Source organism: Mytilus galloprovincialis, chromosome 10 (genome assembly GCF_965363235.1).
Source record: "Mytilus galloprovincialis chromosome 10, xbMytGall1.hap1.1, whole genome shotgun sequence".
In the NCBI taxonomy this organism is placed as follows: Eukaryota; Metazoa; Mollusca; class Bivalvia; order Mytilida; family Mytilidae; genus Mytilus; species Mytilus galloprovincialis.
Window position 1 is genome coordinate 44,476,946 of NC_134847.1, and position 60,948 is coordinate 44,537,893.

The 60,948-nt window shown below is 31.8% G+C and overlaps 1 protein-coding gene and 1 long non-coding RNA gene across 9 annotated transcripts; one reads left to right on the forward strand and one right to left on the reverse strand.

Annotated features, from left to right (window-relative positions):
• Positions 1–7,897: 7,897 nt before the first annotated feature.
• LOC143047622 (uncharacterized) lies at positions 7,898–19,095 on the reverse strand. Of its 3 annotated transcripts, none has more exons than XR_012969618.1 (4): positions 19,072–19,095; positions 10,002–10,077; positions 8,610–8,857; positions 7,898–8,004 (listed from the first exon to the last, which is right to left on the reverse strand). It is a non-coding gene; the product is annotated as an uncharacterized LOC143047622 (long non-coding RNA). The 3 variants fall into 3 exon arrangements; XR_012969617.1 differs by lacking the exon at positions 19,072–19,095 and adding an exon at positions 16,827–16,850; XR_012969616.1 differs by lacking the exon at positions 19,072–19,095 and adding an exon at positions 10,433–10,549.
• LOC143047619 (unconventional myosin-VI-like) lies at positions 16,788–60,321 on the forward strand. 6 transcript variants are annotated; one of them, XM_076220782.1, is made up of 33 exons: positions 16,788–16,859; positions 24,732–24,858; positions 25,933–26,002; positions 26,650–26,723; positions 27,921–28,050; positions 29,317–29,481; positions 29,915–30,012; positions 31,535–31,699; positions 32,496–32,576; positions 33,436–33,619; positions 34,535–34,679; positions 35,622–35,779; positions 36,457–36,548; positions 37,285–37,357; positions 38,153–38,280; positions 38,989–39,084; positions 39,400–39,591; positions 40,749–40,790; positions 43,616–43,709; positions 44,709–44,839; positions 45,062–45,269; positions 45,967–46,057; positions 46,846–46,996; positions 47,879–48,019; positions 49,161–49,237; positions 50,362–50,440; positions 50,825–50,874; positions 51,428–51,532; positions 51,941–51,961; positions 53,090–53,193; positions 54,292–54,426; positions 57,069–57,281; positions 59,601–60,321. In XM_076220782.1, exons 2-33 carry the CDS (start codon positions 24,742–24,744, stop codon positions 59,786–59,788), a joined length of 3,798 nt encoding a protein of 1,265 aa, XP_076076897.1. In that variant the 5' UTR covers positions 16,788–16,859; positions 24,732–24,741; the 3' UTR covers positions 59,789–60,321. The 6 variants fall into 6 exon arrangements, with proteins under 6 accessions (XP_076076897.1, XP_076076896.1, XP_076076898.1 ...); XM_076220781.1 differs by lacking the exon at positions 16,788–16,859 and adding an exon at positions 16,987–17,097; XM_076220783.1 differs by lacking the exons at positions 16,788–16,859; positions 51,941–51,961 and adding an exon at positions 16,987–17,097.
• Positions 60,322–60,948: the final 627 nt, after the last annotated feature.

Genomic DNA, 60,948 nt, shown 5'->3' on the forward strand with positions numbered 1-60,948 from the left:
AAATAACAAAGTCCAAAAGTAACAGTTTACAATGTATGGACTTTATAAAATGAATCAGGAATGCACACGTACTGTATACTATATGCCATCTAAGTAACCATCGAAATTACCTCCAAAATCTGACGATAGCCATCCGACTCGATTGAAACATAAATAGCAATGAAAATAGACTGATAAGCACGAATAGTTGTTTAATTATGATTGTTGCAGGATCTGTTTTATTTCAAGTCATAGATTTAAAAAACGTAAATCCTGGTTCTACTTGAATATATATATTGCTTTCTTCTGGACCAAATTTGTCGATGAAATGTTGTTTTTTACGGTGGATAACTTGTTTCACTTTTCAATGTTGACATTCTTTTCTTCAGAGTTACCGAGCAGGCTTGATTACCAAAGAAACTAATTCAGTGGGAAACATTATACTACTAAATAGTCATTTTGTCCATATTACTGTAAAGTATGCATCATATAAAAATTAACGAGAAGATTTTTTCCTTGGCAATAGTTCGCCGTGAAGATAGTTCATTGAAAATAGGGTGTTGTTTCAAGAAAGAAAAAATGTCGTTTGGCGGATAAGATATATAGTTTAACATGTTTAATGTTTGAAAATTTCCGCAACGTGTTTATTTGTCATTATTGGTTCCGTTTCAGACCACTTTTATATACCGTATTTTTGCGCCTGTCCCAAGTCAGGAGCCTCTAGCCTTTGTTATTATTGTATTATTTTTAATTTTAGTTTCTTTTGTACAATTTGGAGTTTATTAAGGCGTTCATTATCACTGAACTAGTATATATATATGGAGCCAGCTGAAGGACGCCTCCGGGTGCGAGAATTTCACTTCTGATCTTTGTATTCCTGTTTCCGAAGATATTGTTTTGTGTTTTGTTTTATAAATAGTCTAATTGTTATTCATATCCGATTCTTGGCCCCTTTTTTCCTTTCTAATTTGATTTATTAGATTTGAACTTAGGTAGATTACTTTACTCTTAACTTTGCTTACCCTGTGAATAAAAAAAAGTCTTCTTTATTCGCGTTTAACCAATAGTTAGTGGATAATATGCCTACATTTTGTGGTACTCTGTTGCAACTAACATTTGTATGTGATTCGTATAGAGTTAGGTTTGTATCAAAAGTATATAACCTTTATAAGAGAAACTGGATCATCGTAAATATGTTGTTGTTTTCGGAAAGACAAAGGTCGTTTGGCGGAAATGTACACAAACATTTCATCTTGGCAATATGTTAGATTGTAATTTTGTATAATTGTCCTTATTTAAGACAATATAAGATAAAGTTTATATATTAAAAAAAAAATCACAAAGACTGTTCCTAAACATTTGAAACTGTTATTCTGGCTATAGTAATCATTTCACATTATTAAAGGGACATAAGATGTCCTATTCATAACATCTGATTTGTTATGCCCCCGCTAACGAAAGTTAGGGGCATATTGTTTTACCCTTGTCCGTCCGTACGTTCGTTCGTCCTTCTGTCCGTCTGTTCGTCCCATTATTGGTATATAGTTATTCCACTTAACTTCTCCTCTAGGAAGTGTTCACTTTGCTGTCTGTTTGTACATATTTTGAAGGTGTGTATGTGATAAGATTTTTGATTTTTATTAATATTTGCTTTTTAGGAAGATAGTTGAACTTTTTCAATTTTAGGAGTATTGTCTTGCATAAGAGGAACGTTTCTAGATTTTCCTTTTACAATTTAAATGCTAGGTGGTCAGGTTTTTATTTTTATTAATATTTGCTCTTTTGTGAGATAGTTGAACTACATTTTTTAAGGTAAAGGCGGTTAAATATTATAAGTATTTTGCAAAATTTACATTTTGCATCTGACCTTTGTATCTGAAGACGGGCAATTGTGTCTCGTAGACACAATAATATCTCAAAGAAAGTCCTACTTTGTTTTAATACAGTTACTTTCGAGTGGAGTGCGGGGGCATCACTTTGTCTAGTTTGACTTAAATTCTCATATATGATTCATACCATACGAAAAGAGGGACGAAAGAACCAGACGGACAGTCAAACTCATAGATTGAAATAACCTGACAACGCCATGGCTAAATATAAAAAGACAAACAGACGAGCAATAGTACAAAGACACAACGCAGAAAACTAAAGACTAAGCAACACGAACCTCACCAAAAACTGGGGGTGATCTCAGGTGCTCCAGAAGGGTAAGTAGATTCTGTTCCACATGTGGCACCAGTCGTGTTGCTTGTCTTATTACAAATACGATAACTAGTCTAATTCGGTAGGTCACTTTCTTGAAAAGGGAAGGGTATTGTAGTAATGACATAAGGTACATATACGATATCATCTGTAAAATGGTTATTCCATAACAGTCAACCAACTCGTGATTGCGTTAGCAAAGTTTACGAAGGGATGATTTCAACTTCACCATTCGGAAAAAATACTAAAAAAGGGACGAAAGATACCAGAGGGACAATCAAACTCATATATCAATAATAAACTTACAAAGCCATGGCTAAAAAAGAAAAAGACAAACAGACAAATGAAATACTAAAACTCAAAGCCAAATAACAAAGTCCGAAAGTAACAGTTTACAATGTATGGACTTTATAAAATGTATCAGGAATGCACACGTACTGTATACTAGATGCCATCTAAGTTACCATCGAAATTACCTCCAAAATCTGACGATAGCCATCCGACTCGATTGAAACATAAATAGCAATGAAAATAGACTGATAAGCACGAATAGTTGTTTAATTATGATTGTTGTAGGTCTGTTTTATTTCATGTCATAAATCCTGGTTCTACTTGAATATATATTACCGAGCAGGCTTGATTACCAAAGAAACTAATTCAGTGGGAAACATTATACTACTAAATAGTCATTTTGTCCATATTACTGTAAAGTATGCATCACATAAAAATTAACGAGAAGTTTTTTTCCTTGGCAATAGTTCGCCGTGAAGATAGTTCATTGAAAATAGGGTGTTGTTTCAGGAAAGAAAAAATGTCGTTTGGCGGATAAGATATATAGTTTAACATGTTTAATGTTTGAAAATTTCCGCAACGTGTTTATTTGTCATTATTGGTTCCGTTTCAGACCACTTTTATATACCGCATTTTTGCGTCTGTCCCAAGTCAGGAGCCTCTAGCCTTTGTTATTATTGTATTATTTTTAATTTTAGTTTCTTTTGTACAATTTGGAGTTTAGTAAGGGGTTCATTATCACTGAACTAGTATATTTATTTGGAGTCAGCTGAAGGACGCCTCCGGGTGCGAGAATTTCTCGCTGCATTGAAGACCTGTTGGTGACCCTTTGTCTGTTCTATGGTCGGGTTGTTGTCTCATTGACACATTCCCAATTTCCATTCTCAATTTTAATATCGTAAAAATCAAGAAAACGTTCAGTAAAAAATGTTTCTCTGGTTGTAATGATAATTTAACAGAAATTCAATTGGACTATTGATAAGATAAAAAAATTAATAAGTTTCAGAATGGACCGAAGAACACTGTTTAAAATTATTTTAGATTATCAATACTAATATTTATCTACATGTGTTGTCAATATTCATAGGTTGTTATAAACAGCTATAAAACTGATACTAGTATTCGTTTATTTCCCGCATTACTTGGTTGTGTTGCAAAGAGAGCAAACCAATCTGAAATGTGATACTTAACACTTCGTTTGAATACAAAATACAAACTGGAGGTACTAAACTAGTTGTTAAAATTGGTCAAATAATTGGAGCTTTAACTGCGTTCCTTTATCTATGTTAGTGAATTTCTTGATTAATTTGACATGCATAATCTTAAAGAGTTGTAAATTTTGATAAACTTTTTCCACGTAAACAAATATGAATTGCAAAATTGAAGAGGTAGATACACTAAAAACAATTCAACTGCATCACAAGGATTTTTTGAGAAATATGAACGAATATATTATATTATAATGTAGAAGTTTATATAGCAGAGTACCTTTAAAAGTATCACGGTGGGAGAAACTATACGGCACATTAGAAATTATAATAATGAAACAAGCACCTAATTAACCTTGAACTAAAATTAGTAGCCAGAGGATATAATAAACGCATTACTAGAGATCTAATTTCAGATACATGCAACAAAGTTAAACGTTGCAATACATAAACTAGAAAGACCACTAAGAAAGATATTCCGTTGACTCTTATAACTAAATATAACCCGGCAGTTAAAGGGCTGGGTATAGCGTTAAGAAAGTCCTGGAATAATTTACAGGCAGATGAGGTATGCACACAAATATTTAAACATGTGCCTACCATTGCGTATAAACGCAGCAAAAATCTTAAAGTATATTTTGCCGAAACCCGGCATTAATTGGGAGACTTTTCAAAAGGGACACAAGACAGTGAGCCAATCTAAAAATCCCGAAACACCGTTGTTTGAAAAGAATTCATACCTTAGGCAATCAGAAACAAAGAAAAACAGTGTAAAGTCTTGAGTTTAGCTATGTATATTGGTTGAGGGAACTCTAATTTATAATGATTTTTTCAGAACTATGAACGAATATATGATATGATAATGTAGAAGTTTATATAGCAGAGTTTTCGGCAAATTATTTAGAATATGCTTATTTGCATGTTCATTATATTTCATTTTATAGTTTTATTCAAAAATAGAAACCATTTTTAATGAGGGTCTTGAATTAGTCAGGGTTCTTACCGTGTATTATTATATTAGATATTGAGGCCCCATATTTAGATATGTCTATATTGCGGTACAAAGGGTCCAAAATTATACCTTGTTTGATTTCAACAGACCTGCATTCGTTTGGTTCTGCTGAATCTTAATTTGCATTCAGAATTTTGGGCTTTGTTTTAAATCCGATTTTTTTTTATATTAGACCATAATAGGTATATGTCAAATTTTCAAAAGTTTTAGTTGTTTGGTCACATTTATTTTGTGTCAAATACCTATGCTGTGTCAAATATTCAATCACAATCCAAATTCATAGTTGTTTTATGCTTCAATGTTGTGTTCATAATTTCCCCAACCGCATAGGGTTCGACCTCTGCGATCGTATCGAGCTGCGCCCAGCATAAAATTTATTGTAAAAAGTGCCAATATGCACAAGCGCAACATCTTAACGGCTATAAACATCGTGATAATCAACAGATAGTATGTTACTGCTGAGAAATGGGCAGTAGATTTAAAAAGTTGATATATACACGTTTGTCAAAGATTACAGTTTAAAGTGATCCCTCGTTTCGTAAAAATGATTAAGATTTATTAAAACAAAGAAATGAAAATCCGGTTATTCAATAACAGAATTTCACCTATACAGCTGAAAGCGATATTAAAGATGTTTTCAAAATGCTTCTTCGTTTTGTCATTTAAAAGTATCTTTATGAGAAAGCAATATTTCGTTACTGAATATGGCCAAAAAAATTAAAAAAAACAAGTTCTGTTATTTAAGAGGTCAATTGATGCCCACATGAAAACATGTTGTTCTATACAGCTTCAGTCATTATTATCTAAAAATTATGTAATTTCTTCAGGTAACAGTGGCACCCAAAATAACTTCATGTTTTGTCAATAACTTGGTTTGTAATCAGATTACTTAGTGTGAATGTGTATGCATTTCATGTTTTTGTACTGTAATCATTCTAATCATTCTAATAATTTTCTGTGCTCTATTTTGTAATTCACTTGATTGTATAGCTTAAATTTTGGGCACCATGATTGGTTAACAAAAATTATCTTGACTTATAAATCTGGCAAATTAACCTTCTTCATAACAGAGGAAGTTTTGTGACTTGCAGCAAATTTCTGTGCACTCAGACAGCATTCAGACTTTATAAAGGACCATTGGATAAGACTAGAGAAATACTTTGATAAGCGGATAAGTATAGAATTGGAAATCGGAACTTTCAACCTATTTGCAGTGAACATGAACAGCACGTAATATTTCTTAAAGATACAAAGAATGTTCTATTTAAATCTTCTAGTTAATACGATATTTACAGCTTAATTACATAACATGATTTCCTTTATAGAGGGTTCCTCATTACAATGAAGTTATTAAACGAAGTGATGAAATTGAATCCTCCCGTTAGAAAATTTTACGGTTGCCATCTCGAGTTTTTTACCTTTACAGTATATATGCTAAAGAAATAACTACGAATATGTTCCAATAGCCATAACCATTAACCCTTATATGACCACAACGAATATTAAGTTATCGCTGAATTTATAATGACACGAGCAACACGGCCGGTGTTGATTGGGATCTGCTTACCTTTCCAGAGAAACCTGGGATCAACTCTGTTATTGGTTTAGTTTGAAATGTTGGTCTTTATTGTTATTTTTCAATATCTCTTTTGTTAACAGAAATGTGTATCCTGGTTAATTTCAAACTAGGTTGACTTTGTTTCGGGGTTAGAAAGTTTACTTAGTCTGATGGTTTACGAATTAAGTGATGTCTTATTGTTAGATAAGGGGAAAGTACCAAATCGCTATTGGTTAATGCCTTATTTAGAAATATGGAAAACATGGAAGTTATAGATTTGTTGGGGATATCGTGATTAAGAAGCTGTCATGTTGACTTGCAGAAATCAGTTAATATGCCAATAATGTAATAGAATAAAAAAAAAACACCTACCGAAAAAAATCATTTCAATGTAATATTATACGAATTTCGATGGTTGTCGCAAAGCAGACCCCTAGAACTTTAGCGTTTTTATTTGTATTAAGTCGTGTTTTGAAAATGACCTAAAGTGCGTCAAAAGGCATTAATAGACTTTCGCGGAATTTATCTTAATTTTGTAGATTTCTCCGAGCTCTTGTGCATTATATATTTTTGTTATGCATCCGAATAAGAAAGCTCTCTAATTATTTTTTTTCAATTGCAATTTTTAATAAATTAAAATCGGCATAGTGTTTGCAATAGGATATGATACATGAGGATTGACGTGGGAGGTATATTGTAACATCCATTATTATGTATATCTCTGAGTCTGCGCTAAGTATAGATAAATCGAGACTTTTATCACGTTCTTGTTCAAAAAGCGAAAGAAGCATGTCATATTATAATCAATAACATATCACCGTTTGTGTGGTTGGGTTCATGTTGCTCAGTCTTAATAATGACTAATTTTTTTTTTGTTGATAATGTTTCGACTGTTTGTCATACCATTGTCTTTTTGTTTTCTGCTTATGAGTTTGAATTACCTTTTGGTATCTTTCGCCTCTCTTAAATAATTTTAGGAGTAGAACGACGAGTTTAAATTCTGGAGCAGGATCTGCTTCACCTTCTAAAGTACTTGGGATCATACATGGTTTTTGAAATGGAGTAAAAACAACTTTATTTTGAATGTTTAGCAATATTCTGGGACATGTGCCACTTAACTACAAAGAAGATGGTCATAAACATTGATCTCAGAGGACTTTTTCGTTCCGCAAGGATTCTTAGATTGATAGTGACTGACGATTGTTGATATTTGTGTATTGATTTTTATAAATTTTGTGAAGGTTTTGTATTGGTTCTTGTGTGTTTAATTCTAAATGTGATGATAAAAGATATATATGGACTTGAAAGGCACAAAGTTCAAAATTCAACTTTACACAAATTTCATACTGTATTTTATGCATTCCAAATTTATAACGACGCTCTTGACTTCGAATAAGTCAACCTCGGATAAAACGAATACTTTTTGTCTACCCTTCCGACTTTGACTCAACGAAGTTCGATATTATTCTGTTGAAGCTTTTCTCACATTAACTTATTTTTTCTTTTGCCCGTAATATACATGTATTTTGTGTTTCTTTGTAATACGATTTTCGGTTCTTTACATCACCACTCTTCTTGCTACATGTACCTACAGACTATACTTATTTTGACAAGTAAAGTATATATATATATATGAACAAAATCCGATTGGTAACAAGATTTATTTTTAATATTTTATGTATTATATTCTCAGATATTTACTCGATAATTGTTTATAATGTGTCTTTATGTCGTAACTTGCTGTAGACAAACATCTGAAAAAGGAAAATAAAAAACATCATGAAAGAATAAAAGGTAAAATTGTTATCAAAAGTACCATACTTATAATTTAATACGCCAGACCCGTGTTTCGTCTACATGAATAAAGGCAACAGTAGTATACCGCTGTTCAAAACTCATAAATCCATGGATAAAAACAAAATTGGGGTAACAAACTAAAAACTGAGGACACGCATTAAATATAAGAGGAGAACGACACAACATTAAAATGTAACATACACAGAAAGGACTAAGCATTAGACAAAATCCTATGAGAATAACAAATATAACATCAAAACCAAATACATGAATTAGGAAAGATAAGTACCGTGACACGTCTTATAGTAATGTAAAGAATCACCAGTGACGTTCAGATCCAATCATTCAGAGTTTTAGCGATTAATAAGTCTTTGTCTCAGATCTATACAAATCAGACCTTACGCATATGCCAACGGTTATTGGAAAGGTAATCCGAAAGGTGTCAACTGATATTACGTCTACATACAGTTAACCAACAATCGTATTTTACGTGGATTTAACTGAATTGTACTCTGAATTCCAATAAGATCGATAATATTAAGTAAATGATAAAATTACTCACAATATACAGTTAGTTGATATCGTCTATTGGGAATTCATCCGTGAATTCGTCTGCTGGGAATTCCTCATTGGATTCATCTGCTGGGAATTCCTCATCGGCCTTGTCTTTATTTGACTTCTTACAGACATGGCATTTGCATTGCCTTTTTATCCAGCCTCTTCCTCCGCAGCGTCCAATGAGACAGAGTTTCCTAAGGCAATGGAGTCGACACAAAGCAGGATATGGACAGCCATAATTGGCTTCAGTTACTACAATATGTATATTTATATATATAATTGAATAAGATCATATCTGTTTCCCAAATTAAATTCAATACTACAAATGTTATCATTTTAAATCATGCTTTCTTGAAAATCCATACAAATAATTTTGATACAAATATATATTCCATTGCTGTAAACATTTCCGCTACAACGATATGAAAAATTAATTGGTTGGCGCATTCGTTTTTGTTGTGTAAATCATTCAAGTTGAGTAATGTATAAAAAAAATATATAAACGCTTTGTGTTTGCAGCATTACACCTTAACGAGGTTACGATTATTTTTGTCGTTTTTTTACCCCATTTTGAACTACATAATTATTGAGATTATTGTGTTGCTCCGTAAATAAAAGCAACATATACCGCTGTTCAAAACTCATAAATCTATGGAAAAAAAAAAAAAATCGGGGTAACAAACTAAAACTGAGGGAAACTCATTAAATATTAGAGGAGAATAACGACACAACATTAAAATGTAACACACACAGCAACGGACTAAGCATTAGACAAATTCCGATGAGAATAAATACAGAGAACAATTCTTCAAATCATTGAGTTTAATTAAAACTTGCATAAATTATTCGATTTTCTATATTTTTCGTTATTATTATGTTTAGCTAAAATATAAAATTAACAGTTCTGTTGTGGAAGTAAGGAATACAAATAAAAAATTCCGCTTATAAATTAGATAAAAACTGATATTTAATAATAAAAAAAAAAACATCTATCTAATAAGTAAAGATTCGCCGTATTGAAGATCTATTTTTTATTTCAAAAAGTAGTTGTTTAATGCAAACAATGCGTCTCTGTAGGGAAAATATGTTGCTATGTAAGAAAGATTACACATAATTTCAATATGGTATATAAATAATGATAATAATTTCCAAAAAATGTCATCAACATATTTGGAAATAATCAATCAAAACAGTTCACATTTATGAATTTGCAGATAAAACTTTTCAGCAAAGTGAGACCTGAATAAGTTGTAACATTATCTACAAAACAAAAATGCATGTTTATTTGAAATAAATTAAGAAATTAACGAGAGGTGAAACACCTTTAAAATACGACTGCACCAAGTAGACACTTTGGACGTTGCGCTTGGTAAACGCGGGTGTCTCGTAATCTTACCTGAGAGATATGCCGCACAACAACAGATAAGTAAACCAATGATTGCTGCTTTCATATTGGCAATGTTCTTGGCAAACTTTAAAAGAAAAGGTTGCATTTAAAACTAAACATGCTTGTTTCACATTTTCCTGATTTCCATTCGCAATGTTATTGTGTCTGCAAGTAAGTTGATGAAAAATCATTTTTAGAGAGAATTCGAATGGCGGGAAATTAGTGCATACTGCAGCAGAAGATTAAGTATCGTCGCGCCAAGTCTCTCCTACTTTTTTAGTTCATGCGATTCCCGCCAATAGTTTCATAATCGTTATCTTACTAATCGATTAGTGAGACTTGCACATCGTTAAAAATACTACTGTCTAAATTCATGATTCTAATTTAAAAATCTTCAATAAATATCTTTGTATTTTGATAAAGAGAAAAATTCAACTCACCCTTTACTGTTTTACAGATTTCAAATTTTTCTAATCAATTTAACGCATAACAGAGATTTATATACACGCCAATAAACAAATTACGGAAAACAAAAAGGGAAATCACTTCTGATCTTTGTATTCCTGTTTCCTAAGATATTGTTTTTTTTTTATTTGTTTGTAGATAGTCTAATTGACAAGCCAACAAACAAATATCGGAAAGCAAAAGGAAAATATATACACATCAGTGTTTTCCAGTTTCTTGTAATGATGTTTGCTTATCTTAACTTTTTTTTTACGGTAAATCTTATTTATGAAGTAGGAAAATGTTCTATTGTTGTAACATTAAGGCATCAAATCTAAGAATTCGATTGAGAAGAGGCATATCAAGGCAATTAACAAAAACTAAGGGAATCGAATGAACTCGAAATAAATAAAGGCAACAGTAGTATACCGCTGTTCAAAACTCATAAATCCATGGCCAAAAACAAAATCGGGGTAACAAACTAAAACTGAGGGAAACGCAAATTTTTGGTCTTCCCTCGCTGGGATTCGAACCCATGCTACTGAGATATCGTGACACCAAATCGCCTGCACTGTAGCCGTCCAGCTAGACCACACGACCACCTGGGCTTCATAATAAAGCTTTCGGTGGCCGTGTGTTACCTTTCCTCGTCAGTTTTAATCTAGCGTCGTACTACAGTACATGATATATATGGCATGGAGATGTTATTGTTACAGATCAGCTCAATTATCTATAGTAAAGGATCCTACAAATTAATGCAAGATACAGTCACAGAAAATAATTATATTAATAAGTATGTCAGTGACAACTCTACAACAGATTTATCCATCGGATCACTAGCAATGATAGTGATACATGGCTGTGTACATTATGTATATACAACTCGTCTAAACATCAACCCAACAATGTTAGATCTGTAAATTTGCTTTAGCAAATTTTTGTTCTTCCCTCGCCGGGATTCGAACCCATGTATTATATATATATACTGTCTACCTGGTACCTTTGATAACTATTTACACCACTGGGTCGATGCCACTGCTGGTGGACGTTTCGTCCCCGAGGGTATCACCAGCCCAGTAGTCAGCACTTCGGTGTTGACATGAATATCAATTATGTGGTCATTTTTATAAATTTCCTGTTATAAAACTTTAAATTATTATAAAAACTGAGGATTTTCTTATCCCAGGAATAGATTACCTTAGCCGTATTTGGCACAACTTTTTGGAATTTTGGGTCCTCAATGCTCTTCAACTTTGTACTTCTTTGGCTTTTCAACTTTTTTGTATCTGAGCGTCACTGACGAGTCTTATGTAGACGAAACGCGCGTCTGGCGTATTAAATTATAATCCTGGTACCTTTGATAACTAAAAATAGCAACAAACAACATTCAATCTATTTAAGCGTGGATCAGTTTGTGAAAATAAACTGATACAGTTACTGAATTAAAAATATATAAATGTCTAAGAATATAACTTAAACACGCTAAGTAATACATTAAAAAGTTCTATTAGATTTTAAATAGCAATACCCAATATTTTGATTTCAAGATAATTATTGTTTTTGATTTGCTTTTAAATCTTTTTTCGTCTCTCTCATTGAGTCCATCAGGTTCAAGAGTTCGTAACTGGTGTATCCAAAATCTCTTCTCTTCTGTCTTCATTGTGTATCCCAATTTTGATTTTTCTCAATGATTTGAAATATGACGTTTTCAAAATCATGTCCTGCTCTTAAAATGTGTCTTGTAATTGGGCAGTTTCTTTCTTTTGTATAAAATGACCGATGGTTATTTAGTCGGATGTTAAATGGTGTTTCTGTTTCACCAACATATTGTAATTTGCAAGTCCCACACGTTAGAACATAAATGCAATTTTGCGTTTTGCAATTTGATGTTATAAATATGTTATATTTTTTTCTTTGGGACTGTGCTACGGATTGGGTTTCGATGTTGGCAATTTTGCAGCACTTACAATTGCCCCTTCCGCATGGTTTATAACCTCCGATTGTTGATACCTCCTGTTTAAATATTTTGGATGTTATTAGAATATCTTTGAGGTTTTTGGGTCTGCGGTAAGCCATAACGGGAGGTGAATGATGGAAAAATCTTTTTTAAGGAAGTATCATTTTCAATAAGACACCAGTGTTTGTGGACAATTGATGAAAGATTTGTCAGGTCAGAATGAAACCTAACAACAATTTAAACGGGATTTTATTTGTCTGGGCTGTCTTTTCTTTGTATACAAGTAGGTTTGTTCGGTCTTTTTCTTTTGCTTTACCGAAAGCTTCTGAAATAGTTTTGTTTTTATAACCTCTTGATTTCAATTGCTGTCTGAGTTGCCCCAAACGATGATTTAATATTGATTCCGATGATCAAATCCGTTTTAACCTGATGGCTTGGCTGTACGGAATGCTCCGGGAGCAGTGTTTCGGTGACACCCCCCCCCCCTTTTCCAATAAAAAAAACCAAAAAAACAGGATGACAATTTTTGTAAAAATAAAAGGCATGACCGTACAGAGTGAAAAAGTGAAAAATAAAAAGGCAGGGCATCGATTAAATACGTCCGTTCGATCGTCCGTCCCTCCGTCTGTCCGTTCGTTCGTTCGTCTGTCCCGTTAAAGGTTTATAAGTTTTTGATGAAGTATTATAATAATCAACTTGAAACTTAGTATATATGTTTCCTATGATATGATCTTTCTGATTTGAATGTCAAATTAGATTTTTGACCCCTTTCACTGTCCACTGAACATAGAAAATGATAGTGCAAGTTTCAGGTTTAAGTTTTTGGTCAAGGTAGTTTTTGATGAAGTTGAAGTCCGATCAACTTGAAACTTAGTACACATGTTCCCTTTGATAATATGATCTATCTAATTCAAATGTCAAATTAGATTTTTTACACCAATTTCACGGTTCACTGAACATAGAAAACTATAGTGCGAGTGGGGCATCCGTGTACATACTATGGACACATTCTTGTTTTATTTTGGGATGACAGAAGGGGGATCACGAGTTATAAAACTTCCAATTGTGTACCGCAAGGGTCTTCGGGGCTATAAAATTCATCTATGCTCACTGACAAAATGATTCTGAAGTAATCAATTTGTAATATATAGAAACAACTATGATTTTTGTAGGCTTGAAATACAAAATTGTTCAAATCGTGTGAGCATATTTTGATCCCTTCCACACCCATTTTTAAAATATTGAAAAATGGGAAAACACCTTAATTTTTTTTTAATTTATCAAGACCCCCTTAACTTCTATCCCTTCCTTTATGTTAAAAATGACAAGTTCCTTTTAAAGTAAACGATTTACGGTAAAAAGTTTGTTCATAGTGAACACCCCTCCCTCCCTCCACAAGAAAAGATGAACGAAAGGTTCCTTAGTAAAACTGAATTTCAAATTCTTACAATTTTGCCTCGAAGTACTATTTAATGATAAATGAAGAGTTATGGACACTTTTCTACTTCAATCTGGCAGCCAGAGTATAACACATAATGACATATTTCAACTAAGTCTAAAGTCTATGCAAAAAAAAAAAAAAAAAGATTATTAACATTTTTTTTTACAATTCTAAACATATAAACATTAAATGTTTTAAAGTACAAACCAACTGGTCATAAAACACCCTACATATTTCTCAAAAAAGGTCAGTGGGTTAGTAAAAGGATGTCCGAATACCGACAAAGGAAAAAACAAAGGGAAATATGATAGGATCTAGTTGAACTCTATTTTGCGGTCTCATTTCTTGAATATATAACATGTATATGTTCGAGGAGACCATATGAGTACGGTCTGCCTAATATTAAGAAGTTGGTCAAGTTTATTAGATACAAATGTATATTATAGATCAACATAACTTTAATCTCAAATTAATATAAAAATTTCAATTGTATAATTGAAAATTAATATTTAAACTATTTAAAAAAAGTCACGATATTTTTCAAAATATGTTATTCTCCTGTATTTATCAGGTCAGTAATATAATACTAATACATTAATTGAATTCTGTTCACTGAAATGAAGTTATCGGCAGTAAACATTAAATTGTAACAAATTTTTCTAACCGTCTGACTTGATCCCCTTTCTGTTTCTGTCATCCCATAATAAAAAGATGGGTTAAATTATTTATTTTGATGGTATAAATGAAGGTAGCACTTCTAATGGATCGTGACTTGTTGCATCGACAGAGTACGCGACTAATATTGGTTGTTTTTTTTTGGGGGGGGGGCGGGGGCGGGGGGAGTAAACAAAACAACATATGGATACCATACATGCTTCGAGAAAACCTGCAAAATCTGAGACACCAAACCATCCATCCCTGCATATGGTCGTTCTTCATATCCAACAAACAAACAGAAAACGTACTGACTTGCAGTCATGAAACTAATATTGAAATGAAATTTAAAGTAAAAAAATGATGACACAAGATATAATAAAGTAATTACATCTGAATCATGTGTTAGATAATCCTGCTGAAAAACAGCCAATGAAATACTGATTTGGTGTATTCATCAAATTGGCTATGGTCGTATTAATTGTAGACTCTTTGGCAACATTCCACTTGTCTATTATCATTTTTAACTATGATTTTTAAATTTGTAAGCTTGAGATACAGAATTGTTCAAATCGTGTGAGCAAATTTTGATCCCTTCTACACCCATTTTTAAGTATTGAAAAATTGGAAAACACCTTTCAATTTTTAAAACTTCTCGGTAACCCCCCCCACCCCCCTCTTAACTTCTTCCCCTTCCTTAATGTTACAAATGACCAGTTTATAATTATAAGTAAACAATTTACAAATAGAAGGTATCTCTATCATATTGAACATCCCTCCCTCCCCCCCCCCAAGAAAAGATGAACGAAAAGTGCCTTCGTAAAACTGAATTTTAATTTCTTGCAATGTTTGCAACGAAGTACATTTAATGAAAAATGGAGAGTAATGAACACTTTTCTCCTTCAATCCGGCAGTCAATGTATAACATATATTTCAACTACGTCTATAGCCTATTGAAATACGAATATTAGTTACATGATTAACATTTTTTCTTCTTTTTTTTTTACAATTTTAAACATATAAACATCAAATGTTTAGTACAAACCAGCAGGTCATAAAAACATATAAGGTCAGTGGGTTAGTAAAAGGATGTCCGAATAACGTTTAAGGAAAAAACAAAGGGAACTATGATAGGATCTAGTTGATATGTATAGCTATTGGTTGTGGTGTCATTTCTTAGCTAGTATAGCATGTATAAATTGTTTACTGAGAATAATGTCCACTTTTACACCGGGCATACCATAAATTTGCAGTCCTGAAGACCCGCGCGGTACGCAATTTGAAGTTATGCACTCCTGATATTGTTTATATATATATATATATATATATATATATATATATATATATATATATATATATATATATATATATATATATATATAGCATGGTTAGATTTTATTTTTTCTCCTGTTTTCTTGCTTTGTTTTTGTCGCTCGATTAATGAATGGTTAAGAAAAGAGATATTGGTGTACGTTTACAAAACAGCAATCCTAAATAAGTAAAATAAGACATTTATTACCGGTCAATAAACGGTCATCTTTTATCAATACATTAACTAATATTGTAGTTCATTTTCATACTAAAGATACAATACATGGTTCAAAAAATTTTAGCCGTCACTATATGTAAAGTAAAAGCAGGAATTAAGATATATATTAGATATACTGTTACCAGGTAAAAGCAAATTAATATATTGAACCCGAGACATAAATCATAGATGTTACGTTGGTTGATTAATTTATATATATAGGGAATCACTGAAGCATGACTGCAGCGCCCCCCTTTTAGGTCAGTCAGTGCCCCCCTCTCCAACCTCTATAAAAAGTTTTGGATCTGCCACTTAATATATGTCTCTGATTTAAGCGGGAAATCATCTAGCGGTGGATACTGTGAAAAATCATCATCGAAAAGAAACAAAATACAATTTTGAGTACAGAAATAAAAGATGTGCAGATCTAGAGTAAAAACAAATAGTAAAATAGTTTCAGAAAAAAATCATAATATAATCATGTTCACAAAAATATGAAAAAATAAAGAGTAATTTCTACATGTTCTATAAAAGCCGATTAAGACAAATTTCCTTAAATTAAAATAATAAGGAAATTAAAAACTCCCATCCATTCTAAAAAAAAACAATTCTGTCATTCTTCTTTTTTCTTCTTTTGGTCATGGAGGTGCGTATTTTTTTTTAATGATTTATCGTATTGTTATTGGCATCTCATTCATCAATATAATTTTTAAATTCTTGAAGTTTTCAATGTTAGGCCGGAATTTAAACGGTTCATTTTATTTCCCATTTTATTTTGTGTATTATTTGACATCCGGCAATTCAGCATACCTGGCAAAAAAGTACGAAATAGGTACTCCCTAGGTAAGTTGGCTGATTCTTAAACCCAAGTATTTACTCTTTCTTTCGGTTGGTAAGTTCTTGGACTTCCAGTAATTATTAGAGGTCAAAACAAAAGAAAATAAAGGAACTATTTGAACAGGTGTTTTCAATATCACTGCGCGTCTACTCCTATTTTTAGCAGGTCAACTCACCGGTAATAAACTTGGGAAATAAAACAGAGAAACACCTTCAACACACAATTACTGGATACAAATTTTTGGTAAGAATAAATAATTATTTAAATAAGGAAGGATGATAGGTTTTCAGTTCGTGACAAAATTGTTACAAACTCTGAAATCAAGCCTAATATCCACACCTGAATATACAGGTAAAACATGTAAAAAGTCATACTTGATAATTCCAGGTAAAAAGGGTTTTCTAAATTTTTTATCAATGACTTGTTTGCAGTATGTTGTAATCTGATATAATTCAAGGGTTTTTGACGTTTGAAATGATGTCAGAGCTACAAAAGCAAACTTTCAAATTTAGGTGACACACCCTTTCAATTCAATATAGATTATCACATATATTATAATACATATAGGAGATTATCTGGTAATAAGTATCATTGTTACTGTTTAACCCACATGTCTATAGCTTGCTTAACAGGATGTGATACAGACAAACACATATTGAAGGGGGAAGTTCACAAGTCTATTTTATCATTAAATTTCCTTGTTTACTTTTTGCCAGTGATTGAAAACTCCAATAATCATTATTATGATCTGAAGTTTCAAATCCAAATTGAATGCATTGACAGAAGCAGCCAATGCATTCAGTGGTGGATCAAGAACTTTTTGTATGGGTGGAAGCAATGACTGACGGTGGGCCCTCTCCATTTATGCTTCAGTGATTCCCTATTCAATCAACCCCTGGATCCTCCTTTGGCAATGATGGTTAAGTTCAACTATTTTGAGTTGTATAAATGACCATATCCACCACTGGTCAATGCTAAACATTTCAAATACATGTAGACCATGTAGACAAACAATTGTTTATTTAGAACATGATAAATAAGGTGGTTATTTTTCTCAATTGAATATGGTTTCATATTATTCAAGTTAGGTAAGATCTTATAAAGCCAACTATACAGTATGTTTTTTCTCATTGTTGAAGACTAATAGTGCTCTAGCTAGAAATCAAAATGATAGTCTATCATGACTATGGTTTCCCATAATTCCACTTTATTTTGAAAACTTTGGTTGTCTCATTGGCAATGACATACACTATAATCTCCTTCTTTTCATATCGGCATACACACTAATTATCAGTCAGCAGTTTGTGTTTTAGAATTGCAAAGTCTAAACCAGTTTTATTTGACACGGGTTATGTTCTTCTCATATATGTTATGATGGTATGATACTAAACCCCTAACGGGAAGGATTGTGCCTGATGTTCATACATGTATGATGAAATCATAATCTTTCAGTCAGTTTAATTGAAGTCTGGAGCTGGCATGTCAGTTAACTGCTAGTAGTCTGTTGTTATTTATGTATTATTGTCATTTTGTTTATTTTCTTTGGTTACATCTTCTGACATCAGACTCAGACTTCTCTTGAACTGAATTTTAATGTGCGTATTGTTATGTGTTTACTTTTCTACATTGGTTAGAGGTATAGGGGGAGGGTTGAGATCTCACAAACATGTTTAACCCCGCCGCATTTTTGCGCCTGTCCCAAGTCAGGAGCCTCTGGCCTTTGTTAGTCTTGTATTATTTTAATTTTTAGTTTCTTGTGTACAATTTGGAAATTAGTATGGCGTTCATTATCACTGGACTAGTATATATTTGTTTAGGGGCCAGCTGAAGGACGCCTACGGGTGCGGGAATTTCTCGCTACATTGAAGACCTGTTGGTGACCTTCTGCTGTTGTTTTTTATTTGGTCGGGTTGTTGTCTCTTTGACACATTCCCCATTTCCATTCTCAATTTTATTATTTGAATGTTTTGTTGCTGGGCTTAATTTTCTTCAGTGTTTACAAAACTTTATCAAATTTTCTGTTTAATTTGCAAATTTGCTGAAGGTTAAAGAATATATATATATATGGTGTGTCAATTGAACAAAGAATTTAATATTAATCCTTTCTTTCAACTAAAATAACCTCAGGAAATCAAATTGTGTACTATATAAGATAAAGGTTAAAAAATAAATATCTTGAATAACTAAAGATGACATAATTAACTGTAATTTCCTTACCTAGCACTTACCTGTCAATAACAAGTCAATTAACAACATGGTGTACACCTGTCCTCACCTGGTGGGAATAAAACAATTACATGTACATGTAACTATAACATAATTGAATAAGTTATAGTACATGTATTTGTTTATTGATATTTGGTCAACTGGTCAATGGTGTCTATACCAATGGCATTTGTAATTTATACACAGAACAGTAATTATTTGTCTACCACAATTCAATGACAGATTCTGAAATATTTTATACTAATTTTAAGGTAATTATGGTGTCTGCTTGGAAAAAGATTTGCTCAAATAACCAAAGATTCCATCATTTTACTCATTGACAAAATGCTCAAGGTGCATGCAGTTGCATTGGTTATTTTAAACCTCTCTCAGACGGTGATTTTTTAATGTCAACATGGTCGAGTGAACATTTTTTTCTTTCTATACAGATTTTTTCCCCAGATTTATTTCATCAAGTTTATCATACCCTAAAATTTCAATGGTTGCCTAATTTGATTTGACATTGACAAGAAATCGCTGCTGTGTTTGATATTTTTCTCTACATTTAAATTTTTCATGGTAGTATTATAAAATGTCTATCTACATTCCATCATTGATTTTTATATCTTCAAAGTCTTGTTTTAATACCTGTAAAAAATACACAATTGGTTAATTAAATCACTGTAAAATGGAAACAATGTTTTCATGTGAAAAACACTAAGTCAGTGATTTTGGATTTTGTATCTCAGTAATGAGGGGTGTGGAATCCCGAGGTCCTGGATTTAAAGAATTCTAAATCCCCCCCCCCCCCCAAGTAATAAGGAGATAAATAGCTTTATCAGAATGATTAGTGACATACAATGACATGCACATGTATTTTCTCTAAAATTTCATGTGTATCTAAATAACAACAGATGTTGATTTCTTCAAGACACATACAAGAAGAGCTTCTAAAATTTGTGAGACAGACTTATTAATTTATTTATAAAATCCTTCAGCTCCTCCTTCAGAAAATAAAAAAGGGTCCTCTAATGACAGATGCATCACTGTTCATCCTTATGTAGATCTACAGTTGTTCATACAAGGCACTGTTCATGTGTTACTTGATCATATTTAGAAAGAAATAGAAAGTTTTGTCTATGTTCAATTTGCAACCTCAGCCACTTCAAGGGAGGTAAGTCATATTTATTATCAGCATGATTGATAGTTGAAGATGTATACTTTTTTTTCACTCTTTTAGTCTAGGGTTGTATCATATGAGACATAACTTGCAAAATAAAAAAGGTCTTGTTATTGAAAAGCATAAGAAAATCCTCAATATGAATATAAATCATGAATAACAGAAAAAACTGATCAATAACTTATTTTTGCCATAAATTTGAAATGAAAATTTGTCTGGAGCAATGAATATTTTCTGCAAAATACTAGATTTGCTTGTATTATCATGGTAATTGAAAACAACACTTTTTATTCCATCAAAAGTATGGAAGGATCATGTTTTCGAGTCTTACTTTCGCCCTTCAATAAGTATGAATACATTGTTTCATTGTTTACAAGTTTTGGTTTAAGCTGCTCATGCAGTCATATGAACCTCAAATTTGTGATCACTGATCTTCTTAATATTTGAAACATGTATTCATATGAGATGGTGCTAATTTTAAGAATGTATAGTTTACCAAATTCATGAAATAAGTGGTTTAATCCAGATTTCAATGTAAATTTGACATGAAATGTGAGATGAGCAGCATGTTGCCCAACAGACACATTCCAATGTACATGGTGTAGTGATTATGTTTTTTTATTTTGACAATATATTTTGCTGCAACCCCATAAATGCACATTATACACATTGACTAAAGCTCTTTGTCATGATTTTAAGGCAATTATTTATAAAGAAAATTGTTCTTATTGCTACGATAGAAAAAAGTAATGAAAAATAAAGGGCTGCTGAAACAATGCCTTCTATGTTTTGTTCTGGTAGAGTTTCCTTATTGCTACTATATGTATGAACATGATCATTTGATTACAATTTTACCTTAGGTTGCATGGCAACCGATAAATATTCTTTTAAAAACCATAGGTATGAAGTATTAACAGTCTATTGATCTATAGCAGAAAATGTAGATATAATATAGCAGTAATATAAAATCCAATAGAATTCTGTAAATTATGTGACAGTCATCAATTCTAAATATAAAGAGGAAGTAAAAAAATATCTACAATCAGTTGACAATTGAATAAAAATCTAATTGTGTAGGTTAAAAATCATAACACTCAATGTAAGTACATTTACATTGATTATTTTGTCTCATATCTAATTTTTTGCTTAATGGTTGTATTTTTAAAAATATGAATATGAACGAAAGTAGATATTGGTTGCAACTAAAATTTTGAATAAAATTAGATTTTGGGTTCAAAGGTCAATGAGACAGCAACTAAACAAAATAAAGCAACAGCTGTTTTTCAAGTATAAAATTAAAGATAAGATTTTGCATAGAAATGAACATACTTGACATACATGTATATTTCAAAAGACAGAGGTTATCTGTAAGTCATATATAAACATGCACATCCAAAGTATTCTGGACAATCAGATCATATGTTGTTTCACAATAAAAAACACTCAGTAAGTTCTATGGTGTTTGTATGATTATATTACAATGATATGGGGTTCAAATCTTTGTCCGTCATGGCTGTGATTTTAAGGGAGGCAAGTTTAAGACTATTTAATAACATAATAAATAAGTATGATGTCTTTTGTGAAAACCAAAGCAATTTCTGATATATATATATCACTTCCTGCTAATGCCAACTTGCCTTTTTCTAATGTGTTTTTGGAGGGAAAAACTTGCTGTTTACCTTAAGTACATTTTGTGCTGAAATGCCTTAAATGACAATTTGTTATGTATCATTTCTTTTGGTCTTTCAAATGAGCAAGAATTACAATCATGGTTCCTGCAGCAACTTGATGTATTTTAGTTGATTTATCCCTCAATCCATTCCCAAAATTTGTCAATAAATATGGATAGAAAAGATTTTAAACAACAGAATATAACAGCTTATTCCAGTGCCCTTACAAAATGTAAGTCTCTTTACAGATTTTAAGTAGGACTTTCTACTTGTATTTTGTTAAATATTCTTTAAAATTTATTTATTTTGTTAAACTCAAATATATCATATGTTATAATTGTTATTCAAATATTTTATCTATAGATATATTTTGTGCACACACATTTTAGCCATTATTTATGACACAAGTGAGAGAAAAATAATGACATAAGCAGTAAATCAGTGTTACGTTTAACAAAAGCACAGTATTTAAAACTTGATAAAGGAGTAGGGGCAATAAGGCCCTTATTTGGCCCAAAAATTACTGCAAATTTTAAAGTTATCATACATATTCTTAAATTACTGAAAACTTGTCTAAGGTATAAGGTACTAAGAAAAACAAAACAAATTTGACATCAAACAATTTACCATGGCAACAAATTGTAACCTAATTAGCATATTTTGTTGAATTTCATGATTTTCCTTGTTTTTTCATCAAATTTTAAGTATATTTTAGACTGAAAATATATGTGCGCAACCAAGAAACAACTTTATATTTGTTGAGATAATGCCAATAGTTATAATAAAGCTTTTGTTAAATTATGTTGTTGTTTCTCGGCTGCGCAGGATGTTTCCACAACGGAAATAAAGTGAGAAAACTGCATAAATTCTGTATTTTTCATCGTTTTTGTGAAAACAGTACATATGATGACGTAATTGTGACGTCATCCGATAAAAGTCTTAATGTTTTTCATTTATATTTCTTGACCCTATGCATTTCTAAACATTATGTGCCAATTTGAAATAGTTATCGAACATTTCATTTTCTTGGGCCAAAACTAGGCCTTAATGCCCCTACTCCTTTGATAAAAATTAAAATGTGCAAAATAAATAAGAAGATGTGGCATGAGTGCCAATGAGACAACTCTCTAAGGAAGGCACAATGTGAAGACAGTAAACAATTATAGGTTAAAGTACAACCTTTAACAAGGAACAATTCATTGAATTTAAGAAGAAAAGTAAGAGTAAGCAATGTCTCTTTAAGTACATTATACTAGAAGCAGAAGGTATCTTAAATCAATGGATCACCTTGGTTTGTATATATATATCAAGATATAAATATTTAAATTTCACCCTGATTACCATTACATGCATTCTATTGATTAGAAGTAGGAAGAAACAGGTATATACCTTGATTAGACGGGTTGTAATCTAAAGTTAAATGATAATCTACTTTGATGACTTGTTGATGTATAAACTGTCTAAAGGACTGTGTCACCATTTAGATAGTGAGTCACCTCAATTAATGGCTTAACATCAATGCATGTTATTTATGCATAGAATACATGCCTGCTATCTTTTTAAGATTTCTGCAGGGTATTTTAGAACAAGAAGACCTAATGCACCTCTAATACTTGAAAAAATTAGTCCACTATAATACATGTACTGTGATTTAGATATAAATGTACTAAAGTCCTTTGAATGCCTTGTTTGAGGTGCAAAGTGTATTGTTTTATGGAGGATTTCAAAAGACTGATATAAACATCCTTCATGGAAGAAATATATTACTTTTAATTAGGAAGCATTTAAACAGTTTAAGCTTTAAGTGAAAGATTTTAATTTTTACAGTGCGTCTTCTAAAATAATTACTAATCCTTTCATGTGAAGGTCGATAAGAGGTAATAATTAAGGACGCTACACTAGGGTAATAGGACCTAGAGATTTATTCTATTTTAGGATATTAAGTACCTGTATTTAAATCATCTTTTCAGTGGACCCTAAAGTACACAATACAATTATGTTATTTAAAGTCATACTTGAAAAACCAGATTACATGCAAGCATGTATACATATGTTAAAACTCATCTAAATGAATGTCAACAACATGTGTAATTTTAATCTCTTATATACATACAGTGACTCAGAACGTTTACAAACCATTTTTCAATAAAAATTAATGTGAACAAGCAATAACAATTATGACAATTGATTTGCCATTGGGTAAAATACATCTTATACCAAGAAAATATAGATATTTCGTTAGCTTCAAGGTGAAACTGTATATACATGTACATGTATCAGACAGTACAGATTTTACATTGAGATAATGGAGATTTTGTTGATAAATATCTCATTAGCTTTCCATGTGTAGTCTGTTATACTTCCTTAACTTAAACGAACTATCCACATCATAATCAATAATTTTTATTGAAAGATCAAGAATTTCAAAGTTAAAAAGTTTACACTATATACATGATATATATTAAATAGGAGGAGGAGAGTTGTATTAAAACATAAAACTTACATACCCATAGCCAGGGGGGGTTCGGAAATCCCCTTGAAATCAAATAAGCACTGTTAAAGTCAACCGTTTTGTTCAAATTGTGACTGTTAAAGTCGAGTTCATGAGTCCAACGAACCCCCCCCCCTTGAAATTCCTGGATACGGGCTTGACTTAGGTCTGGTCTCGAGTAAACTGGTTTAACACCATCACATTTTCATATGCCTGTTATAGTCGAGTACTTATTCAGTGGCTGTCTTTTATGATTTTATATTTTTGTCAGGGTTTGGGAGAATATTTTGTTATTTCATGTATTTTGAGTAGATTACTTTTCTATTTTCAGGTAATCCACTATGGATGGTGGAAAGAAGGTATGGGTGCCCCACGCCCATGATGGGTTTAAACTGGGTCGTATTGTAGACATCGGATCAGATGACGTCACAATTGAACCATTTGATGCTCCGGGAACTGTAAGTTGATAACAAATTGATATTAGAATTTAAAAAAAACTGAAAAAAACCCAAATACATATATATGAATATTATAACTGACTTAGTGCTCACATCTCAAAGTTTTATTGGAATACAGTATACATGGTTATATTTTAATGGTTCAATGAAAAATGTGGATGAAGTATGTAAGGGACTTTCCTAAAATTTGAATTCATTTTTTCTTGCTAATTGTCATGCCCAAAGAGCCATTGTGTAAGAGAATTATTAAGATTCATCCAAAAATTAGAAAATGCAGTTTATATGTCAATGAGACAACTCTCAAGTCTCAACCAGAATGAATAAGTAAAGGTCATATCAACAGTGTGTCTTTCTTTAGTATATGTCATTTTAATGATTGAAATGTGAACTGCATGTGAGCCAGATGTCCTATTGAAATATGGAGCATGTGTTACAAATGCATTGTATACAGTTTACTTGTTTTGTACTTTTTTGTAAATTGAAATTAATCAGATCAAACATGAGAAAAAAAAGTTTGAGGTATATATAGGTAGTCAATTGTGGCACCTTATTTATAAATGAAAATATGAAACAAAGACATGAACATAAAGATCTTGAAACTTTTTCAATTCTATGATCTATATAAGACTCAAAAACAGAAATCACAACCCCTTTACTTCTTCCGAATATATATGCAATATAAAATTGAGAAAGGAAATGGGGAAAGTGTCAAAGCGACAACAACCCGACCATATAGCAGACAACTGCCGAAAGCCACCAATGGGTCTTCAATGTAGCCAGAATTCCCGCACCCGTAGGTGTCCTTCAGCTGGCCCCTAAAATATGTATACTAGTACAGTGATAATGGATGTCATACTAAACTCCGAATTATACACAAGAAACTAAAATTAAAAATCATACAAGACTAACAAAGGCCAGAGGCTCCTGACTTGGGACAGGCGCAAAATTGCGGCGGGGTTAAACATATTTATGAGATCTCAACCCTCCCCCTATACCTCTAGCCAATGAAGAAAAGTAAATGCATAACAATAAGCATGCAACTGAATTAATTTTGTGCCTGTTTTCGCGTTTCAGGCAATACATTCAGTGTATGACAGAACCTTCCCAGCTGAAGAGTATGATAATAAAGATGTTGATGATAACTGTAAGTACAAAAAATGTATTATATGTCTATAATGCACAGAAATGCTTGCTTCCTATCTATTATCCTCCTATGGTAGGAGGAATTTTACACACCTTATATACAGAGAGGTGATAGAAGAAATTCTGCACACTTTGCTTAATCAAAATGCAGTTAACCTTGAGGTGATAGATTTTCAAAAAATGTAGTTTTAGAAATAGATTTTTGTTTAGCCCTGATAAGGAGGCAAACATTCATAAAATAAAATTCTTAATTGGACTTAATAAACTTTTTTTATATGTTACGTACTGTGGATTCATTTATTTTCATTGGTACAAATTTTCATGGATAGAGGAAAAACTTGCATATTCGTGGATATTTAATTTCAGGTTTTGCTGAAGTCTGCATACAAACCTATAGAAAATTCATCATTCGTTGAACAATTAATAATATTGTGGTTTAATTGTACCCACGAAATAGAAGAAAATTGGTATCCAACGAATAATAATGAAACCACAGTATACATTACCATGGATTTATGTCTCTATAACAAATTGTATGTTTATTGAAGTGACTTTTCCTATTTCCTTTTAATTAACCACTATTTGTAGACATCAATGTATATTGTACTTTAAAAGCCTTATACTTTGAGGATTTGTTTTACATTTAAGGTGGTTTAATGTACTTGAATGAAGCCACTCTTCTTCATAATCTAAGAATCAGATACTTGAAAAACCAGATCTACGTGAGTACAGCTGAGTTCATTAGTCAGGCTTATAATAACATTGAATAATGATATATCAAAGAGAGGCTAAAGATACCACAATGAGACTCACATTCCTAAGTCGAAAATAAACTGACAACACCATGCCTATAAACATACGAAGATCAAAACGCAAATACAGAACACAACATAAAAAACTAAAATTTAAGCATATAAAATCATATACATGTATAGATTCATATTTCTGAAAGATCAAATCATGCAAACTTACATTTTGCATTTCAGTCAGCTAAAAATCAGACACCTGAAAAACCTGATGTACATAATTATACCCCCGCTTTGAAAAAAAGGGGGGTATACTGTTTTGCCTCTGTCTGTCCTTCCGTCAGTCTGTCAGTCTGTCAGTCCGTCCGTCCGTCCCATGAATATTTTTCGTCACATTTTTCTCAGGAACTACACTACCAGGATTTCTGAAATTTGGTTTCAGGCTTGATATAAGTCAGCTATACCGTGTGGTGCGCTTTCAGATTCATCACTCAACAACTTCCTGTTTACCGAACACTTGATAGCCAAGTTGAAAATTTTTCGTCACATTTTTCTCAGGAACTACAATACAAGGATTTCTGAAATTTGGTTTAAGGGGTTAATATAAGTCAGCTATACTGTGTGATGCGTTTTCAGATTCATCACTCGACAACTTCCTGTTTACCAAACACTTGCATATTTTTACACAATTAATATTATCCACTTGCGGCGGGGGTATCATCAGTGAGCAGTAGCTCGCAGTTTCACTTGTTACAGCTTAGTTAAAAGAGGGACGAAAGATGCCAGAGGGACAGTCAAACTCATAAAACGTAAAAAAACTGACAACCCTATGGCTAAAAATGAAAAAGACAAACAAACAAACAATAGTACACATGACACAACATAGAAAACTAGAGGTGATCTCAGGTGCCCCAGAGCTATACTATAGTGATATGGGGTTATTTAGTCAAACTTACATATAGTTCATTCACCTTAGAATCAGATACTGAAATTCTATATCAATGTACATGTAAGTACTGTTTTGTTAAATGATGTACAGGGTTGTTGAATGAAAATTAAATTAATTGTACACATATTTTATTGAATACGAAAACATACCTACATGTATAAAAATTAATTGTTAATTTATAATGCATATATGTTCTAATGTTATGTGTTAATATTTCATTGCAGACCTACACTGCTAACATCTTGATAGCAGTTAACCCTTATTTCGAGATGCCAGACCTTTATGCAACACAGACTGTCAAGAAATATAATGGAAAATCTCTAGGAACAATGCCTCCACATGTGTTTGCTATTGGTATGTCTTTTCCTGAATCTATTTTTTTGTTTTTCCTGAAAGACCAAATATTACCCTTCTGCTAAATTTATTAACTCTGGTGTTACTCAAACTTCTTGAAAACATTACTATCACAAAAGTTTACTTACCTGTATTAGTGAAAGGTGAAAAGAATAAAAGCAAAAATACCAAACTCCAATGAAAATTCAAAAACAGAAAGTTCTTTCAAAAGGCAAAATAAAAAGCACAAACACATCTTAAGGTTGGAAAACAACTGTCATAATCCTGACTTGGGACAAGCCATTTTTCATGTAGAAAATTGTGGATTAAGCCTGGTTTTATATTATACCTGGTGAATGATAATGATGGGAATTTAAACTCATTACTGTAAACCAACTTATTTTCGCGAGTGATTTATTTTCGCGACTTTCGCGAGTATAAGAATAATGCAAATATAAATTGTCGCAAATAAGTAAATCTTTATTAAACTACATCAATTAAATGAGAAATTTCAAAAGCCACGAAATGGACTTGAATTGGTATAACGCGAAATAAAGTATTTGCGAAAATAAGTTGGTTTACAGTAGTTAAAAAGCTGACAAAAAGATGGCAAAAAAAGAAAAATGATGAAAAGACAATTAAAACATCAGTACGAAAAACACAATATAGAAAACAAAAGAACAATGTTCATTTAAATTAAAAAAAAGATTGCTACAATAAGACTTTTAAAAGTACGACACATTTTAATCATGTCACATGTATTATTGCTTTCAATAATAGAATAGAGAGCTTCCAACAATTGCTTTGAATAAAATATTTGTTAAAAAATTGCTAAATGAAATTATTTCTATGTATGAATGCTCCTGTCAGATTCTCTGGCTCACAGCACTTATGATGATTCGATTAACTGTTGATAGACCTTGGTTATTTTAAGATTTTAAAATTAAGGGGAAGTGGTATGATTGCCAATGAGACAACTATCGACCAAAGTTAAAATAAAGTGGATGTAAGCAATTAAAGGCAACCGTTTGGCCTTCAATAATGAGAAAAACTCAATACCGTATTGTCAACTATAAAAGGCCCATACATGAAAAATATGAAACAATTAAATTGAGGAAATTAAACTAACAGCCAAATTTACAACAAAACAGTTGATGAAAAACAAGTATAATAGATGTGAATTAATGACAACCACTGAACTACAAGAACTTTGTTGTGAAGATGTAAATTGTCCTTACTTACTTATTACATGGGTGACTAATGTAAAATAAATATTTATTATTCCAGCTGACAAAGCATATCGTGACATGAAGGTTACCAAACACAGTCAGTCTGTCATAGTTAGTGGTGAATCTGGAGCAGGAAAGACAGAATCTACCAAATACATTCTAAAATACCTGACAGAATCCTGGGGTACAGGGTCCTCTAATATAGAACAGAGAATTTTAGAGTGTAAGTATTGAATTGATTCAACTGGAATCCTCATGAACTTTCCTGGTTTTCGTGGGTACAGGTGAACCACAAATTTAAATGTTCAACTAAAAACAATTTTTATTCAGGTTGTATATAGATTGGCTTTGATTAGGAAAAGCATTTTGTTTTCAATACTTATTCATTGAAATCATTACAGAGTTTGTCTCCCTTTTACAAGTTTCATATCCATATTATTTATTTGGCAATGCAACTTTAGAAATGGAACTTTGACTGAATTTTTTTAACAGTTTACGTGGTGAAATATTATCTTAATTTAAACATTTGCATTATTCTGTCAAAATTACATACAGGTGAGACATATTTCTGTGTGAACAGTTTATGATTATTTAAATATAAGACTTGTGTTCTTTAGTAACATACAATTCTGATGATTGACTATTTTTTATTACAGCTAATCCATTACTAGAAGCATTTGGAAATGCTAAGACAGTGAGAAATAACAACAGTAGTAGATTTGGAAAGTTTATTGAAATCCATTTTGATGGAAAGGTATTAAACCAATTAATCTTCATAAGTCATGACAAGGTTTTTACTAACAAGTCAATAGTAGATATAGCATATTGATTGAAAGACCGCTAGCTCCTTCAAATATAATCAGTTTACCATTGTGAAAAAAAACCCAGATTGGATGAAGGGTTTATACTTGAAAATATCATTAAAAAAGGCTAAGGAAATAAAAAGAGAAAGACAAAAATTAAACAAAACTGAATTGTTTTGCTGCTTTATTGTCAAGCACTCAGCCTAGAAGTGTTTAATTTCTTCTTTTAAAAACTCATGTAGTCTTCTTTCTTTTAGTTTTGTACTGGAAATGTTTTCTATCATTTTTTTTTACAATCTGAAAAGTGTTTTTTTTTTCAAAATGTATTTATTTTCAGTCAACAGCCTGGCAAGCTGAGGTGAAAGTTACTTTTGTTGCTTGTGTTATATAAATATTGACTTGATTTCAAAAATTTATATTGTTTATCAGTATTCTCATTGTATTTGTTATTGTTTTGTTATTATTTTGTTGAATATTCATTCCTGCCAATTAATGTATACCTGTTTACCATGTTTACCTGACATAGAAACATTACTACTCAAAATAATTTACTGTCCAAATTTAGAACAATGATTTTTTTTACTATTAATTTCATATGAGTGTTAACTTATTTTGTTAAGAGGTTTTATTTTATGAAGAGGTGTTATAAAACAGCTTGTGTTTGAGCCATAAGAGTTACAGTGAAAATCAAATAAAATCTACGATTAATTGATAAGTCACCTGAAGCGAGCTTTATATTGTTTTCAGTTCTTAAAAATTCAGTTGAATTGACCTGTAATAAGAAAATCAGTTAACATAGTATGATTTTGAGTGTAATTTAAATGGTTAATTTAGCAATATATCTAGACAGTTATATGATAGTTCAAGGACTGAAATCGACATCATTATTTAGTGAGAAAAAGATAATGGGGAGGAAATGGCATATTGCATGTTTGATATTAGAAAACAATGGCATGATACCTTTGTATTTTGATATGTTGATAATATTTGGACAGGATTGAAGTTCATTATATGCACAAATATGTATCAAATCCTGTTGGTTATATATTGTCAGTAATCTAGTTTTAAAGGGACCATGCTGAAAAATTTAATTTAATGCTACAGCCCTGATGTCAATTTTGAAAGATACCAAGTTAGACTTTCTTATTATCGAGTATATAAAATGTTCTTGTCTATTTTTTTAGTCCTAGTGGCAAGTATTTAAAAGACTTCTGTCTGAGGAAACTCTAAAAAAATCTTTAAAAAACTTTAAAAAAATAGACTAGGGTACATTTGACTGTTTTCCTTAAGATATAACCTCTTGTTTGAAAAGAAATTAAGATTTACTTTAAAAAAAAAAAATGGACTGTCAGCAAATAAACTGAAATCAATATTTTTTTTGATAAAATTATATGAAGACTAAAAGAGTGTCTTAAAGTTACCAAACAAGGTTACTAAAGTCATATTGTTATAATGATGTTACTTTTGTTTCAGTGTTATGTTAATGGAGGCTTTATTTCTCACTACCTGTTAGAGAAGTCAAGAGTGTGTACTCAGAGTAAAGAGGAGAGAAACTACCATATATTTTACCGATTGTGTGCTGGGGCTCCCGATCAGCTGCGACAGAAACTAAGTCTGGCTCCTCCAGATAAATTCAGGGTAGATTGATATATATTGATGTTGTGTGTGATATTGTGTAGTGTGACAAATTTTCCTTTCCATTATCATAATTTTTTACTCATAAAGTATTTCAGATCGTAAGAAAAAAATGTGGTTAGTCCTGGTGAATTGTTTGACTAAATATTGATTGTACAAGGCTTACTTTCAATATTTTTTTGATGGTCCGACTGAACTAAAAAAATGTCTTAGTACAATATTAAAAGATTATGTAACAGAGCTAAAGCATGTAACCAGTTGAAAAATCATAAGTAACAGGTTTCTTGTATTATAGGATTATATATCTACAGGCCTTAAGGCTATAAATGAAAAGACCAAAACTATAAGGCCTATTTTCTTTATAAAGAGACAGGAAAGTTGCAATCGAAAGGAAAAAATATAAAATTTTAGAATTATCTCCAAAACTTATAATCTTTTTATTTAGTTATAGAATTAATTTTCAACTTTGATAGACTTGAGATGATAACGATCGTGACATACTGTATAGGCACATATCTTTTATTGAATACTGTATGTGGCCGACTAGTTTTCATTTGGTAATTTTAGTTGTCATGTTGTTGGGTTGCTGCCTCATTGGCACATATATATAACCCACACCACCTTTTAATCATATTGAAAAACAAATTTTAAGTTCTGTTGTGTGTTTCTACCTATTTTATTATTGTGTATGAATCCCTGACATTGTAAAACTGTTTTTGAACATTTCTACGAGATTCCCATTTCTTTCAAACATTGTTATTGTACAAAGTTGCATGTATATTTCCATGTTGTGTTTTAGTATTTGATGCGTGGCTGTACACAGTACTTCTGTAATCGCCAAACAGATAAACAACTAGCTGCTGATAGAAAAAGCCAACAGGTAGTGTATAGTACCTTACTTAGTAATCAATTACTTGTAAAAATCACTGCTATTAGTTTTTAATTAAACACTCACTACAGAGTTCTCGAAAAGTGGTGGTCCTAGGGATTTGACCACCAAATTTTGCAACAGAAATAATAGTGAGGACCACCATATTTTTCTCAAGGACCACCTGGGGGGAAAATGTTTTAAGAACTCTGCCCACTCTAGAAGTGTGAGCTTTACTGTTATCACATTGTCAGTCCCTCTGTTCGTCCATCTGTTGGTCAAAACCATAGCTGTTGTCACTGTTTTCTAAAAAGTACGAAAGAAAATGACCTCATATTTGGTTCGCGGCTTTACCGTGATTATTAAAGTTGTAATGTGTGAGCATGTTTTGAATCTGTTCAGTACCTACTTCTTGTTAGCCTTAGTACCTTGAATTTTCAAAATGTCGAATGAACTTTAAATGTTTGTGACACAAAACGACGTTATATTTGGTCAGCAGTTAAACAAAAATCAGTTGTTTAGTTAGTTTAAACAGATTTATTTATAGTGGATTGGGAAACTAGTTATTACAACTTATATTAATCCCTTTCCACTTTGGTAGTGCAAGTGCTGCCTTGTAACGGCATTAGCCTGCTCTTTTTCAAAATCTACAAGGCTGTCTTTAATTTTACGAGCAAGAGATATTGCTCTCTCTTAACACAGGTCAGCCATTTATTGTCCCCTACCCACAGACTTTTATCTTTTATTTCTTCATAAAATCATGTTAGATATGTTTCAGCCAACGGTCTTCTCTTTCTCTGTTACTGTTATCATTGGTGATTGATTTAAAGTCTTAACCACGTGTTCACATCTTAACCTATTTTATTTACAGTACCTTAAAGATGGCAGTCTTCATGATCCCAAACTTGATGACATGAATGATTTTAAAACTTGTGACCTTGCTATGACCCATTTAGGGATCAGTGATGAGGATAAATTGTCCATCTATACACTAGTGGCTGCTGTTCTTCATCTTGGTAATCTGGAATTTGAGGAAAACGTGGATGATGCAAAAGGTTTGTATGAATATGTATAAAAAATTACTGTGGATTCATTAATATTCTTTGGATACCAATTTACGTGAATTTCGTGGATACAGAGAAACCACGAATTTAAATGTTTAACAAATACAAATGTTCTAAAGGATTGTATGCAGACTTTGCCAAAACCACGAATTTAAATATCCACGAACATGCAAGTTTTCTTCAATCCACAAAAAATTGGTATCCACGTAAATAAATAAATCCACAGTAAGTAAATTAGATAAAGTTTGACTTGGTAAATTATTGTTCAATACAACATTTATTAAATTGATTTGTGCTAAGATACAAACTACTATTACAGAACTAAACATTGTCTTAATCCACAAAAACTAATCTATTTACCAATTAATATAAAAAAAACACGATGTGGTATGATTGCCAGTGAGACAATTAACTCTCTTCAAAAGACCAAATAGGTTATCTCATGTTTTTCATGGAATTGTTCCCTTTCAATTCAAATAAAAATGTTGGCATTTACTAACTTGAAAAATCTGTACTCCTTAAATTTCTTTTCTAGATTTTGTAAAATGATTGGAATTTTCAGAATTTTTTAAGTAAAATAATGCATTTAGAGAAAAGATTATAGCTGTAGTAAATTTATCAAAAGTTGATTTATGTGTAGAAATTCTTCACATCCTATTTATACCCCATGTATGGGCAGTATGATTTTTGGTCTGTGTTTCCGTTCATTCGTCTGTTTTGCAAGTGTTTTTAAATTCAATACAAAAATCACTTCAATTATTGCAAATTCGTTAAATGCTGAATGCAAATAAAGCTATCAAATTTCCAAATGTGTGTATTTATTCTAACAACACCTAGACATCAATCTAAATGATGAAAAAAACGTTTATAAATGCACAATATTATTTGTTTTATACTTGACTTTAGGTGGCTGTAAAATTAATGGACCATCAGAGAAGACTCTAGGCATATGTAGTGGACTATTGTCGTTAGACAAGGAGGAGCTCCGAGAATCATTGATAACAAGGGTAATGCAGACATCAAAAGGAGGCTCTAAGGGAACACTTATTAAGTTAGTATAAAAGTACTTTACAAATCATCATAGTTAAACCAGAAGGCAATAAAAGTTGCAGAATGAATTATTCAGTTCTTGACCACCGTTAATTCTGTTAAACAGATAATAAGGAGATGTGGTATGATTGCCCAGGAGACAACTATCCACCAAAGTTCAAATGAAGTGAATGTAAGCAATTATAGGCAACTGTACAGCCTTCAAAGATGGGAAAAACATTACTGTATGGTCAGCTATAAGAGGCCTTGATTTTGTTGTAGTTTATTACATTGGTTGTAGCTAGAGTTGATCATTAAGCAAAGTAATGAATGAAAACATAGATATTAGAAGATGAGGTAAGAGTGCCAATGAGACAACTCTCCATCCAAGTCAAAATTTCTAAAGGTAAACCATAGGTCAGGTCTTCAACACAGAGCTTTGGCTCACACCGAACAGCAAGCTATAAAGGGCTCCTAAAAATTACTAGTGTAAAACCATTCAAACGGAAAAACCAAAGGTCTAATCTATATAAAAATATTTATTTCTGGTAATCATATCGCAAACATAAGCCCCCTCTCCACTGATTGAAAACATATTAATCATGTTTATTTCTGGTAAAAATTTCTCAAAGATGCACATTTTTAAAGCCCCCTTCCAATAAATGAAAACATGATTTATTTCTTGTAAAAAAAGATCACAGGTGCATATTTTCCAGAAATATTTAGTTGATATAATCATGATGCCTGGGTTACTACTATCAGTACAGTATGTGTAATGCCCTTCACTTCCCAAGAGGCATGCTAGAAAAAGCTTGTTTAAATGGCAATTTGATTATTGGGAAAGCTTATTTGCACATCAACTATTACCCTGAAAGAACATAGACATGTATGTTATGGTCAATTTAAAATTGAAACTGAGAATTAAATAAAAATAAGTTGAATAAAAACAACTTTATTCTTTCAGAGTTCCATTGAAGATTGGAGAAGCCAGCAGTGCCAGAGATGCATTAGCAAAGACCATCTACTCCAAATTATTTGACTACATTGTATCTAGAGTTAATCAGGCCATTCCATTCTCACAGTCCATGTCTTTCATTGGCCTTCTGGATATTGCTGGATTTGGTAAGTTGATAGCTATCCAGCTATGATTGTAGAAAACTTCTGAAAAAAAACATTCTGTACTTATGAGCAAAGGCACTTGTCTCAGAATTTTTTTTACTATATACCTTAATATAACACATTTTTTATATAGGAAATTTTTTTTCTTAGACAAGTGCCTGTGCTTATGAGGTACAAAAACTTAAGACCAGGGAGTGTTTGTTTGCTTAATATTCCCTTTGGTTTCAGTTTAAGTCCAGAAGAGCTGTTGGCAAGAAAAAGTGTATTAACATATTTAATCATTTTATATATAGTCTACTGGTCTGTTACAATCATATTATATTCTGGCTTACTATATGTTTCAATGTATCTTACTATATATGACCTTATAACAAGTTTCAGCAAGTCTTTTATTTATTTTGTCATAAAATTGAAAAAAAAGACTAAAGTAGTATTTTATACGGTTCTATATATGAGATTCAGGTACATTCAAGATGGAAGTCAGCAAGTTTAACTTGATAAGAAATTGTACTTCTTCTAAGAAAATATATTAGGAAAATATTATGTTTTCATTTTAGTAATAAATAAATAATGAATTTCTTGAGGGCTGAATATAGCCCTTTTTGTGTCTATATTTCAAACATTAAAATTATTTATGCACTAAACAAAATAATGACATTACATTCAATTATCTTTAACAGAGTATTTCCAAGTAAACAGTTTTGAACAGTTCTGTATCAATTACTGTAATGAAAAATTACAACAGTTCTTCAACACCAGAATTCTGAAAGAAGTAAGTAAAAAATGTTTATATCAAATCCTTGAAGCTCTCTTCTGCAAATTTGACTAAGAGGGTTTGGGCTATTATTTTTAGACCCTTTTAGTTATAATATAGATTCCTGTATATATGCATCAGGGCTTTTACTATTTAAGGAAATTTGAAACCAACCCATAAAAAATGTATACTTCATATTTGTTCAAAGCAGTAAATACCAGTTTTTGGTTTGAAGAGATGTGGGATTGAACACACAACATCGTAAATTACAGATGGGTGCCCAATTGACACACAACCAATTTAGTGTCATGAATGGATATCTCTATTTAAATTTCATGTTTGTAAGTAAATTTTTAGGTCGTTTGCAAAAAAGCCTCATAACCATTATAAAAGTGAAATTACAAACCATTTTTAACCAGTGAGTCAAACTGAGCATTATGATATTCTACTTTTTATTTAAGTTATGTCTTTTGCAAGAAGAAAACATATAATTTGAAATATTTTCTTCTATAAATAAATCAACAAAGTTAGATACATTTTAATCATTAACTGACCATGCAAAGGCTGTATAACCAGTCAAGGTTGTTAAAAACTTCCATCATCAATAATCATTTAAATATAATTAGCCGCAAGGACAGTTTGAAAATATTGGTTTATAGTATTCTTAGTTTTATGTTCAGAATTTAAGACAGGAAAGAAGTGAGGATATTATGTAAAATGAATCAAAACATTTTTATGTTTTTCTTGTATTTAGGAACAAGATCTGTATGAAAAAGAAGGGTTAGGTGTAAAGAAAATCCAATGGACAGATAACCAGGATTGTATAGGTAAGTTGTAGAAATGTATTTATTACTTTTGGTGGTGTTTCTTTCTGAGTTCTCTAGTTCTGTCCCTTTATAATATTACATGAAAACATATACAGTCACCAACAGTACAATATTTTATAGAATATGTAAGTTGTGTTTTGTTCAAACTTCCAGTTTCTGAATCTGAAAGATTTTGGTTAATTGTTTTTGTACACGTGCACCTAAGTCAAAATTATTTAAGTCATTGGTTGAATATTCATTGTTTAGGATGATGTTAACCTACCATCAAGACTTTTAAATATTCTCTTGAAAATACTACCAAGGATGCATTACATCTTGAAATGATGAGTTGTATAAACCAATAAAAAGGGAGATAAACCTTATCAAACATTTTTTATTATATAAGACTTAATAAATAGCTCATAAAGTGTCATTTGCCAAAATCTAAGTAGATTTTTGATTTTTTTTTCTTTTAATTTGAGACCCAAATAATACCATTGCAAATATAAGGTAAAAGTCAGAGTCAGCCTTTTCCCGCCATATTTTTAAAATCAAAATCTTGCAAAGGAGCTCCATGACCTATCAATATTTTTAGCTTATTTTGTTCCTGAAATAATGCTCTTCTAACTAAGAGTATCAATTTTAAATTCTTAATTTTTTTTTAATTTCACCAACCCTCACCTAAGTACATCCTTAATAAGATAAATGTCACCTTGTTGCTATTTTATTTGGTGCTAAACCAGTTCCACCGTTTAAAGTTTTACAGTTGGCTTTAAAAAGGATTAAGCTGATGTATTTTATTTTCATTTTTTTCAGAATTGATAGAGAACAAGAAAATGGGTATTTTTGACCTACTTGATGAAGAGAGTAAACTTCCTGCACCTAAATATGATCATTTTACCATGGAGGTTCACAACAGGAACAAAAATCACTTTAGGCTTAGCGTAAGTAAAGGGAAACCTTAAAAAAAACATTTTTTGTCAGGTTAAAATGTATGTATTTTAGTCAGATCTGTGTATATATATATTCTAAACTTTCAAAACTGCTACCTTCAAAAATGTTCTCTCCTTATAGAAATCTACAAAGCAAGGAACTCATCATTGTTATCTTGATAGTTTTATATTTTCCAGATCCACTTCCACATATAAATGAATTTTGTTTAGTTTTGAAAATGTGAAATGGCATATGACATAATATAATACAGATTGACGGAATCTAAAGTAATGACCTAATAATTTTATAGTATGACATGCATGGGATAAATAGATCTGAAAATAAACGCAAACTGTATGTAAAGGAAAGCACAAACCTCTGCATCAAAACAACATTAATATTATTATTCCCCATTTATGGGCATTATGTTTTCTGGTCTGTCCATTCATCCGTCTGTTCCACTTCAGGTTAAAGTTTTTGGTCGAGGTAGTTTTTGATGGAGTTGAAGTCCATTCAACTTGAAACTTAGTATACATGTTCCCTATGATATGATCTTCCTAATTTTAATGCAAAATTATACATTTTCCCCAATTTTCACCTTTCACTGAACATAGAAAATGATAGTGCGGATGGCGCATCAGTGTACTGGGGACACATTCTTGTTTTGTATTCTGTTACATTGTGTGCTGTGTCAAATTTCATTTGTTTCTATTTTTCAGCTGCCAAGGAAATCCAAATTGAAGTCCCATAGAGATGTCAGAGATGAAGAGGGATTCTTGATTCGTCATTTTGCTGGTGCTGTTGTTTATCATACTGTAAGAATATTTTCTGAACTTTGAAGAAAAATGAAATCTTTTTGCCATTGGAAATTTTGAAGACTACAGCAACATGAGTAAAATGTTTGACTTTACTAAAAGTAAAGGGTGACCTGACCAGTTATTTAAAAATATGTATTTTAAAAAAATCGATTATAGATGTGATATTATGTTTAGGTAATGGTTAGCACACATTTAAATTAAATATACACTAAATTTCTAGAAACAATAAAACTTTTATAAAGAGAGAAAAAATTCTTATAGTGTTATTAATAAAATATTACCAAATTTTTAACACAATATTTCTCATTACAGAACCAGTTTCTGGACAAGAACAATGATGCTTTGCATGCCTCGCTACACTTCCTGATCCAGGATAGCAACAACACATTACTGAAAAAGATGTTTGAAGGAACCCAAGTCTCTACTGGAAAACTGAATTTCATCAGTGTGGGAAGTAAATTTAGATCACAGCTGGTTATACTGATGGAAAAACTGAAAGCAACAGTAAGTTCCATATAGCGCTATACATGTAAATACCTAAATAATTTTTGCAATCTACTGTTTCAGAGGGTAACTTATTGAAAATACCCTAAAACTAAAAAAATGTCATGTCAGTGGTTAAATGTCTATTAATTATGACCTTTTAAAACCAACCACAGCATTTTGGTGTGCATTTTTTGATATTGCAGAAAGTGCATTTTATTCTGAATTGGTAAAATTTAATGATGTTATTGAATACGTTTGAAAAGGTTAGATCTTTCAGTACAAAAAGTTAAATCTTTGTATGCATTACTTACAATTTTCTTTTGTTGAAAACAAAATTGGTTTATTGAAGTATGTTTTCTAGAAAGTCATCTGTATTTGAGGTCACCAGCCACTCAAAAAATAAAATTTCCTTTCTATAAAAAAAAAAGATTTAGAGAAGATCTATTAAATTTGGCAGAATGCAGTATATTGAGTATAAATATATATTTAACACTTTAGAAAAAGCTGTGTATATATATATATTGTAACAATACAATTATTTTTATGCCCCATCTACGATAGTAGAGGGGCATTATGTTTTCTGGTCTGTGGCTCCGTTCGTCCGTCTGTGCGTCTGTTCAGGTTAAAGTTTTTGGTCAAGGTAGTTTTTGATGAAGCTGAAGTCCAATCAACTTGAAACTTAGTAAACTTGTTGCTTATGATATAATCTTTTTAATTTTGAAGCCAAATTAGACTTTTGACCCCAATTTCACGGTCAACTAAACATAGAAAATGAAAGTGGGAGTTTCAGGATAAAGTTTTTGGTCAAGGTAGTTTTTGATAAAATTGAAGTCCAATCAACTTGAAACTTAGTACATATGTTCCCTATAGTATAATCTTTCTAATTTTAATACCAAATTTGATTATTACCCAATTTCACGGTCCATGGAACATGGAAAAGGATAGTGCAAGTGGGGCATCTGTGTACTTTGGACACATTCTTGTTTCGAACAATTTTCACATTTTGAAAAACTAGCATTTATGTAGAAAAAAAATTGACAAAGTTGTGTTGGGAGAATTTTCGGCTACTGTAATTTTTGAATTAAATAAAAACAAAACAAGAATGGGGAATATATATATATTGAAATTCATGTATATGATGTACTTGTTTCTGTACATTTTAATATGACATTTAGGAAGATGTAACACTACTGAGGACTCCAACGTTACTTGTCAAAGTAAGTGGGAATCATGGCTCTAACACAGGGTAGCTGTCATATGTATACTTTGTGTCTTAATACATATATTTTGGACAATTTGACCAGTCTAATAATAGGGATATGTTTATATTCCACTTGGTATTGGGGTACGAAATTAAAGTTCTTACTACAGTTGCTGTGATTTTTTTCTGTTGGTTTTTCTGTGTTTTGGTTGTGGAAATATTTATAATGTTCATATTCACAGAAAATTAGGAAAGTAATAATCAGTCAATCCAAACATCTTGTTATCCAACTTTTAACAAATTTGAAAATATTACCATTTAATTATTCTCTAATTTTTTTAAAGGATTAACAATCAGGATTTATTTTAAATGTAAAATACACTTTTAAACGCATTTAATGAAAAAATGAGGGCATTTTAATGAAAAAATTAGGAAAGTTACACTTGTTGAGAAAATATTCTGGTTTTATACTGATTGTACAAGAGAGGATCCAAAAGTTTCCATTTATAAAACCTGAGAGTTTGCCTTTATATTGTTATATGTTGCTACTGTATATGTATGAACAGTGTGTGTGTGTGTGTTTTTATGTGAATGGGTGTGTTTGAGTGCTTGAACTTCTGTTCTATAGTTGCTTGTGATTCATTCTAAGAGACAAATATAACAGCTGGGATTCCTGATACATATTCACGAAAGGAGCTTGGATCCCATATTTATGCAAGGAGAACTAAAAGGGACTAAAGGTTTTCCTATGAAAAGGGTTGATAGTTGTGATTTAGACTGGTCATAAAAAGTTAAATATACATTTTATATTTGACAGTTGTTAAGACACAAGATTTTAATATTAACTTGACATATAAACAGCATTTGTATATATTGTGGCTAATATATATCATAGGTATTAAGAACATAGTAGTTGTCTTCATATTTATAGGTTGGAATTAATTAATGTTTCAGACCTCAGACAGTGCCAACTGGCTGTCCTCTCTTATGGGAAATCATATATGTCACCAGTTTAATAAAATATTTATTTTCAGGAAAAGAACACTTATTTTTACTGTTAATTTTTAAATTTTTGTGATGTTTTGTGGAACAGCTTAGGTTTTCCATAAAATAAAACTAGCATTTTGAATATTAACAGCATTTTTTCTATGTATCATTATTGTACTATGTATTAAACAGATGGTAATTTCCCATTATTTTCTGATGTTCAACTGTTAATACATATCATTTGTATCTATTTTTTGTTGCAGTCTTTTATAAAATTGAAAGCTTTTAGAAAAGGGTTTCATATAAGCAATAAGCATATTTAATGGGTATTAAAATGAAAAAAACCTAGAAAAACTACTATGTTCGCATATTAATATAATTAGAAGTTGAATGAAAGTATCTTTTTTTAGGATCTTGGAATGCAGTACTTAGTTTTCATTTAACTAACCATAATTTTTTTTATCATATTTTTGATTGACGATACACCTTCAGATTTTATTGACAAAACTAACAGGTTTATTTACTAAACATACAGAAGGGCTTTATAGTTTTCATTGGTGAAAACACATTACCAGTAGATTTCCCTTTTTGGAAGAAAATAATTTTGATATGATAAATGAAAAACTGCCCAACTTACATGATATAAAGTTGAAATTCAGAATGTATATTGTCAATTTTATCGTGTCCCTATACAAGTAAAAGCAATTTAAAAAATACATCAGCATATCAAGATCCAAAATTACTTATACACTGGTACCGGTACCTGTATACCAAATTAAGTTTGTCAGTTCCTTTCAATTGGAGCTATGGTGGTTCTACTGTAGTAAAATTTTATCTGCTTAGCAACATATTATGAACCCTTTTTGGCTGATAAATACAGTACTTGCATGAACTACATCCACCCATTTCCTGTAAATAATAAGTAAGACAGGGCATGCATATTTAATGCAGACACCCACTATATTATAATATATAACATTATTTATTCAGCTTATGTATATCTAGATACAGTGGCAAGTTGACATAGCAAACAATAGTGTTATGTGTCTTCTTCTCTGAATTCTCATCTTAATATGTTTACACTGTCAGATAGATGCTGCACACAATCTAATTAAAAACTTGCTTTATATTTACTTGTTTAATATTTATATATCCTTTACCATCCATGATGCTATTTCAGTTGAGATGTGTTTCATATAAAAAAGAAGATGTGGTATGATTGCCAATGAGACATCTCTCCACAAGAGACCAAAATTACACAGAAACTAACAACTGTAGGTCATCTTATGGCCATGCTGGTTTTAAGGCTTCATCAGAGCAGGCGGATTTATATTTCTGTCTTTTAATGAAAAAAAGATGAATAATAGACCTATGCTCTGAGATGCATCATCATACAACTGCTAGTTAGTAGCAGTTAAAAAGCTGCATGGGGGACAAGGGATGTGATCAACTGCCATGTTTTTTAGGTTGTAGGTCAAAATTTACATGTGTTTATTGTATATTACCGGGTAGACTCATTAGCCAATTATTAGTGAGATATCATGCTGATATTATGCAGTTTGAATCTGAAGGTATTTGTTAAATGAGGTTTAGCGATTTGGTTTATTAAAACATATTTTAACCAAATGGCATCAAAATATGAGATGCTGACGTAAAGCAATATATTAGGGTTTTTGTGTACATTCTAAGCTTCAATGTTACATTGAGCGGAATAGAAAAATACAATCAGCATGCACAAACTGTCAGACTGGCATATCACTCAAACTTATTCGTTTATAGACTTAAATGTATTTAATGATTTCAATTTGAACTATTCATTAGATGTTTTCCTAATTTGTGTACATGTAATTGTAGGGTACCAATTTCATTAGATGTATAAAACCGAATTTGAAAATGGTGGATCATTTGTTTGAAGGAGGACAGATTCTGAGTCAGCTGGAGTGTGCAGGTAAAGTATTTGAGTTGTGACGAAAACTATTTTACATTAAAAATATAAAAAAGAAGATTTGGTATCATTGCCAATTGCAATGAGACAACTCTCCATAAGAGACCACAGAAATTAACAGCTATCTAAGGTAATTGTATGGCTTTTAACCATGAGTAAAGCCCATACTGCATAGTCAGCTGTAAATACCCTGAAATGTGGTTATTTTTCTCATAGTCAACCTAAATTCTTTTTATTTTTAGCTCAATTTGAATTAGTTGATTTGAAAGAACAATAGCAACTATTATCATCACTTTGTTTCAAATTTTAAATTATGTCCACTTTAAACCAGTGGATCCATGAAATTAAAGCCAAAAGTTATCTTTTACAAGTGTGTGTCTTGTTACAAAATCTACAGACAAAACTAAAACATGTAAAATGAATAGAACAAGCGTGTAAATAGTCCAAATGGCATTTTTAAATTCCTTACAGGAACATAAAACACAAATGCTTATCAATCAGCAGTGGCGGATCCAGGAATTTTCATAAGTGGGGGCCCACTGACTGCCTAAGAGGGGGCCCGCTCCAGTCATCCTTCAGTGATTCCCTATATAAACAACCAAATTTTTTCCCCAAAAAGGGGGCCCTGCCCCCCACCCCCCCCCCTTAAATCCGATTAGCACATGCCCTACTTGCCATGGTAGATGAACATTCATGTCTTCTTGTCTGTGCATCTATATATGCTTTGGCACACTAATACGTTCTTCTGTTTTGAATCAGATTAAATATTTTGTGTAACAATAGTCTTGAAACTATGAACTCATATCTTCGTTAAACTTTTGAAAATAGATGTCAAATCAGGTTCTTTTTTTGCTGTTCACTAAACATGTAAATGTGGAAGTATGTAGTTTCTTATAGACAAATATTATGGTTTTGCTATATTCTTATGCATATTCTGCGTTAGTTAGTTTATATTGTGTAATGATGAATAAGGCATTTGATATGTTGTTTTGTTTATCTTAGGTATGAATGCTGTATTAGACCTTATGCAGCAGGGATATCCATCCAGGACACAGTTTCTAGAACTTTATAACATGTATAAGAAATTCATGCCATCCGATCTAATTAGACTGGATCCAAGATTGTTTTGTAAGGTAAGGGATACCAGAAAACTTACTTTGTACAAAAATAAATGCATCTTTCAGATTTTAAGGAGTAATTTATTTACTTGCACCCTTTCATGTTGAACATTAAAAAGTTTTGAGAACTTATAAAAGTATGTTTGCTGTGCAAAAAAGTTTGATAACATTGTTTTTAACAACACGATTGATGGAATTCCATTAATGACATGGTACAAATACATATTTTTATTCCAGGCATTATTCAAGGCTCTTGGACTGGATGATAATGATTTTAAGTTTGGTCTAACCAAAGTCTTTTTCCGACCAGGGAAGTTTGCTGAATTTGATCAGATCATGAAGAGTGATCCAGAAAATCTAGCAATATTGATCAAGAAGGTTAAGAGGTGGCTTATTTGCTCACGGTGGAAGAGGGCACAGTATGGTGCAGTAATGGTCATTAAATGTAAGTTTCGGACTTCTTTTGAACTGAATTTTAATGTGCGTATTGTTATGCGTTTACGTTTCTTCATTGGCTAGAGGTATGGTGGGGGGGGGGGAGGGGGGAGATCTTATAAACATGTTTAACCCGCCACAATTTTGCGTCTGTCCAAAGTAAGGAGCCTCTGGCCTATGTTAGTCTTTTATGATCTTTAATTTAAGTTTCTTATGTATAATTCGGAGTTTAGTATGACATCCATTATCACTGACAAATGACTGAATTAGTATACATATTTTTAATGGACCAGCTGAAGGATGCCTTTGGGTGCACAAGTTTCTTGCTTCATTGAAGACCAATCAGTGGCCTTCAGCTGTTGTCTGCTCTATGGTCGGGTTGTTGTTGCTTTGACACATTCCCCATTTCCATTCTCAATTTTATTCATTTGATTCTAAGGGTAGTCTATAGGATTTGCTAGATTTTACTTTCACGGTTGTTAGAAATGAAGAATCAAATAACTTGATATTCAAATTTTGTTTAACAGAAGTCTGAAAATAGAGTCGAAAACAATCTTGCATTAAAAATTAAAAAAGAGTTTAGTGGTTGCTGACTGGTGATTGATCACCCAAAGTCTTTTATTTATATGAAAACTTTGCAACATTAGGAATTGGGTATATTTTCAATAAAATCAAGCATATAAATATTTACATGTTATTTATTTCAGTGAAGAACAAAATATTGTGGAGGAGAGAACAGATAGTAACCTTACAGAAGTCAATCAGAATGTGGAGAGATGTTAGGAAATTTAAACCTAAGTAAGATTACATGAATATAAATGTTTCTAAGATACCATCCTGGCTTTTGTGAGGGATCTTCATTGTATTGAGATGAGAAACATATGGTTATTTGAAATTTTAAAAATATAATAGATAGATGAAACCTTAAAAACTTAAAAATAAGCAAAAATTATCAAGTAACAAGATCAACAACCAAGAAAGTATAAAGGAAATTGTCCAATAACTCCTTATTGGAGTTATTGCCCTTTAATAATGAATTTTTATCAATTTTAGTTTTACATCTTGCCCCTATATGATAAACATTATTATCTCTATTTTTAAAATAGCACTTTAATTCACAAAAAATTATCAGCAAGGCAATATCTACTAACAAGTCTACTTTTGCTGATATAGTTGATAGACTGTTACTCTTTATAGGAGCCATTGCCCTCAAATGAGAAATATTTTTACTCTCTTGTGTGTTTTGTGCATAAACTAAAGAAGATATAAGATAAACAAAACAGGATATTGTCAAGTGTTACAATGATGGCGAGTGTCTTTTATTGAATATGCATATAAACCAAGGTGAGCGACATAGGCTCTTTAATACCTCTAGTTTGTTCAACTGTTTAAGTTAAGTTAAGTTATTTTGTTTCTTACGAATATCTAAAGAATTTGGCTTCTGGAACTTTTGATCTTGAGTCATAACTGATAAAGACTTTCAAGGAAAAGGCGTTGTACCCCCTGAAATTTGAGAGATATGTATACATTATAAATTTAGCAACTAGGATTTTTTTAAATGCATGCTGATTTAATTTGTCTTTTAGGTACAAGATGATTGTAAAGGCCAAGGGATCACAAGCCCAGCTTACTAGAATGCAGGAGATTGTCAGTCAATTAAAGAAAGGAAAAGAGTCAGCAGCTAAAAAAGTCAAGAGTATAGAGGATTCTCTTGAGAAATTCATCAGTAAAATCAGAGTAGGTCATTGCGATAGTGTTCAAAATTACACTCAATTTTGGTTGACATGAAATGAAAAAAATAATGATTTATGCACTCAAACCATTGATTTAGTATGCTCCTAGGAAGTTCAGTTCAAATTAATTTATCAAAGTAAAGAGACGAAGATAAACCAACTTTTTTTTTGTTCGTTGCATTCAAATGAAATGTGAAGTCATCAAATAACATCTTAAGAATGTTCACAAGACATTAGTCCTTCAAAGATCAGTATTTTGTTTTTCCCAGTTTGAAGAAGGTGTGCGAGGGGATGAAGCCTTCATCTTTTTTGTTTGATAGATTTTGACCATCACAATTTTTTGTTCAAAGTACAGATCTTTACAAACTAAGGCTCATCTGAAAAAAAAATGTTACTGTGGCCTGGTTTTAGGCATGAATGGTTGTGATGAAGGTCTGGCTAAAATGATATTACTGTGAGTCTCTTTTTTTGTATCATTTGTTATGTTGAGGAACGATCTTGTGTCAGTTAAGATAAGGATGGCTGGCATTATGTTCTAGTCAAAATATTTCTATGTGATGTTTCAAATTATATACAGATTTAGAAGTTTACACTATAAAGTTATGAATTATAGACCTGGATTAGGTTGTCTATTTATTTTTATGTCCAATTTATGGGCATTATGAATTTAGGTCTGTTTGTCAGTTTGTCCGTTTGTCCCACTTCAGGCTAATTATTTTGGTCAAGGTAGTTTGTAATGAAGTTGTAGTCCAATCAACTTGAAAGTTAGTACACATATTCCCAATGATTTGGTCTTTCTGATTTTAATGGTAAATTAGAGTTTTTTCCCATATTTCATGGTCCATTGAACACTGTACTATGGATACATTCTTGTTTCTTATTTCAGACAACAGAGATGAAGAAGACTGAGATGGAGTCCCAATATAACCATTTCCTAACCCAGATGGACCAAACCATGCAGGATCTTAGGAAAGAGATGGAGAAAGAAAAGGTGGCTGCAGAGCAAGAAAGACTAAAAAAAATACAGGTATTAACCAGGAATTGTTATTTATAAAATGTTACATGTTGAGTGTTTTTAAAAGTGTGTTCAGTTGATCATTTGTTCTTGCAAAAAATCAATCACTTTATATTAAAAAATGTGGCTGCAGAAATTAAGTTAGAATTACTATGGTTGAAAATGAGAAACTTAACCTGGGATCTAATTGAATCTTTAATTTAGCTAATTTAAGCTAGCAATTATCAATAACTTTAAGTAGAAAATTAATCATTTATCAAATGACATGCGCTTTCAGTAGGATCTATGAATTTTATAGACAACAAAAGGTATTAAAATTCTGTTTCATTTTGCATATTTATTTTTATGCCCCACCTACGATAGTAGAGGGGCATTATGTTTTCTGGTCTGTGGCTCCGTCCGTCTGTGCGTCCGTTCGTCCGTCCAGGTTAAAGTTTTTGGTCAAGGTAGTTTTTGATGAAGCTGAAGTCCAATCAACTTGAAACTTAGTACACTTGTTGCTTATGAGATGATCTTTCTAATTTTTAAGCCAAATTAGACTTTTGACCCCAATTTCACGGTCCACTGAACATAGAAAATGAAAGTGGGAGTTTCAGGTTAAAGTTTTTGGTCAAGGTAGTTTTTGATGAAGCTGAAGTCCAATCAACTTGAAACTTAGTACACTTGTTGCTTATGATATGATCTTTCTAATTTTAATGCCAAATTAGATAATTACCCAATTTCACGGTCCATGGAACATGGAAAAGGATAGTGCGAGTGGGGCATCCGTGTACTTTGGACACATTCTTGTTAGTTATTATTTGAGTATAATGTTGATATAAAAAAAGGGAACTCTGGTATGATTGCCAATGAGACAACAAAGCCAAAGAACATCTAACAAAGAGACAACGGGATGTGGCAGCATATATATAAATTCATCACTGCACAAAGCACACAAAGTGAACATCTGAGAGCACTTGCAGTTACTGAAAGCTAGTTCACAAGTCAAATTTGTCAATAGCAACAAATAAAGATAGCATGTATCAAAGACTAAAATATCAATCAGTACACACCCAACATCCAAAGGATTTAGTGTAAAGTCATCATTATCTGTCATAATGACATATACCAGATATATTCAACAAATAAGTATTTGGTTTTCGTTTGTTTTCAGGAAGAAATGGAGAGAGAAAGACAAAAGAAGGAAGAAGAAGAAAGAAAGAGAAAAGAAGAAGAGGAAGCCAGGAAACTGTAAGATATTAATAGATAAATTTAAAAAGACACAATATCATATAACAAAGTGTGGTTTGATTGCCATTGAGAAAACTCATCTATGTATTTGGGAGAAAAGTTATAAATATTGTGTACCTTTATTTTTTATTAATTCATGAACATTGAAACCCCCTCTTTAAAGTCCTGAATTTAAAGGTCACCTCATGATTAGTGAAAACATGTCTTGTCAGGTCAACCTCAACTTGTTAATTTTTAGTAATACATATGCATTTTGAACCTCAATTTGAATGTCATCTGCCTTACAAGGTCATGTTCTAAGGGTGAATTTAATATACAGGTATTACTTGCAGATAAATAAAGTTTAAACAAAATATGCGAAAGAAACATTAAATTTAGCAATTTCCACAGTTTTGTGGTTTAATGTTATATAGACAATAACTGTTTAGTGTCTTTAAATATCAGCTGTATTTGTACGAGGCTAGGAAACAAGGTGTATGCGAGCTTTTAGCGAGTTATTACACCTGTTTCGAGTTGAGTAACGATACAGTAATCACACATTCCGCTGTAGACAGGTTCGCAAAAAAAAATGGTCAACAATAGTACATTGCTCAAGGTGAACAATTATCTATTTTAACATAACAACTAATTTTAACAGTAAAAACAAATAACAAAACATTGTCCAATTTGAAACAGGAGTGTATGAGTTGTCCTACGCTTCAGACTCATGCATGCTGAAATTGACATGGTTGTTTTTGTTACACAATCATAAATATTCAAGTTTTGAAATTGATTGTTGTCTTCGTAGAAAAGACTACTATTTATTTGTGTATGTTATCAGACAATTGGTGTGATTCTTATTGCTCTAAAGTAATGTTTGAAAACAAACAGAACGTATAAAAGTAATCGTTAATTCGCAATTAATATGTCATTGGAATGCAACTGCAATACACATTCTGAGGTCACGCATGTTCATACAATACTCAGTCCGGCAGTTGGAGGAGCTTTTAAGTGATATCTGTAAGGCTGTATCTGTTAGTAGAACACCCAATTGCAGGATAAATTGCTATTGCAAAATTAGCATAGAAAGTTAATTTGAAGAAAACTTTACTTAAATTCTTATAAATACAATATTGTTATTGCAGAAAAGCAGAAATGGAAATGAAAAGAAAGAAAGAAGAAGAAGAGAGAAAGAAGAGGGAAGAAAAGGAAAAGAAGGAGAAGGTAAATAATGTTAGCTGAGAACTTTGCTCTTGTAATTTACAAAATACTGAATAAGTTTTAAAATCAATAAATAGTTGATTGCTCTTTGATTAATAAGAAAGAAAATAAGACAAAAAATTGTTTTCATTGTAGAAATCTAAGCGGTTCAAGATTTGAAAAATAGTCTTCATTCATTTAACTTAAAATTTATGTAAAACTTGACATGTGGTCTGCTGTAAAAACCTTTTGATTGTCTATTTCTCTATTGTCCCTGGTAAGCATTGTTAAATTTGTCATTAGTTGTCAAAATCAATAAGCTTGGGGAAAACTGCGATGGAGATATGATTTGAGAAATATAGTTTGCTGCAATCTATGTTAACAAAGTATTCTCCTCATTCTTTACAGGAAAAAATGAAAGAGCAACTTGCAAAAGAAGCAGAAGAAAACAAACAGAGGTATTTCATTATGTATCTTATATTTCTTTATAGTGGTTGTAATTATAACAGAAAGATGAAAGCTTGATTTCATTAAATTATCAGAAAAATGAAGGGCTATATACAGGATGTTTTCTACACACAAATGATTGCATATTAACAATTGTTGTAGAATTAGGCCTACCGTTGATAGTTTCTATTAGTAGAAAATTAACATACCATTAGCAAATCTAAAGCCAATTATTCCTATCAAATATGTGTTAAGACCTGATTTAGAAATAAGAATTTCATAAAATCATGCATCACTTCACAGTTCAAGAGCATGTGTTTTGTCGATTGATCAGTTTCTTGATAAAAATTTGTGGTTTTATTAACATCATTAAAGCAATATAGATTGATAAGATCGATAAATAATGATACACTCCATTTTGGTTGGCACTCGTCTAACTTGTATGTATTTATAGACAACATGTACACTCCATTTTGGTTGGCACTCGTCTAACTTGTATATATTTATAGACAACATGTACACTCCATTTTGGTTGGCACTCGTCTAACTTTTATGTATTTATAGACAACATGTATTGGAACAAGAGAGACGAGACAGAGAATTGGCCTTACGTCTTGCAGCTGAGGATGCCAATGAGGTTGAAGATGTCGTTGTTCCACCATTAAAGAGGTAAGGCCATTGATTAAAAATTTTTGTTGGCTTCTCCAAAGCAACTTAATCAGACTGAGTGTATTTGAAAACTAATTTAAAATTTATATCTTTAAAAATCAGGCCATGTATAACAAACATAGATATAATTTCTCAATTTGTGGAGTTTCAATGTGCAGATTCTGAAAAAAAACCATTTTAAAATATCCCCATATAACTTTTGGAATAGCCTTCATTTGGTTTTCCTTGAATGTAATACAACATACATTAAGCATCTTGTTACATACGGTTGCAACAATATTTAAGTGAAATGTAACATGTATTTTTGTACTTTTTATCTTCTTATACCTTAGTCTCTTATCACAATTTATATTAAGTTTTTTTATTTTATTTTGCTGCTATTCTGTATACATTATTTTATCTTAACAGTGCCACAGGAGGCTCTGCAGGGTAAACATCATTGAATTGAGCATGCTTCTTAAAATGATATTGTTCAGTCTTTTCAAATTTTTTAAATAAAAAAAGAGATATCCTAAAAAAAGAATTTAAGATAGCAGAACCTTATCATTTTCTTACACAAAAGAGTATTTCAAGCAAAATCAAACCATTGCAAGCCATTTAAATATTACCCATAGCACAAGGAATGCAGAAATTTGAGATCCGACAATCAAACCCTTTCAAGCCATTCAAATATTACCCATAGCACAAGAAATGCAGAAATTTGAGATCCGACAATCAAACCATTTGCAAGCCATTCAAATACTACCCATAGCACAAGGAATGCAGAAACTTGAGATGATGACTTTAACAATCAAACCCTTTCAAGCCATTCAAATACTACCCATAGCACAAGGAATGCAGAAAACAGAGATCTGACAATCAAACCATTTCAAGCCATGCATTTATTCCCAAAGCACAAGGAATGCAGAAACCTAAGATCCGACAATCAAACCATTTCAAGCCATTCAAACACTTCCCAAAGCACCAGAAATGCCTAAAACAGAGATCTGACGAGCAAAAGCATTTAACAAAAAATCCTAGCATGAATTTTCCAATTGTTTTTGAATGCTTTCAAACAATAGATAGCTAGTTTTAAAGTGGCCACATGCCAGCACTAGTACTGTGGTTGCACTTTGTAGATATTCATTGATCTCCTGATTTTTTGTATAAAAATGATTGAAACTCAAACCTTTTTCTTTTTAAATGGTAATTAACTTCATATTTTTTGTTGTTTTCAATTGACATATGTTTAACAATAAATATTAAGTTCAGCATTTATAATAATGTACTTTTGCTAGTGAATTGAAGCTTATAATTTTGTTATCATAAAAAGTTATGTTCTTTTATATATTCAGAATAGATATAAGAAGTTGATGTTTATTCCTAAACAAAAATCACACAAAATATATAAGGAACAGAAATATATACGAAATTAAATTGACAAGTGATATGGAATCTTTCAGTTTTAATTAAAAATTGTTTCAGCGTATATAAAATGGCAATTACACTTGGATGATAATGCTCAATGGTCACTATAACATAAACTTGTATAATTGATTTTTCATAAATGTTTGATAGGTCTGAAGAATTCAGGAGTCAACGTGCTGAGGCATTATCTAAGAAGTATGATCTAACCAAATGGAAGTATGCTGAACTTAGAGATACCATTAACACTTCTTGTGGTAAGCTGAACTATTCAATACTTATGGACCAATTTCCGTTTTTTTTCCCCCATTATGTTTTATAATGTTTTGGTCTGTGAGAATGGTGAGTCGTCCGTCTTTCCAGCTTCAGGTTAAAGTTTTTGGTCAAGGTAGTTTTTGATGAAGTTATAGTCTAAACAACTTGAAACTTAGTACACAAGTTCACTATGATATGATCTTTCTAATTTTAATACCAAATTAGAGTTTTGACCCCAGTTTCACAGTCCACTGAACATAGACAAAGATAGTGGGAGTAGGGTATCAATGTACTGCAGACACGTTCTTGTTTTACGGATGAGTTATGTTAGTTGCCATAATGTCAGTCAAAGTCCTTACTGAATGGTCAAAAGAGTTCATCTGCTGTACAACTAGGCTTTCAAAACTGAGGTTGTGAGTTGGAAATTGCATGTGGCAGTTGTGCTCAACTTCCATCTTCATTGGCTATATATATAGCTAGGATTAACATTATGTGGTTCTCAATGGCACTTCGGATTCCTTCACCAAAAAGAACTGACTGCTACAAAATAGACAAAAGTGCTGAAAGTGGTGTTAAACACAAACAATCAATCAATCACTGAGGTCAATCAGCATATGTTATGTCATTGAACAATCAACTCTTACTGTTTTGTAATAACATAAGCATTATGACATTGAAATATGCAGGAACATACACAAAAAATGGAGACTAAAATCATCTTTACTATTATTTAGAACCAAATATATACCATTCAAGATTTTAGATTTATTTTAAAATCCATAGACCAATTGTTTTTCCACAAATCATGAAATTTGAAACCATCAATTAAGGTGGTTTAATAGGTTTGTCTTGTTCCTCTCTACACTTTTATACTTTTTTCTAGAATAACAACCCCTTTTAAAAAATCCTGTATCTGCACGTAGAAACTTTTTTTAACATTTTATCACTAGATCTGGTGTATTTGTTTCATACTTTGCTTTGTTGATTGTAATTTGTTGATATTGGCTGTAGAAAAATGTCAATAGATTAGTATAGCCTTAAGCAAAGTTTATATTTTTTTTAAATAGATGATTTATATGATTGACATTGATTTATTATAGACATTGAGTTACTCGATGCTTGCAGAGAAGAATTCCATCGTCGTCTTAAAGTCTATCATTCATGGAAACAGAAAAATAAGAAGAAATCTGAAGGCCAGACCGATGAGAGAGCACCTAATGAGGTGTTACAACATGGTCAGTATTGAATATTCATAGATAACGTATAGCAAGTTAATGTGGCAGGTGTAAAATTTGGCGACTTTCATTGAATAAGATATATGAAATATTTTGTCAGATTTAAAACTTTTATCAATACCTTTGCATGGGCCATTTTGAATTGGCAGAATTTATTTTGGCGATTTTTTTACTATCCGTGAAAAGAAGCGAAAATTTGCATCCCGCAAAAATAACCCGCTATAAGGTATAAGAATCAAAAGAACAGTATGTTGTCAGAGATCAAAACATTCTTTTCATGATAATATATTTTTAATCTCATGTTAAGTTTCTGTAGCTGTAACATCCTAAATTCATGTCAAAGCTTGTCAATATCAATAAATCCTCCAATTAACCTAATTGATGCACAGTTTTAGCATGCCACCTTAATACCTGACATAAAAGATGTGGATGATGATCATGATGATCAACATTCTTATGTTGTACTGTTATACCACTGTTGGGATCCCCCTAACATGTTTAACCCCGTCACATTATTTATGTATGTGTCTGTCCCAAGTCAAGAGCCTGTAAATCAGTGGTTGTCATTTGTTTATGTGTTGCATATTTGTTTTTTGTTCATTTTTAGCTTACCTGGCCCGAAGGGCCAAGTGAGCTTTTCCCATCACTTGGCGTCTGGCGTCCGTCGTCGTCGTCGTCCATCGTCGTCGTCCGTCGTCGTTAACTTTTACAAAAATCTTCTCCTCTGAAACTACTGGGCCAAATTAAACCAAACTTGGCCACAATCATCATTGGGGTATCTAGTTTAAAAAATGTGTGGCGTGACCCGGCCAACCAACCAAGATGGCCGCCATGGCTAAAAATAGAACATAGGGGTAAAATGCAGTTTTTGGCTTATAACTCAAAAACCAAAGCATTTAGAGCAAATCTGACATGGGGTAAAATTGTTTATCAGGTCAAGATCTATCTGCCCTCAAATTTTCAGATGAATCCGACAACCCGTTATTGGGTTGCTGCCCCTGAACTGGTAATTTTAGGGAATTTTTGCTGTTTTTGGCTATTATCTTGAATATTATTATAGATAGAGATAAACTGTAAACAGCAATAATGTTCAGCAAAGTAAGATTTACAAATAAGTCAACATGCCCAAAATGGTCAGTTGACCCCTGAAGGAGTTATTGACCTTTATAGTCAATTTTTAACCATTTTTCGTAAATCTTAGTAATCTTTTACAAAAATCTTCTCCTCTGAAACTACTGGGCCAAATTAATCCAAACTTGGCCACAATCATCTTTGGGATATCTAGTTTAAAAAATGTGTGGCGTGACCCGGCCAACCAACCAAGATGGCCGCCATGGCTAAAAATAGAACATAGGGGTAAAATGCAGTTTTTGGCTTATAACTCAAAAACCAAAGCATTTAGAGCAAATCTGACATGTGGTAAAAGTGTTTATCAGGTCAAGATCTACCTGTCCTGAAATTTTCAGATGAATCGGACAACCTGTTGTTGGGTTGCTGCCCCTGAATAGGTAATTTTAAGGAAATTTTGCTGTTTTTGGTTATTATCTTGAATATTATTATAGATAGAGATAAACGGTAAACAGCAATAATGTTCAGCAAAGTAAGATTTACAAATAAGTCAGCATGACCAAAATGGTCAGTTGACCCCTGAAGGAGTTATTGCCCTTTATAGTCAATTTTTAACCATTTTTTGGTAAATCTTAGTAATCTTTTACAAAAATCTTCTTCTCTGAAACTACTGGGCCAAATTAAACTAAGCTTTGCCACAATCATCATTGGGGTAATTTGTTTAAAAAATGTGTGGCGTGACCTGGCCAATCAACCAAAAAGTGCTACGGCTAATAATAGAACATAGGGGTAAAATGCAGTTTTTGGCTTATAACTCAAAAACCAAAGCATTAAGAGAAAATCTGACAGGGTTTAATTGTTTATCAGGTCAAGATCTATCTGCCCTGATGTTTTCACATGGATCGGACAACCCGTTGTTAGGTTACTGTCCTGAATTGGTAATTTTAAGGAAATTTTGTTGTTTTTTGTCATTATCTTGAATATTATTATAGATAGAGATAAACTGTATACAGCAATAACGTTCAGCAAAATAAGATCTACAAATAAGTTTACATGACCAAAATAGTCAATTGACCCCTTAAGGAGTTATTGCCCTTTATAGCTAATTTTTAACATTTGTCATAAATTTTTGTAAATTTGTAGAAAATATTTTCCACTGGGCCAAGTTCATTATAGACAGAGATATTTGTAGCAACAAGAATGTTCAGTAAAGTAAGATCTACAAACACATCACTATCACCAAAACACAATTATGTCATGAATTTATCCGTGTCCATTATTTAATATGCACAAGACCAAGGTGAGCGACACAGACTCTTTAGAGCCTCTAGTTTATATATATATAAGGCCGTAAGTTTTCTCGTTTGAATTGTTTTACATCGTCATATCGGGGCCTTTTATATCTGACTATATGGTATGGCTTTGCTCATTGTTGAAGGCCGTACAATGACCTATAGTTGTTAATGTCTGTGTCATTTTGGTCTCTTGTGGACAGTTGTCTCATTGGCAATCATACCACATCTTCTTTTTTATATAGAAGCAATAATTGAACTAATGCTATTTTCACTTTACAGCTGATGAACCTGCAGTAGCTACCAAAGCTCAAGCACCTAAAGCTAACACTCCAGCACAACGATTCTTCAAGATACCATTTGCACGACCAGCGGATGAATTCCGTGGAGAAGCACAGAAGAAACATGGCATGTGGTATGCACATTTTGATGGAGAATGGATTGCAAGACAAATGGAAATTTATCCCGAGAAGTCACCAATGCTTATGGTTGCAGGTATGTAATTGGGTTATCCCTCAAAATGTGGTTATTGAATTCTGCTGTCAAACTAAGAATTAATGCTACTGACATAATTAGTTGACAAGACCCTTTGTGTTGGCATGCACTTTGTTGGTTAAAAAAGTTATTTTAAATACCTTGCCTGTAACAAAGAAAGAGTACAATTGAGAATGGAAATGGGGCATGTGTCAAAGAGACAACAACCTGCAAAAAGAGTAGAAAACCGCCAAAGGCCAACAATGGGTCTTTTATACAGCAAGAAAATCCCGCACCAAGAGGCACCAAGAGGCGTGATTCAGCTGAGACATGCTACTATCTTTGTTATATAGAAACACTGCAATGTATACATGTCTATCAAAAAGAATTTATCCGACCATGACTTCATTTCATGGTTCAGTTTTCATGATTAGGTCAGTTTCTCCAAAACTATCTGCAAAAGGTCAACTATAGTTGGTGGGAAGAATGATTTAACCCTTTCTCGATGGATTTTTTTTTTACATACTAGATTCGCATCGGATTTTTTCAATAAAAAAAAAATCATCAGGTTTAAAGTATTGATGCATTGTGCAGGGCTCACACTACTTCAGAATTATAGGGAGAAGTGACTTCTCTTTTTGAAACTGATAGGGAGAAGTGGTGAGATTTGAAAGAGAAGTGCTCATTCGCGCGGTGCGCTACAATGTTTGGATTTTACAATAGTATAAAGGGCCATATGTAAATAATGTTCTTTTTATGTTGTTCAATTCATATGAGTAAAAAATTACAATTAAAGTAACATTTGAAACTTAAGGTTCTTGTGAGAAACTACCAAATAGATATCTAGCACTTAAAAAAAAAAAATTATTTTAAAAAATGTAAAGAAATTATAATATCAATTACATGATTACAATTTAATTAAAAATTATCTTGTGTATGAAATTCAGTGTTTCTCATAAAAAAATATAAAAGTTATTAAGCTGGGCCATAATATATTGATATTAGTATAATAGTCTCAGAGTTAAGCAACTTTAATCAATAGTTTGAAACAATCCGTAAAAAATATAGGGAATTATATACACCAATCAATTAGATGTAACCAAAAGTCTCTTAATGCGTGTGGAATGCGTAATTTTCCCCTTTGGGATCAATATTCTTCTGTCAGCTGTTCCATCCGTGCGTCCGTAGTAAATATTGTAAAAGTATGGATTTCGGTCATAGCTGGTCCGGTTCAGATCCGTATTTTAGAAATCGGTCAATGGCGGACGAATACAAGAAAATTTACAAAAATAAACGATGTTTGACAAGTTATTTGGAAAGGAACATGACGGTTTTAATGCAATAAATGGATTAAACATTTACTGGAGGCAACTTTTGTCACGTTTAAATGAAGTAACAAACTTATTTTGCCGCCGAAATTTAGGTTGATGTACGTTTTCGAGTAACAAGCACCGAAACTTGCGGGAATGCAGGAAGTGATAAAAAGTTGTATTTTTATCAAATAACCTGCTACACACTGCGAAGGCAATGCTTCAACCTCTTTTCTAAAGATAATGAATCGTTTATGTCTGAATTTCTTTAATTATCAGTAAAAAATTGATGTTTCATCAACTTGGTAAAAATTGAAAATGTCCGATGACGGAAGCGACTGAAAGCGACTATCGTCAAGAACAGGGCGACTTGATTTCGCTTTTGGTGGTCGGGGAAAGCGAAGTGACGGTCGGGAAGGCGACTTCTTCGCCCAAGTCGCCTGGTAGCGTGAGCCCTGATTGTGAAAACAAATATTTGATCAATGAAATTCAATTCAGATATTCTCATGAATATCCTTTTCATATTGGATACAATTTTTTCTAAGTCTGATCCAGACATTTCGTAGTCAGAGCATTTCAACTGAGGTACTACACAGGTTCAAAAGGCGTCATTATGGAGTAAAGGGGTTGGCGTCAAAAGGCGTCATTATGGAGTAAAGGGGTTGGCGTCAAAAGGCGTCATTATGGAGGAAAGGGTTAAAAGATGTTTATCTGACCTTGACCTTATTTTAAGTGTTGATCACTGAACTGTTAAATGAAGTCAAAGTCTGGTGAATCCTATCTGAATAACATGAATACCTTGCAATGATTCAAAATGTTTATACCAGATATATATATATACAGTCCTCCTATTACTAAAATAACTGAGTACACATGCTGATATATCTCAGTTCTTTTACTGATAATGAATAAATTGTATGAAAAATAGAAATGTTGTGCCTGTATTACCCTTTTCAGTTCTTTGTAAAATTCCATATCACTGCTGTGTCAGCTGTCATACATGTGTTACCATATCACTTGTTCATTTCAGGTGTAGACGACTTACAAATGTGTGAGTTGAAGCTAGAAGAGACTGGACTGACCCGTAAGAAAGGTGCAGAAATCCTAGGCAAAGACTTTGAAGGTGAATGGGGGCAATATGGAGGTAGAGAATACATGCAGAAACATGCTAAAAGAGTGTCCTCTAAATTTCTACAGAAAAGACTTGGAATCAACTGATGATGGCAAATTTTAGGTCACATAATTATATATTTGTTGAGATACATTTTTGCTTTTAATTTATATTGTGATATTTATCAAATGTTTGCTTGTAAGATAGAAACCTTTAAACTGAAAACCTTTCGTAGAGAAACTTTAACAACCTGTTCTATTTTTATATAGTTTTATAAGAAATTGTACACGTCAAAATGGTTAGGATGGTTAGTTTTGTATGAATTTTACATGAGATGCTGAAAACTGTTTGAAATGTACTTTAAGCAAAATTAGACTAGAAACATGCTAAAATATTACTTTTTTATAGTGAAATTAGCCAGTCAAATGATATTGGAAGAAATCTAGGATTTTGCAAAATTACTCAAGTTATGCAAAACATATTGCTCTTTTGGTATCTGAAAAGTTAAATCGTGATGGGTTTAAAAGCATTTAATTAGTACTGATGTTTTTTTTAATTCAATGGACATCAGTATTCTCAAAACAAAAGTTCAAAAGTTCAAAAGCTTAAATGATGAATGTAAAGCAGATTGTTGCTTTTATTGTTGAAATGACTTGTTAAATTATATCTGTTTTGTGGTGAGATTGATCGTTACATATTTTTGTATATTGTTCATATATATTTTTAAACATTTTTACAAAGAATTATTTGTTTCATTTCCGTAAATTCATTTCAATGGGTTTTGGGTCTTTGGGAGATATTTTTGTATCAACAAAGTAGTAAATGGTTGTTGAAAGCGTTAGTTATAGTTTTGGAATACATATGGTCATTAGGTGTTTCATTGGCATGTTTGGTAGATACCTAACATCATAATATTACATCTAATTATAGCAAAAAATATATTGCTTTTTTTTTAATAAAATAAAATTAATAAATGATCAAATTTTGTTCACCATTTTTTTTTGGCATTTAAAAAATATTCAAGATGTAAAATTAGATGCTTTAGACCTGAGTAAAATGCTTTATTTATCTCGGCTGTCAAATACATTTAAGAATTAACAATTAGTGAAAATAGGAATTGAATTAATCAAGTTTACAAATAATTTACAATTCTAGTGTTGTATGTAAGGTTGAACTTCATTGGTCATAATATCTGAAATTATAGATTAAATTCAAATTTTGAGTGTTGTGAGTATGCTGAAAAAATATTTCTATAAATATTATTTTT

What these genes read in the sequence shown, in the direction of transcription:
- LOC143047619 (XM_076220782.1), top strand. Translation starts at nt 24,742, where the DNA reads ATGGATGGTGGAAAGAAGGTATGGGTGCCCCACGCCCATGATGGGTTT. An exon ending in AAATCCATTTTGATGGAAAG is followed by an intron (nt 30,013 to 31,534) that starts GTATTAAACCAA and finishes CTTTTGTTTCAG; the next exon opens with TGTTATGTTAATGGAGGCTT. An exon ending in TAATGAGGTGTTACAACATG is followed by an intron (nt 54,427 to 57,068) that starts GTCAGTATTGAA and finishes TTCACTTTACAG; the next exon opens with CTGATGAACCTGCAGTAGCT.